This window comes from Triticum urartu, chromosome 7A, assembly GCF_056163025.1.
Source record: "Triticum urartu cultivar PI428250 chromosome 7A, HENAU_Tu73, whole genome shotgun sequence".
NCBI classification, from domain to species: Eukaryota; Viridiplantae; Streptophyta; class Magnoliopsida; order Poales; family Poaceae; genus Triticum; species Triticum urartu.
Genome location: NC_141879.1, coordinates 52,392,627 through 52,464,715, shown reverse-complemented (window position 1 = coordinate 52,464,715; position 72,089 = coordinate 52,392,627). Strand labels below are relative to the sequence as shown.

General features: G+C 45.7%; 2 protein-coding genes and 1 pseudogene across 2 annotated transcripts; 2 read left to right on the top strand and 1 right to left on the bottom strand.

Annotated features, from left to right (window-relative positions):
* The first annotated feature begins 7,213 nt into the window (after positions 1-7,213).
* LOC147957635 (uncharacterized) lies at positions 7,214-8,512 on the top strand (annotated as a pseudogene).
* A 10,971-nt stretch (positions 8,513-19,483) lies between these two features.
* Positions 19,484-19,849, bottom strand: LOC147957634 (uncharacterized). Its single transcript, XM_087531794.1, has one exon. It carries the CDS (start codon positions 19,847-19,849, stop codon positions 19,484-19,486), a length of 366 nt encoding a protein of 121 aa, XP_087387920.1.
* Positions 19,850-35,392: 15,543 nt separating this feature from the next.
* Positions 35,393-37,960, top strand: LOC147957633 (uncharacterized). Its single transcript, XM_087537345.1, has one exon. It carries the CDS (start codon positions 36,668-36,670, stop codon positions 37,958-37,960), a length of 1,293 nt encoding a protein of 430 aa, XP_087393471.1. The 5' UTR covers positions 35,393-36,667.
* Positions 37,961-72,089: the final 34,129 nt, after the last annotated feature.

Here is a 72,089-nt window from a genome sequence, read left to right as displayed (position 1 = left end):
AGAGCGGATCTCTATGCTTGAGCTATGTCCTGAGACTAGAGAGAGAGAGAGAGAGGTGGAAGAAAAAAGAGCGTGCCCCAAGTCTAGTGATGGGGGTGGCTTATATAGAGTGCGCAGCCCCCTCACCTCCTATGTTACAAAGTGGGGCATGAATACCATAATGTCAGCTCACTACCAAGCCTTCACTATGAGAACGATGCTTTGACTGCTTTGCTGCCTGCTGGTCTTCGTATGCCCGAGTGAGTCGTACGGTCGAGTGGTGAACTGTTATCCGCGTGGATGTATGTTGCTTGGTCGAGTGGATAATATGCTGCTTGTCCGAGTGGATAGTATGCCTATATAAAATTTATCTGGACCCACATATTGTATAGACCTCATGCTTTATGATATTTCGATCCTTCATGGGCCTACCTGTTATGTGTATCCCCAACAACGACCACCAACAACACTACAGCTCATCCTCACGCTAGATTCGGACGACGTCGTCCCGACCGAGCTCCGCGTCACCCATTGTGGTGCATCACCATGTGCACCTCTGCACTGCATGAAACAAACACCTCTGTTGTTGTCCCATAACTATGAAGACCCAAAGAACCTGCCCGCCGACTCCACGCAGAGCAGTAGGAACGGATGAGCAGCGCATCCCAGCGAACCTCCCTGCTGCCACGGCACCGAGAGCCTGCAGGCGGCACCGGTGGGTTCCTATGGGGACGACGGGGTGAGGGGGAGAAGACCGGGGGAGTTAGCGGACCTGCGGGCCCCTCCCACACCCGTAGGCGCCACAGAGGCCTTGTACTCATCTGTTTGCATTGTTGTTATTGTACGTGTGAAGTACTTGTATTAAACATTTACAGGATTACTTGATTTAGTTTGCTTTATGGCCAACTTAATGGCCTTGTACATTTGTTGACAGAGTCCTTGTGTTCTCACTTGCTTATTGCTTCATGATGGCTCAAGATCTCGATCTGTTTTCCAATATATAAATACAAAGTTCCTCTTCCCCAGCCGTTGGTTTATCCTGTCATGGTGGAAGAAAAATCACATTCACTTCCTAACAAGTATTTTGATTACTTGTAGGCATGGAAGACATTGGGAAGTTTATCGTGGCATGATGTGCAAATCAGACCTTACATTTCTAATCAGATTTTGAAAAGAGACTAACACTCGGGAGAAACATTTTAGAGGCATGGCTTCTTACATGTTTCTCAAGTATCAGTTCACCACAAGAAATATTGTTGGCAACGCTGTTAACAGCATATCGGGCAGCTGAATCGGGTGGCAAACTACCGATTAATTGGATCGATAGTTGGATCGGTATTAGTTGATCAAGGGGAAGAGGACATCATATAATCCACGGTGGTAGTCGTGACCACTGAATCAAGACGGGATGAGCATCCATGCTAACACCGTGTAGAGACGCTGCCCTCAAGAAAACACAAGACATGTTGTAGAATACGTGCTTGTGGATGTTATCACGGCCCGTTAAGAAATATGCAGAGAGCTTCTCAAAAACATTAAAAAAAGCAGAGATTCTTTTGAGAACCCAAAAAATAAATAAATAAGCAGAGCTTAACTGGCCCATCAGCGCGATAGCTATGTATCGCCTATACTGATTCTTTATACATCTCACCTCCAGCGCGACACTATTGTGCCGACCCGATACTGTAGCAACATTGTAGTTTTTTCGTTGTTTCTTCCTTGTTTTTCCTTTTTTTTTTCTTTCTCAGTCACTTATTTTTCTTCTGTTTCTCAATTTCTTTCTTTCTTCGCTTTACACTTGTTTCATTTGGTTTTCTTCTTTTCTTTATAAAAAAAATCTATTTTTTCATACACATTTAACATTTTTCATATATATCAGGTACATTTCTACACATTTTTAAACATATTTCCAATACATGATCCCCATATTTAGCATAAATTGGCATTACACATATATTCATCTATTTTCTAGGCACTCTTTGTTTCACATAGTTTAACATATTTATTCAGTAACATCCGCAAATGGCATGTGCCCATTTCCTAACAGTAAGCTAGTTTGTGGCTACGTACCAACATATCATGAATGCTGCCATTTTATTTTATATACACTGCTGACCTACCGTGCTGGAGACCTGGAGTTTATATGATGGAAGATGCCCATATATACCTTCCTCCTTGTGTGCCGCTAACCATGTGAGCCATTACCGTGCATTTTGTCCTTGTATGTCTTCCTTTAAAAATACTCATTGAGTCGCTCCCGGAGGGCCGCACGGGCGAAAACCTAGCCAACGCCGTTCCCACTCCCCGCCCCCTTCTCGCTCCCCAGCCGCCGCTGAGGGATGTCGACAGGCAAAGCCTGCTCGGCGGATGGCGGCGGCAGGGTTTCCTCGTCGCGTGGCGTGCGGCTTCGGCCCTGGACAGAGCTCCACTCCTGGTTGCGGCTGGGCGACGACGGGCCCTCTCGTCGGCACAGGCAAGCCGGGCGGCGGCCCCGGGCAAGGTGGCGGCGCTGCTCCTTCCTACTCTCTTTGCTGAGCGTGTACGGGGCGGTGCTAAGGCCGACCACCGTGGATCTGACGCTCGGCGTCCGGATCTGGCGGTGGTGGCACTCTGGCATGCTGCAGTGGCGGAGCTGCGGCGTGCAGCGGCTACTGGGCACACTGGGTGCTGGAGTCCCCTCCCTCGGCTGGGGGAGCTGTAGTGGCGGCGGTGAGCTGCAGTTTTTGGACGGCGGCGCGGCGGGGCCGCGACGGTGGTCTCCGGCCCTGTATTGGATTGCTCAGCTTCTTCCTGTTGCGTAGCAGAGGGCTGGGATTGAGGTGGTTGTGGTTGTGGCCGGGGGTGTGATTCACGACGTAGTACTCCGTTGCGTCGTGCAGGTGGATTTGGTGGTTGACTGCAATGCTCCTTGCACAAGTGTTGTTCTCCGGGCGAAAGTCTTGCACCTTCTCTGGTCGGTGCCGATGATGGCGGCGTTCTTGAGCATTGCATTCCTTCCTGAAGGCCTCATCGTGGAGATTCATCCATCTACATTCACAATTGTTATGTGATTCCGGGTGAAAACCCAAGCTCCATCGGTGCGGGCGGTGGCGACATTTATGTTGTTACCTTCTTGAAGGCACCGCCTTGGAATCCTTGACCTTTGTAGGGTGGTGGGTTCATGACAATTGTGCAAGTTTGTGTCATGGTTAGGGCAGTGGATGCCGGGGCGGCGGCTCCGGACGGTGGAAGTACGCCGAGGCGGCGGCCTCGGATGGCTATGCAACGGCGGCTCTGTGGGGTAGGTTTGCAGCTCTGCATGGTTTGGGTGGCGACCTGGTGCTGCAAGGGTAGCGAGGTCGTCGGCCCGGTTGGACGCGACCTGAGGGGTTGGTCTGGCGGGAAGTCGAGGCGGCGGCCCCGAATGTTTTGGCACAACGTTCGTGGTCTGCGGATGGTTGTCTCGTGTAGCAAGGGCTACAGGGCGCCCGAACCATGCGGTGCTATGGCTCGTGAGCGGGCGGGGAATGTCGGAGCCGCGGCTCCGGAGCCGGGGGTGTGTGTTTGTTGCAATCGTGGCCTTATGTCGTGTGGTCGACAAGGCTTCATTGCTTGTGCGGTTTTCGGCTTGCTTTTCCTTATAAACTGGCTAGTTTGTGAGGTTTTCGATCCGGTTTCTTTTATAAACTGGATCAACTTTATTCTTTTATAATGCATTGCCAGAGCTCCTGGCCCTCTGATGAGGTTCCGTCAAAAAAAATTACTCATGGAAATGGAAGGTATTGGGAACAAATTCGACAACGTCATTCTAAGATCGAGCTACGAGTCTGAGCATCTTGGTTTCATCAAGCACGTCCGGTTGGCCACTGGTTTCTTGTTTGGTGACCGAACTGCACGTCGGGGCCCAGGATTTAATAGCGTTGCGGCCTTGCCCTCTGCTTGTGGGTCTCCGGTTCAAACTTGGAGGGCACGCGGAATCTGAGCAGGACTGCAGAGGATTGCGACCATGCCTAATGGTCTCGACGTCAAAGAAAAGAGTTTCTTTCTGGCCGTGGACATACTCAATTACTCATGCTTATCTGCAAGTCTGCGACTGCAGCAGAGCATGCATCTCCTAATCAAGAATCGAAGGTGTGTGTCCTTATCTGCAAGACTGCGACTGAAGCAGAGACTGCGACTGCAGCAGAGTACGCATACTCAATTACTCATGTTTTAGCAAGTATAGGGTGTTAATTACAGGAATTTGAAGCAGGGGCGAAACTAGGCCTGGGGCAACTGGGGCTGTAGCCCCAGGCGTGGCCCAAGTAGCACTTGTACACATAGTAGAAAAAAATTCAGAATCCGAGATACATACAAATCCAGCCCCAGGCTTCACATAGACGTACAGGCCTTCAAGGCTTCAACCCATTAGCCCAACTCCATCAATCGAACAGAAAACCAATCGACGGTACGCTTCGATCTGTAGCCTGATCGCTCGTCGATCAAGTTAATCAAGAAAGAAAAAAAAACATGTCAACCCGCGATTGGCGATTCCCCGCCGCACCGGCCGCCGGGTCCAGTGCCCTGGCCTCCCGCCTCTTGTTCTTCGCAATCTATTTTTGATTTGAAGTACACACACCCAGGACCGCACTTTGTGCTAGTGTGTTGCACAGGTAATATGTAATCTGTATCATCAAATTCGGTTATCCCTAATTCCTTTATACCAGCCAAACTTAGTGAGTTTTATTTATTTAGTCAATTTTATTAAATTGTTTGTCAGGAAATTAGATACTTTATACGAACAATTGATTTAGTTTATGTCCAGTGTCTTGATTTTATGTTTGCAGATCCAGGTCCTTCTACTATTGCTGGTGAAGAAACGAGGGCCTTGAATTAAGCAAGTCTTCACTAATTGGGTACCAAACCAGGTTTGCAATGATACACTTTATTAAACTATTTCTTTTATGGATCTTCCTTTCGTGATAATAATGAATTTTTATGTCGTCTTGAATGTGATTTATTGTCATACTTATAATGCACATTGATTGCGTAGTATTTGACATTATAATTAGTCAGTTAATTTTAGTCCTAGGCTTTGAGAAATCCTGGTTCCGCCTCTGATTTGAAGGTTAGGGCTCTATTTCGACGGACTGTACGAGTTAAAGGTTTTTCTCAGACTTTACACTACACTCCCTCGCTCACGGGACGCTGGATCGAGAGGATGGCCGGTGGCTGTTGTTCTGACGCGGTGTGGCTCATCCTAAATAAAGAAAAAACTAAACTGAACTGAGAAACAAGCAGATGTGGCGTGTAGAGTCATGACAGAAACATGGGTCCAAGAAAACAGATGAGAAAAAACATAGGAAAGTAATTAGCGGCATAAGTTAGCTTAAATGGAGTAAAAGTTTAGAAAACATACTGAATGGGTTCACAAACGGAAACTAGGGGATAAAAAGGAATTCACTCTTATGGTGCTACCTTATAATTAAAGATGTAGGTAGGTATTATTAACTGACATACTTATGCCAACAAAAAAAAGTCTATATATATGTTCCTCTTCGAGCATGCCACTAACGTAGCTTCCACCTTTTCACACAAACAGGCAATGCCTCATACTTATGTTTGGTTCTCATAAATTATACTCATAGAACTGGAAGATATCAGGAACTTCTTTGAATACATATAGTCAACGTTGGGCTAGAATGATCATCTTATTGGTTTCATCAAGCACACCTGCTCAGCCTCTAGATCTGTGAATCCATCTCCTGTGGCGCCTCCAATAGCTTGACCGCTGCCTGTGTCATCTCCGGGGGGTAGTCACTTGCCGTCTGCCTTGTTGTTGTCAATCCGCCGGCAGAGGCTTCAAGGCATCGTCGTCGCAGGCCCGAGCTGACCCCTGCTTACCAGTAAGGTGCAACCTGCAAACCTGGCATGATTCTAGTAATCTAGGAAGTGGCTGACTCACGTACGAAGAGAAGCTGCTAGATTAGTAGGTAGCACGGACATAGGCCCGATCCACCCAGGACTTCCCGGCAAGGTGCTGCTTGCAAAACTCGCTCACTTCCCTTGAGATGCGAAGTAGCCGGGAGTACAGCGCACGTACACCTCAATCTTCACTGATTAAACATTCCTTGCGAAGCTGGGGGTGATTAGTAGCTACCACGAACGCATGCGCTAAAATTCTGTGCAGTAGAAGTACAAAGTGCAAAGTGAGGCCAAAGAGTCATAAGAGTTAAAAGTGCATCTCACATGGTTACTAAAACTCATGGCCAATCTTTGATTGCAAGGCATTGTTATCACTGAAAATGACTATCAAATGTAACCTGACCCCATAATATCTAGAGCTTGACTCCGGTTTTGCTGTAACACTGTTCCGAATAAATCTTATTCATGGAAAATGATTCTAAAACTAAAGTCCGATAAATTATTTTAATCTGGCATCCAAAAACAAGTGACTTTACTTCAGAGTTTGAGGTCACGATGCAGGGCACTGCTTCTCTACCATGCCCCTACAGAGCTGGTACATCAGGATCTACACACACGACAGCACGAGTTCACCAATCAACGAATCAAACACCATTGGCAAATTTCCAACCAAAATCCTTGCGTGCAAAATTAACACAATGAAAAACAAAGGACCACGATTGGTGACAGTACGAAGGGGATACTTGATGGTGTGGTCGGGGATCCTATCATTATTCTGGTGGTGGCCATGGATGAACTTCTTAAGGCCCGTATCCATGTACTTGAAGATAAGAGCAACACTAGCAGACCCCGCATCCGTCCCCGACCCGCAAAATAACCGTCAAAATACGGGTGCGGGCCGGAAAGCCTGCCCGACCAGACCCCGCATCCTGCCCCGCCCCGCAAAAAATTTTAGGGGGCGCGAAAAATTTCCGGCCCCAACTCGGGAAAACGCTGGTTTCCTCCTCGCGGCTGCGGTGCCCTGCATCACAGAGAAGCAGTTGGCGGGAGGGACATTTCAGCCCACGCTCTTTTCCTCCTTCCTTCCGCCGCCGTCCGCCCTTGCTTCCGCCCACCCGCCGCCGGCGATTCCGGCCATATCTGCGGGCGGAATCATTCCGCGGGGCCGAGCTGCTGCACCGCCCCTCCGGATCCGGCGAGAAGAGCCGCCCCCAGTCGTCGCCGCCGCTTGGATCGACCACCGCCGAGCGCACCACCCTCGTCACCGCCCGGGATCACTCGCCACCGGTTAGTCCCCTTTTTATGATTTTCGCGAGCTGTGTAGTAGATTGACGCGCCGGCGTGCGTGTAGATGGAGTTGACCCCGTGCGAGAAGTCCTTGCTATCTGATTCGTCCGATTCAGACAACTCGGATGTGGAAACCATGCTTGCGACCTTTCGGCAACAAACATTGGTCATGGCGCTTGCCATGAAGGAGCATGAAGATGAGTACTGAAAGAGGAGGCTAGGATCTACTGTCGGGCGTCTGTGCATTCCGCGGAATCGCCATCTTGGAAATGAGATGTTGATGCAAGATTATTTTTCGGAGAATCCTACATATCCTGCACACCTCTTCCGCAGAAGGTACCGAATGCACCGATCCCTTTTTGTGAAAATTGTTGAAGCTTGCGAGGCAAATTGTCGGTATTTCACTCAGAGAAGGAATGCCGCGGGCTTAAAGGGATTTAGTGCATGTCAAAAAATCTCCGCAGCTATGCAGGTGATTGCATATGGCGTCCCGGCTGACTATGCCGATGAGTATCTTCGCATTGGTGAAGATAGCACAATTGAGTCTGTGCGTAGATTTGCGAAAGTGATCGTCTGTGTCTTTGGTCCCGAGTATCTTCGGGCACCAAAGGAAGATGACACAAAGAAATTGATGGCAGCTAATGAGAGAAGAGGTTGGCCTGGGATGCTAGGTAGCATTGATTGTATGCATTGGAATTGGAAAAATTGCCCCAAGGCTTGGCAAGGAATGTATTGTGGCAAGTCTCGTGATGCAACAATTGTGCTAGAGGCCGTAGCATCCGAGGATTTATGGATTTGGCATTGCTTTTTTGGTATGCCCGGCACACTCAATGATATCAATGTGTTGCAATGCTCTCATTTGTTTGCTAGTCTTGCTAGTGGTGATGCTCCTGCTTGCAACTACACTACCAATGGGCATGAATACACAAAGGGGTACTATCTTGCAGATGGTATATATCCTCCTTGGTGCACATTTATCAAGAGCATCAAAGAACCCAAAACAAAAAAACAATGTGAATTTGCAAGGGTGTAAGAGGCAGCCCGAAAAGACATTGAAAGAGCATTCGGTGTTTTGCAATCTAGGTTTGCTATTGTCCGACGTCCTGCTCGTTTTTGGGATAAGAAAACCCTGAAGAACATTATGACTTGCTGTGTTATTCTGCACAATATGATTCTTGAAGATGAGAGAGGAATGGACTTAGAGTTCTTTTACGATAATGTGGGTAGCCGTGTCAAACCAGTTAGAGACCCAAACCGCATTAGAGCTTTTCTTCACACATACAAGGAGATTGAAAATGCAGACACACACTTTCAACTTCAGGAAGATCTCATTGAGCACCATTGGCAAAGGGCTGGACAATGACTAATTTTTGTATTCATTTGTATTTGTATTCATGACAAGTTTTGTATTGCATTATTTTAAGTTTGATACGGTGATTTGAATATTTATTTGTAATGCGGATGGTTATTGTTTTATGTTTGATTTGAATAATTCAGTTTGTTTTTTATTGTTGAATTATGTTGGATTTGAGATTTGCGGGCTGATGATTTGCGGGGATGCAGCGGCGCAAAGAGCAGAACCCGCATAGCCGACCCGTAAAAAAGCATATTCCGCGAATATTTTTTTTTACAGATCCGTTTGGAGGGTCTGCATCTGTGCCAGCCCGCAAAAGCTGTTTTACACGAACTGCATACGCGTTTTGCGGGCCGGCATTTTGCAGGGTCTGCTAGAGTTGCTCTAAGGCAGTATAATTTATGGTGCCGCTATTCTAATACTTACTACCTCATAGTCGGAAAAACAAACATAATAGGAACTAATGCCTTGAACCCTGGTTTGATTATTTATATACCAGCTCACGGGTAGGGAATCAGATGGTAGGCTGCTTGATTAAGTTGAATATGCATTGCCACGTGATGTCAAAACATTCAGAGACTATGCATTGCCACGTGATGTCAAAACATTCAGAGACTAAGTCCAGGCCATATGCAATAGAGACCCTAAATAACATACAACTATGCAAATTTGGCATTGTTTTACCAGAGGACAACTCGTCTTCTGTTGGAAGTTCGGCACCACCCAAACAAACAAGAATTCCATGCAAAACAGTAGCGGCAGTGATAGTGTTTTTGGCTATGTTTCAGACACGACCCGTTCAGTTACACCAAAAAATTGCACAATGCTGATATAAACCCTAGTTCTAGATCAATCTTCACTGAAGAATGCTCCATGACTAATTTCACTACAAATAGACATATTTTGTTAGAAATTATCGCGACTTCTATGAAACAAGGTACTCCCTCCGTTCCTAAATACTTGTCTTTCTAGACATTTCAAATGACTACTATATACGGATGTATGTAGACATATTTTAGAGTGTAGATTCACTCATTTTGCTCCGTATGTAGTCACTTGTTGAAATGCCTAGAAAGACAAGTATTTAGGAACGGAGGGAGTAGATAGGAGTAGACACAATAACCACCTTGCTTGTCCTTTCTATCCTATAATCCTCAGGCCAAATAATCAGAATAAGAGACAATGTCAGGCTCATCCCAATACATGCCTAATCGAACATTAAGATAATTGGAAGACATACAACACACACATACTTCTCGTCCTATATGTATTGGCAGTTTGACATCAACGCCGCCGGGAATGATTAGCTCGCCACTGGCAGAAAACCTCCGCACGTGAAACGCCCGGGTATACACTCATGGCGGTCCTGCTGCTGGGAGCCTACATGGCTAGCATGGAAGAAAGGGCCGGATAGTGGAGGTTGAGAACCAGTGCCAGCAGCCACAAAAGGGAAAACTGAGTAACAAACTACATAGAACAAACTCATACATGGTATTGACCTTTGCTATCGTCTCCATCTCCGATGGACCTGTACGACCGATCTAAAATGATAAATACATGTGAGAGCTCAAAGTCAAATCTGATTTATTAAGACCCAAACTGCAACTGCAACTATAAAAGGGAGGAATCCTCTCCCAACTTCGGCAGTCACCAGGAAAGGGAGAGGTTGAGGGGATGAGCTTTCGTCGAGGAATCTGGAAGGGGTTTGCCAGGGAAGACAGGGGAGGGGCTGCTAGCGAGGAGTCTAGGAGGGCTCTCGAAGACTCGTTAGAGGAGAAACAAGAACCCTGTGCCTGGATGTCTGTGCCGGGTGTTTGTTGCATAAGTGCAAGCGCCTCGTGGACAGCTTGTGTCAACCATACACTCCAGATCAAACGGAACATTTCTTATAGTTTTTTTACAAACTTCCTATGTTAAGGATGTATCCTGTAATTTCTCTTGGTGTGCTATCTCTCTGGATTTCTTCATCGAGATGCCACCTGTGTTGTAATTTGGTGAGATTTTCACCGCCCGACAATCCACAACAACTAGTGTGATGCTGTTCACGAGCCACACCGTGGCTCACAACACAACTTTCTCTACCAGCCACAGTGGTAATTGAAGCGTTTGGTCATTATGTTGGTGGCTCCAAGGACCAAGGAGTTTTCTACAATTTTCTTTTGTTGGGAGTGTTTCCTGTAATTTTTCTTGGTGTGTTATTTCTCTGGATTTCTCCAGAGATATGCCACCTGTGCCAAAATTTGCTGATGCTATTAACATAAATGTGTCATTCATAATTTCTCAAGTTTTTCCAATAACATCCGCATATGTCAGGCGCCCATTTCTAATAGTAAGCTAGTTTGTGGCTACGCAATATCAGATCATCAACTCTGCCACTTATTTTAGATACTGCTCACCTACCGTGCTGGAGACCTGCAGCCCATGTGATGGCAGATGCCCATATATACCTTCCTCATGTGCCGCTAACCATGTGATACATTACCATGCATATTTTTATTTGTATGTCCTTGAAAAATACTCATGGAAATGGAAGGCATTGGGAACAAATTCGACAACATCAAGCAAAGGTCAAGCTGCGAGTATCAGCTCCCTGGTCTCATCAAGCATATCTGCTTGGCCACAGGATTCTTGGTTGGTGACCGAACTGCATGTCCGGGCCGGGGATATTGTAGGGTTGGCGGCCTGGCCCCGTGCGTGCGGCTCTCCGATTCGAACATCGAGGTCACGTGGAATCTGAGTACACACATGCTGAAGCGGGACTGCAGAGTGTTGCGACGGTGCCGTGTGGGGTTACATGGTCTCCACATCCAAGAAAAGGGTTTCTTTCTGACTGTTTTTTGAAGCGGCCGGCGTTGCCGGCATTTCATTGATTTGAGCAGGAGGGAGAGTGACAAAGGGTGATCAAGTGATCAGAGAATAGAAATTACAACTGCCCCGCAGCTAGAAAAGAACTGCGAGTCCAAGATCCTTAAGGGAATACTTTGACGTCACTTCCCCGAAGGGTAGCTCTATGCACTTTGCCCCGGCCATCCTCCATTGTTCCATGTCGCGCTTGCAAGCTTCAATGATGTGCCTTGCGTTTGCCTGCTTTCCTCTGAATGTGCATGCGTTGCGCTCTAACCATATATGCCAGGAGATCAGCGCCACAATGGTTTTTACACCCTTCCTGTGGCCAGGTGCAACTGCCGCGATAATTCTTTGCACTCGGTCCGTTGTTGTTGTTCCTCTGCTCCAGGAGCTTTGATCTAGAGAGGCACAACCATTCCAGGTTGCCCCCGCGCGCCAGACCTACAGTGCAACCGGGCACTCCCAGCATAGATGTACCGAAGTCTCGAGGTTGCGCATGCACATCGGACAAAAATATCCATTCTCCCAGCCTCTCCTTTGCAGACGATCATTGCACCATAGTCTATCAAGGTGCAGCAACCAAAGATACATCTTGATCTTGCCCGGCGCCCAGACTTTCCAGATGATGGATTTGAAGGAGGTAAGCTGCCTATTGCCGAATTGGGCATTGTATGCTGAACTTGTTGAGTAGCATCCTGAGGCGCTGAGCTTCCACGCAATGCAGTCTTCGGTTTCAGGTGTGAGAGTGAGAGCAGATTGCCTGATCTCCCTTGCAAGCTGCACCACATGTGGTGCAATGACGTCTGGGTCACCTCGCCTCAAGTCTAGGATCCATCTGTCGTCGTGCAGCGCGTCTTTGACCGACCGGTTCTTCCTGATGGATCTGGCAAAGAGAGTGGGGAACGCTTGGCAAAGTTGTCGACCTCCCAGCCATGAGCAGATCCAGAATGATGTCGTCGCTCCATCAGCAATGGTCACCGCTGTGGATGCAGCAAACAGAGCCCTGTCCGTGGTGTCGCATGGCGTGCCCGTTGCAACCCAGAGCCTTTCCAGATTCTTCCAGGATTGCCATAACCAGCGTAGACGTAGAGCCCCGGCAAATCGAGGTAGATCATGAATGCCTAGGCCACCATACTGCTCGGACGTGGTCACCGTGCTCCAGCCCACTTTGCACTTTCCGCCGGACACCTCTTCATCCCCTGCCCAGAGGAAGCGCCGACGCGATTTGTCTACATCTTTGTAGAACTTCTTTGGTACTCGAAGGGCTGTGAGTGCAAAAGTTGGCATGGCCGATAGTACACAGCGTACCAGGACACACCGCCCTGCCAACGACATTAATCTGCCCTTCCAGCCAGCGAGACAAGCTCGGATCCTGTCCAGAATAGCCTGAACATGTACTAGTCTAATACGCCCAGTCGTAACTGGGAGGCCTAGATATCTAATCTGGAAAGCCGTCGTTATGCCACCAAAGTTTTGAAGGACGTCATCTATATCTATGTCTTCGCACCTAATAGGAGTGTAACACCCCGGATATGATTTTCCCAATATGTAATCCAACTCTTGCCGTTTCCGGCCTTAAGTTATTTTATTTTCTCGGATTCGGGTTTTTGTCTCCGTGTGTTGTTGTCGTTGTCATGCATCTCATATCATGTCATCATGTGCATTGCATTTGCATACGTGTTCGTCTCATGTATTCGAGCATTTTCCCCGTTGTCCATTTTGCATTCCGGCGCTCCGTTCTCCTCCGGTGGTCATTTCTACCTTTCTTTCGTGTGTGGGGACTAAACATTTCCGGATTGGACCGAGACTTGCCAAGCGGCCTTGGTTTACTACCGGTAGACCGCCTGTCAAGTTTCGTACCATTTGGACTTTGTTTAATGCTCCAACGGTTAACCGAGGGACCGAAAAGGTCTTGTGTGTTGCAGCCCAACACCCCTCCATTTTGGCCCAAAACCTACCAAAACCTTCTCCATCATCTAGAGCGTTCGACCACGATCGCGTGGCCGAAAACCGCACCTCATTTGGACTCTCCTAACTCCCCCTATGTCTATATATAGACCCACTCCCGAAAATTCGGATCCCCCCCCCCCCGAAACCCTAGCCCTCTTCTTCCTCCGTGCGCCGGACAATGTCCGCCGGCGCCGGACGTGTTCGCTGCGCCCGCCGCCGCCACATGGCACCTCCCCATTCGCCCGGCCGCCTCCCTCCGTCGTTGGCCCGTTGGGCCCAAGGCCGGCCCCCGAGGCCCACGCACCGCGCCCGGCCGCCCGGATCCTCCCGCGCCTCCTTCCTCCCGGCCGGCCATCGCAGACGCCATCGCCGGTGAGCTCCGGTGCTGCCTCCGGCCGGCGCCGCACCGAGCCGCCGCGGCCATCGCCGGCCCGCGCCGCCTGGCGTCTTCCTCCTCGACGCCGCGCCGTCCGCCTCCTCCTCCGGCCACCGGCGCTGCGGATCCGGCGTCCCTACTTCCTCCTCCGGCGAGCTACAGTGAAATCCGGCCAACCTCGATCCGCGTGCCACCGGATCTGGATCTGGAAAATTGCACGGTTGACTTTTGCCTTAAACCCTAGATATTTTACCCCTGTTCATTGCATCGTAACTGTGCATCCGTAGCTCCATTTTGGGCATATAGCATATCAAAATGTTCGTCTCAGAGAGCACATCATTTCATCTCATTGCATCATTTTCATTTGAGTTCATCTTGATGTCCGAAATGCTGTTGGAAGAGTGCTATTTGAGATAATTGTCAAATCTGCTGCTCCAATTAGATATTTGTCATTTTTGCCATGATTATTGTGTGCATGATATGCCCCTGAGCTCTACATGTGTTTTGTTATATGTTTTGCCATCTATCTAGGGGTGCAACCCATGTATTTTTGTGATGTGTGTGGTGACTAGCACAAGCTTGCAAAGTGGAGCATTCGTTAATGCTGATTTCAGGGACTTAGCATTTCCACTAAGTCCTTGGTCTGTTTATCTCATTATGCCATATGTTCATGTTGTTTCCTAGTGATCCGCGCCTCTTTTGAGGATGATCAGTAAGGGTGTTTTGTTAATCTTGTAGTGCTCTATCCATCCATGTCTTTGTTTGTAATTATGGAGCACCCTAGATTTAGTCAATCGAGCTCTATTTTTGCTATTTCGTGAATCTGAGCAGATTGTCTACTTGTTAGTCCGTGCATGCTATGCTATTGTTCTTGCCATGTCTAGCTTGTATTATGTGTATTCTTGATGGATGTATGCTTAGATTGTCATGACTTGCTCTGTAGTGAGTGCATCGAGCTCGTAAACATGCCTACTTGATATCTGTTTTGCATGCTCCAGTTTTCACTAAGTCTGAGAACTGATTATGTTTTTGCCATGTTCACATGCTTGCAAGTGTATTTTCCGATCCCTTTTGGCTCAAGGTCACTAAGGGACTTTTGTTAAGCTCTTTGAGTAGCTCCATGCCATGCTTTACTTTGCCATGTTCAGGTCCGGTAGGATATAGTTTTCATGCTCCAAAGAGTGCTATCTGATCTGAAATTCCAGACAAGTGTTTATTTCACTAAGTCTGAAATCTGTTTGTCAAATGCATTTTTGCCATGCTTGTTTAAACCTGTTAATGGATGATTTGGCCATAGCTCAGTGCTAGTCTTTTGTTAAGCATCATGAATGGATCCCTACCATGTATTTTGATGCCATGTTTGGGTGCTGTAGCATGTTCATCTTGTTGCATTTAGATGGCTACTTGCTGTAAATCGCAGGACGTGGTCATATTTGAATCGCTTGCCATTTCCAAACCGTAACTCCGATTCCGGCGTTCTTTATATCGTTTTCAAGAGATTTCATCTCACCTTTCCAGTGGCACACTTGTATTTCCAAGTTGAGGCCAGGTTCATGCATTCTTTGTCAAATCTTGCATATGCATCGCATATTGCATCCCGCATAGCATACTATCTTTGCATCATACTGTTTGAGCTTTGCACGTGGTTGGTTGCATTCCGTTTGCTTGTTTGTCTTATTTAGGTAGAGCCGGGAGACGAGTTCGCTAATGAGGAGCCCGTTGAGTTTGCTTTCGAGGATCCAGTCAACTCTGACAACTTTGCAGGCAAGATGATCATACCCTCGAAATCACTACTATCTTTGCTTTGCTAGATGCTCGCTCTTTTGCTATGCCTATGCTACGATGCCTACCACTTACTTATCATGCCTCCCAAATTGCCATGTCAAACCTCTAACCCACCATGTCCTAGCAAACCGTTGATTGGCTATGTTACCGCTTTGCTCAGCCCCTCTTATAGCGTTGCTAGCTGCAGGTGAAGATTGGAGACCGTTCCTTCTTGGAACATTATTTACTTGTTGGGTTATCATTATATTATCTTGTTATCTTAATGCATCTATATACTTGGTAAAGGGTGGAAGGCTCGGCCTCTCTCCTAGTGTTTTGTTCCACTCTTGCCGCCCTAGTTTCCGTCATATCGGTGTTATGTTCCCGGATTTTGCGTTCCTTACGCGGTTGGGTGATAATGGGAACCCCTTGATAGTTCGCCTTGATTAAAGCTTTTCCAGCAATTCCCAACCTTGGTTTTACCATTTGCCACCTAGCCTCTTCTTCCCTTGGGTTTCCGGAGCCCGAGGGTCATCTTATTTTAAGCCCCCCTGGGCCAGTGCTCCTCTGAGTGTTGGTCCAAACTAGAGTCCTGTGCAGCACCCCCTCGGGGAAACTCGACGTTTGGTTTTAGTTGTATGGAGAGCTCATCTGAGTGTGCCCTGAGAACGAGATATGTGCAGCTCCTATCGGGATTTGTTTTAACTTGTCGAAGTGTCTTATAGAACCGAGATACCGAGTCTGATCGGAATGTCTCGGGAGGAGGTCTATTCCTTCATTGACCGTGAGAGCTTGTCATGGGCTGAGTCCCTGTGGTTCACAGATTACTTCCAAACTAGATGCAGGGCCTGATGATACCGTTCCAGATGACGCGCTTGAGCTCAAGTGGGAGTTCGACGAGGACTCACGCCGATACTATGTGTCTTTCCCTGATGATCAGTAGTGGTGCCCAGTTGGGCTGATCGGGACCGTGTCGCATGTTGGGTTATCTTTTATTTTGGTGCCATAGTCGGGCCATGAGTGTTTGTTTGATATAATGCTATTTATGTACTTTGATTGACGTGGCGAGTGTAAGCCAACTATGTATCTCCCCTTTTATTATCTATATTACATGGGATGTTGTGAAGATGGCCTAACTTGCGACATTGCTTTCAATGCGGTTATGCCTCTAAGTCATGCCTCGACACGTAGGAGCTATAGCCGCATCGAGGGCGTTACAAGGAGCCACGAGAGATTTAGAAAGGTTGACCCGGAGCCCCTTAGCATCGCCGAAAAACCGAAGCAGTTCGACAAGGCTGTCCACTTCTTGTCGTGCAGGGTTGATGAAGATTACGGCGTCGTCAGCGTATAAGCTTGTGCGCATCCTCGCCGCCGCGCCCGGGATGGGGTTCAACACGCCCGCCCTAGTGGCCGCATCCAGGAGGCGATGGAGAGGGTCTACGCAAAGAATGAAGAGCAGCGGCGAGAGGAGATCCCCTTGCCGGAGTCCACGAAGATGGATGATGATGTCTCCTGGGTCGCTGTTGATGATGCAGGACCAGGTGGAAGAAGACAGCAGCAGTGCGATCCAATCCCTCCATCTGGCCGAGAAACCCAACATCTGAAGCAGCTCTAAAAGATATTCCCATGCTATGCTATTGAAGGCCCCAGCTATATCTAACTTGAGAAGAAGCGCTGGAGTTTTATTTCTATGAAGAGTTCGAACAGAATTCTGCACGTATAGATAGCTATCATGGATACATCTCCCGCGCTGGAAGGTCGTTTTAAAAGGCGAGATAAACTTATTGATGACGGCCGCCAGTCTCATGGATAACACTTTTGTGATCAGTTTTGCAATGGAATGTATCAGGCTTATAGGCCCGAAATCATTCATTCTGGTGGCCCCATCCTTCTTGGGAATGAGAGCGATCATAGCTGAGTTGATTTCAGCAAAGTTGCCTTCGGCTAGGTTGTAGAAGTGATCAAAAACTGCCATAACATCATTTTTTATAGTGCCCCAGCAAGCTCTAAAGAAAATTCCCGAGAAGCCGTCCGTCCCTGGCACTTTCTCAGATGGAGATGCCATTATAGCAGCCCAGACTTCAGGTTCCAAGAAAGGATTGTCCAGCCCCTCGTTTTGCATATTTGGCATATCCAACTCCTCCCAGTTGATGGAGCACTGTCTTTCTTCCTTTTTTCCCAATAGGTTAGCGAAGTGATTGTGAGCAATTGTGATACGTCTCCAACATATCTATAATTTTTTTATTGTTCCATGCTATATTATATGCTGTTTTGGACATTATTGGGCTTTATTATACACTTTTATATTATTTTTTGGACTAACCTATTAACCGGAGGCCCAGCCCAGAATTGTTGTTTTTTTTTGCCTATTTTATGGTTTCGCAGAAAAAGAATATCAAACGGAGTCCAAACGAAATGAAACCTTCCGGAAAGTGATTTTTGGAATGAACATGATCCAGAGGACATGGACCCTACGTTAAGCAATCGACCAGGAAGGCATGAGGTAGGGGGCGCGGCTACCCCCCCAGGCGCGCCCTCCACCCTCATGGGGCCCACGTTGCTCCACCGATGTACTCCTTCCTCCTATATATACATACGTACCCCAAACTACCAGATACGGAGCTAAAACCCTAATTCCACCGCCGTAACTATCTGTATCCACGAGATCCCATCTTGGGGCCTTTTCCGGAGCTCCGCTGGCGGGGGCACCGATCATGGAGGGCTTCTAGATCAACACCATAGCCCATCCGATGAAGTGTGAGTAGTTTACTTCAGACCTACGGGTCCATAGTAATTAGCTAGATGGCATCTTCTCTCTTTTTGGATCTCAATACAAAGTTCTCCCCCTCTCTTGTGGAGATCTATTCGATGTAATCTTCTTTTACGGTGTGTTTGTTGAGATCGATGAATTGTGGGTTTATGATCAAGTTTATCTATGAACAATATTTGAATCTTCTCTGAATTCTTTTATGTATGATTGGTTATCTTCGCAAGTCTCTTCGAATTATCAATTTGGTTTGGTCTACTAGATTGATCTTTCTTGCAATGGTAGAAGTGCTTAGCTTTGGGTTCAATCTTGCGGTGTCCTTTCCCAGTGACAGTAGGGGCAGCAAGGCACGTATTGTATTGTTGCTATCGAGGATAACAAGATGAGGTTTATATCATATTGTATGAGTTTATCTCTCTACATCATGTCATCTTGCTTAAAGCGTTACTCTGTTGTCTTGAACTTAATACTCTAGATGCATGCTGGATAGCGGTCGATGTGTGGAGTAGTAGTAGTAGATGCAGGCAGGAGTCGGTCCACTTGTCTCGGACGTGATGCCTATATACATGATCATACCTAGATATTCTCAAAACTATGCTCGATTCTGTCAATTGCTCAACAGTATTTTGTTCACCTACCTTTATACTTATGCTCTCGAGAGAAGCCACTAGTGAAGCCTATGGCCCCTGGGTCTATTTTCCATCATATTAATCTTCCAATACTTAGTTATTTGCTTTTCCATTTATTTTACTTGCATCTTTATTTCTCTTTATCATAAAAATACCAAAAATATTATCTTATCATATCTATCAGATCTCACTCTCGTAGGTGACCGTGAAGGGATTGACAACCCCTTTGTCGCGTTGGTTGCGAGGAGTTTATTTGTTTGTGTAGGTGTGAGGGACTCGTGTGTGGCCTCCTACTGGATTGATACCTTGGTTCTCAAAAATTGAGGGAAATACTTACGCTGCTCTACTACATCAACCTTTCCTCTTCAAGGGAAAACCAACGCAGTGCCCAAGAGGTATCACATTGCTGTCTTCTCCTCATGAGTAGTGGCTGTACTCGTTTCCATTTGCAGAGAATGAATAAAGTTCTTCCTCCTTATGGAATTCATCTTTGCTTGGAAGAAGGCCGTTCATGCATCTCCCGCCCTGAGCCAGGTTAGTCTTGATGCCTGTCTTTTCCTTGACCTCTCCACTACAGCCAGTCCAAGGGTTCGCAGTTTTAATTGCTTCCTTAGGCAGAATTCCTGTTGTGTCGGCCCTCTTTTCTCTTAAGCTACGTCAAGTCTCAAGATCACTTCACACGCCAAATGGAACTGAACCTTTGCATCGCTGAAAAGAGTCTTTGCCCAAATTTTCAGGTCGTGTGCCATCCTCTGCATCTTCTTCTTGAGCCTGATGATTGGGCAGGTGTGGTTAACTGGGCGCTGCCAGACTCTTTCAACTGTTTCCTGGAAGTGGGGAAAACATGGCCAGAAAGATTCCAAATGGAATGCAGCTCTTTTGCGTGGCACCGCAATGTTTGCAAGCAACAGTGGGTAGTGATCTGAGCATGCTGTTGCCATGGCCATCAGCACGAATGAAGGGAAGAGGGCATCCCATTCTGAGTTGCAGAACACCTTCTCAATGCTAACCATCGTTGGATTTTCTCACTCGTTTGTCCATGTGAACCTCCTGTTTTTGCATTTGATCTGTCTCAAACCTGCTCTGTCAATTGCTGCCCTGAACATGCCCATGATCCTCCTGTTCAGATTGAGGTTGCTCTTGTCACGGGCTTCATAAATGGTGTTAAGGTCTCCATTTAGAAGCCAGGGTTCTCCTTGTGGTGGCGCCGCATGAGCAACCTTAGCAAGAAAATCATCCTTTCTTGTGTCATCCACTGGCCCATAAACAGTTGTGAGCCAGAAATCTAGTCCGTCCTCGAGCAGAGACACTTTTCCGGTGATTGAGAAGCTTCCCACTGCGTGTGTTGCGAAACTCATCATGCTCTTATCCAAAAGGACGGCAATCCCTCCTCTAGTGCCGATCGCCAGTAGAACGACACAACCATCTAATCTGGATCCTCCTAGTTCTCTAACAACACTGGGCGTCCATGTTTCTAGCTTGGTTTCCTGCAAACAGAGAATGTTTGCCCGCCGAGCTTCTGCGATCTGTCGCACAGCCGTTCGCCTGGCTGGCGTGTTCAACCCCCTAATGTTCCAGCTTAGAATTGCACACTTTGTACTACTCATCAGGAACCGAAAACATCTCCAGAAACAGCAACACCATGGACGAGTTCCGACAGCTAGTTTCATTGATAGAAAACTGCAAATGCAACTGATACACAGCCATTTTGGCCTAGGGGCGTCGTCGACCACCAATAGACCCCAAATCTCGATGACGATAACTAAACCACCTACCACTACTAATACAGAGATGAACTAAACCTATCTCGAGCCGGCCTACTGCCGGCCGCTGTCGGAAACTACTATAGATAAGGAGGAGCGCTAACATGACTACACTACGACCTCCTTGGCTTTAACTTCAGGCCCTGCCATGCCCACGGCCACACGCAGTGCCTCCTTGTTGAGCCTTGTCAGCTTGGCGATGACGTTGATGTCCGAAAGCGGCTCGTCGAACCTACGGATGAGGGCTTTAGCTGCTTTGGCTGTCATCTTCTCCTTTGGCCCCATCAGACCCATGCCCTTAACCAGGCGTAGCGTGGCGTGCTCAGCGACAGGCGTGGTGTTGTTCTGAGCAGCCTGACAAGCACTCTCGCATGGGGGCGGCATGGAAGTTGCTCTGGACTTGGCCGGAGCCGGGTACCTTCTGGACGGTGGCAGTGGCAGCAGGGCTGGGGTAGGGCTGGTGAAGAGGTCTCGAGCTGCAGAGCCAGGGTCTTGGAGCTCCAAATGGCACACTTGTTCAGTTATCTCTCCGAGCTGCATTTGGACTGTTGTTGCGGCCGTGGGTGTTCTGCAGTTGAAGCTTGCGGGATTATGGGATGGACCGGACAACGTTGGCCCGAAATGATCCGGACCTGCCGTCCGAGCATCTTCATGCTGCCCCTTCACTCTATCAGAGAACTCCAGCGGCGATGCCAACACAGCCTCAATCTCGGCCTCGAGGTGGGCAGCGTCAGCCTTGGCCGTCGCCATGGCAGTGATTGGCTTCTTTGCCTAGGGGAAGAACTGCTCGAGGTCGTCGTTGAGAGATTCAAAGCTGAGCTGAGTAGGCAGTGCCGGGGCGGTCGCGGTCGTGCCCTTTCTTACACTCTTCTTGAGCCCGTGGTCATTGGTCTTGCACCCGTGGCTGTTGGTCTTGCGCCCCTGCCCCTTGGAACTGCCAGAGCGGTGACGCGTCGGTGGCGAGCGGCTGCGGACACGGTGCTCCCTGGACGTGACCTCCACCTGAGCTTGGTGGCTGCGTCCGCGGCCCAGCAGCGTGTCCTTCCATGATCTTCTGCCGGCACCGTCGTTGTCGGGGTCACGACTGGAGCCGCCGAGGGGCATGCCTCGACATCCAGTGTCCACCACCGGGGCGCGGGCCTGCCGCCTATGCGGCTCCTCGCGCTGGCCGTCCTCCACATGCACGGTCCAGGTGCCGGGGTAGGTGCGCGGCAGCTGATACGTCTCCAACGTATCTATAATTTATGATTGTTCCATGCTCTATTATATTCTGTTTTGGACATTATTGGGCTTTATTATACACTTTTATATTATTTTTGGGACCAACCTATTAACCGGAGTCCTAGCCCAGAATTGCTGTTTTTTTGCCTATTTCAGAGTTTCGCAGAAAAAGAATATCAAACGGAGTCCAAACGGAATGAAACCTTCGGGAACGTGATTTTCGGAACGAACATGATCCAGAGGACTTGGACCCTACGTCAAGACATCAACCAGGAGGCCATGAGGTAGGGGGGGCGCTCCCTCCACCCTCGTGGGCCCCCTGTTGCTCCACCAACGTACTCCTTCCTCCTATATATACCTACGTACCCCCAAACTACCAGATACGGAGCAAAAACCCGAATTCCACCTCCGTGACATTCCGTATCCACGAGATCCCATCTTGGGGCCTTTTCCGGAGCTCCGGCGGAGGGGGCATCGATCATGGAGGGCTTCTACATCAACAGCATATCCCATTCGATGAAGTATGAGTAGTTTACCTCAGACCTTCGGGTCCATAGTTACTAGCTAGATGGCTTCTTCTCTCTTTTTGGATCTCAATACAAAGTTCTCCCCCTCTGTTGTGGAGATCTATTCGATGTAATCTTCTTTTGCAGTGTGTTTGTTGAGACCGATGAATTGTGGGTTTATGATCAAGTTTATCTATGAACAATATTTGAATCTTCTCTGAATTCTTTTATGTATGATTGGTTATCTTTGCAAGTCTCTTCGAATTATCAGTTTGGTTTGGCCTACTAGATTGATCTTTCTTGCAATGGGAGAAGTTCTTAGCTTTGGGTTCAATCTTGCGGTGTCCTTTCCCAGTGACAGTAGGGGCAGCAAGGCATGTATTGTATTGTTGCCATCGAGGATAACAAGATGGGGTTTATATCATATTGTATGAGTTATTCCCTCTACATCATGTCATTTTGCTTAAAGTGTTACTCTGTTCTTATGAACTTAATACTCTAGATGCATGTTGGATAGCGGTTGATGTGTTGAGTAATAGTAGTAGATGCAGGCAGGAGTCGGTCTACTTGTCTCGGACGTGATGCCTATATACATGATCATACCTAGATATTCTCATAAGTATTGTCAATTCTGTCAATTGCTCAACAGAAATTTGTTTACCCACCTTGAATATTTATGCTCTTGAGAGAAGCCACTAGTGAAACCTATGGCCCCCGGGTCTATTTTCCATCATATTAATCTTCCAAAACTTAGTTATTTTTATTGCCTTTTATTTTACTTTGCATCTTTATCATAAAAATACCAAAAATATTATCTTATCATATCTATCAGATCTCACTCTCGTAAGTGACCGTGTAGGGATTGACAACCCCTTATCGCGTTGGTTGCGAGGATTTATTTGTTTATGTAGGTACGAGGGACTCGTGCGTGGCCTCCTACTGGATTGATACCTTGGTTCTCAAAAACTGAGGGAAATACTTACGCTACTTTGCTGAATCACCCTTTCCTCTTCAAGGGAAAACCAACGCAAGTGCTCAAGAAGTAGCAACAAGGATTTCTAGTGCCGTTGCCGGGGAGGTCTACGCAAAAGTCAACACACCAAGTACCCAACACAAACCCTTATCTCCCACATTACATTATTTTCCATTTGCCTCTCGTTTTCCTCTCACCCCATTTCACCCTTGCCGTTTTATTCGCCCTCTATCTCCATCCTCCCTCTCTTTCTCTATTCACCTTTCTTCCACTATGTCGGAATGAAAAAGGGTTGGGGGTTCTCTCCCGAGTTTTAGTACTTTGGACAATCCTTATATTCTCTCTAAACTCATAAATAAAGATGCTATGGAAAGACCTACCAGAGTTATCAATGAGAATCTTAATAATTTTGATGAAGATGATTCCAGAATTTTTCGCTATTTACTTGATGAATCTTTGAAAGATGCTTGGGATAGACTATTAAGGATCAGGGCTAGCTATGTGCCTCAATACCAAATTGAAATTTACTTAAAAAGCTTTTATGTTGCCCTACCTTCTTCTTTTAAGCATGTCCTAGATTCTATATTTGAAGAAGGTTTTCTTGAAGGGGATGCCATAGACACTAATGAAAAGATGAAAACCATATTTGGGCACCCCATGAATGAGAAAGTTGAATCTACATCTCTTTTGCTCTCTTACCAAAATGAATCTATCAAAGAGATGAAGGCTAGCTTAGATCAAATTTCCATAACATACTTAATCTTTCTTATACCATTAATAGCCATGTTCTTTATCAAAATAGAAAGATTAATTCCATAGATAGCAAGTTTGCTCTTTTGTTCCCAAAAACCAAAGATGGCAATACCTAGATCTATCTTCGCTTTTATGCATAGCTAGGGGTGTTAAACGATAGCGCTTGTTGGGAGGCAACCCAATTTTATTTTTATTCCTTGATTTTTTCTCCTGTTTAGTAATAAATAATTTATCTAGCCTCTGTTTTGGTTGTGTTTTTTGTGTTTAATTAGTGTTTGTGCCAAGTAGAACAGTTGGGAAGACTTGGGGAAAGTCTTTTTAATCTTGCTGTAAAAAACAGAAACTTTAGCGCTCACGAGAACTGCTGCCATTTTTATTTGGAAAGTGATATTTAGTTAATTATTTTTGCAGATGATTAATAGATAAATTCCTCACGTCCAGAAATTTATTTTAGAATTTGTGGGGTTCCAGATCTTGTGTTAGTTACAGACTACTACAGACTGTTCTGTTTTTTTTACAGATTCTGTTTTTCGTGTGTTGTTTGCTTATTTTGATGAATCTATGGCTAGTAAAATAGTTTATAAACCATAGAGAAGTTGGAATACAGTAGGTTTAACACCAATATAAATAAATAATGAGTTCATTACAATACCTTGAAGTGGTGTTTTGTTTTCTTTCGCTAACGGAGCTCACGAGATTTTCTACTTTAAGTTTTGTGTTGTGAAGTTTTCAAGTTTTGGGTGAAAGATTTGATGGATTATGGAACAAGTAGTGGCAAGAGCCTAAGCTTGGAGGTGCCCATGGCACCCCCAAGATAATCTAAGGACACCTAAAAGCCAAAGCTTGGGGATGCCCCGGAAGGCCTCCCCTCTTTCGTCTACTTCCATCGGTAACTTTCCTTGGAGCTATATTTTTATTCACCACATGATATGTGTTTTGCTTGAAGCGTCTTGTATGGTTTGAGTCTTTGGTTTTTAGTTTACCACAACCATCCTTGCTGTACACACCTTTTGAGAGAGACACATATGATTCGTAAATTATTAGAATAATCTATGTGCTTCACTTATATCTTTTGAGTTATATAGTTTTTGCTCTAGTGCTTCACTTATATCTTTTAGAGCATGGTGGTGGATTTGTTTTATAGAAACTATTATTCTCTCATGCTTCACTTATATTATTTTGAGAGTCTTAAATAGCATGGTAATTTACTTAAATAATCCTAATATGCTAGGTATTCAAGACTAGTAAAAACTTTCTTATGAGTGTGTTGAGTACTAAGAGAAGTTTGATGCTTGATGATTGTTTTGAGACATGGAGGTAGTGATATCAAAGTTGTGCTAGTTGAGTAGTTGTGAATTTTAAAAATACTTGTGTTGAAGTTTGCAAGTCCCGTAACATGCACGTATGATAAACGTTATGTAACAAATTTTAAACATGAGGTGTTCTTTGATTGTCCTCCTTATGAGTGGCGGTCGGGGACGAGCAATGGTCTTTTCCTACCAATCTATCCCCCTAGGAGCATGCACGTAGTGCTTGGTTTTTGATGACTTGTACATTTTTGCAATAAGTATGTGAGTTCTTTATGACTAATGTTGAGTCCATGGATTATACGCACTCTCACCTTTCCATCATTGCTAGCCTCTTCGGTACCGTGCATTGCCCTTTCTCACATTGAGAGTTGGTGCAAACTTCGCCGGTGCATCCAAACCCCGTGATATGATACAATCTTTCAAACATAAACCTCCTTATATCTTCCTCAAAACAGCCACCATACCTACCTATTATGCCATCCCCATAGCCATTCCGAGATATATTGCCATGCAACCTTTCACCGTTCCGTTTATCATGACACGTTCATCATTGTCATATTGCTTTGCACGATCATGTAGTTGACATAGTATTTCTAGCAAAGCCACCATTTATAATACTTTCATACATGTCACTCTTGGTTCATTGCATATCCCGGTACCCCGCCGGAGGCATTCATATAGAGTCATACTTTGTTCTAGTATCGAGTTGTAATCATTGAATTGTAAATAAATAGAAGTGTGATGATCATCATTCTCTAGAGCATTGTCCCAAGTGAGGAAAAAATAAGAAAGGCCATAAAAAAGAGAAGGCCCCAAAAAAATGAAGAAAAAGAGAGAAGGGACAATGTTACTACCCTTTTTACCACACTTGTGCTTCAAAGTGGCACCATAATCTACATGATAGAGAGTCTCTTGTTTTGTCACTTTCATATACTACTGGGAACTTTTCATTATAGAACTTGGATTGTATATTCCAACAATGGGCTTCCTCAAATGCCCTAGGTCTTCCTGAGTAAGAAAGTTGGATGCACACCCACTTAGTTTCTTCTATTGAGCTTTCATATATTTATAGCTCTAGTGCATCCGTTGCATGGCAATCCCTACTCCTTGCATTAACATCAATTGATGGGCATCTCCATAGCTCATTGATTAGCCTCGTTGATGTGAGACTTTCTCCCTTTTTTGTCTTCTCCACATAACCCCCATCATTATATCCTTTGCCACCCATAGTGCTATATCCATGGCTCACACTCATGTATTGCGTGAAGGTTGAAAAAGTTTGAGATTACTAAAGTATGAAACAATTGCTTGGCTTGTCATCAGGGTTGTGCATGATGAGGGCATTCTCGTGTGAAGAAAATGGAGCATGACTAAACAATATGATTTTGTAGGGATGAACTTTCTTTGGCCATGTTATTGTGAGAGGACATAATTGCTTAGTTAGTATGCTTGAAGTATTATTATTTTTATGTCAATATTGAACTTTTATCTTGAATCTTTCGGATCTGAATATTCATACCACAATTAAGAATCATTACATTGAAATTATGCCAAGTAGCACTCCACATCAAAAATTCTATTTTTATCATTTACCTACTCGAGGACGAGCAGGAATTAAGCTTGGGGATGCTTGATACGTCTCCAACATATCTATAATTTTTGATTGTTCCATGCTATATTATATTCTTTTTGGACATTATTGGGCTTTATAATACACTTTTATATTATTTCTGGGACTAACCTATTAACCGGAGGCCTAGCCCAGAATTGTTGTTTTTTTTGCCTATTTCAGAGTTTCGCAGAAAAAGAATATCAAACGGAGTCCAAACGGAATAAAACCTCCGAGAACGTGATTTTCGGAACGAACGTGATCCAGAGGACTTGGACCCTATGTCAAGACATCAACCAGGAGGCCACGAGGTAGGGGGGCGCGCCCTCCACCCTCGTGGGCCCCCTGTTGCTCCACTGACGTACTCCTTCCTCCTATATATACTGACGTACCCCCAAACTACCAGATACGGAGCAAAAACCCTAATTCCACCGCCGTGACTTTCTGTATCCACGAGATCCCATCTTGGGGGCTTTTTAGGAGATCCGCCGGAGGGGGCATCGATCACGCAGGGCTTGTACATCAACACCATAGCCCCTCTGATGAAGTGTGAGTAGTTTACCTCAGACCTTTGTGTCCATAGTTACTAGCTAGATGGCTTCTTCTCTCTTTTTGGATCTCAATACAAAGTTCTCCCCCTCTCTTGTGGAGATCTATTCGATGTAATCTTCTTTTGCGGTGTGTTTCTTGAGACCGATGAATTGTGGATTCACAATCAAGTTTATCTATGAACAATATTTGAATCTTCTCCGAATTCTTTTCTATATGATTGGTTATCTTTGCAAGTCTCTTCGAATTATCGGTTTGGTTTGGCCTACTAGATTGATCTTTCTTGCAATGGGAGAAGTTCTTAGCTTTGGGTTCAATCTTGCGGTGTTCTTTCCCAGTGACAGTAGGGGCAGCGAGGCATGTAATGTATTGTTTCCATCGAGGATAACAAGATGGGGTTTATATCATATTGCATGAGTTTATCCCTCTACCTCATGTCATCTTGCTTAAAGCATTACTCTATTCTTATGAACTTAATACTCAAGATGCATGCTGGATAGCGGTCGATGTGTGAAGTAATAGTAGTAGATGCAGGCAGGAGTCGGTCTACTTGTCTCGGACATGATGCCTATATACATGATCATACCTAGATATTCTCATAACTAAGCTCAATTCTGTCAATTGCTCAATAGTAATTTGTTTACCCACCGTGAATATTTATGCTCTTGAGAGAAGCCACTAGTGAAACCTATGGCCCCCGGGTCTGTTTTCCATCATATTAATCTTCCAACACTTAGTTATTTTTATTGCCTTTTATTTTACTTTGCATCTTTATCATAAAAATACCAAAAATATTATCTTATCATATCTATCAGATCTCACTCTCGTAAGTGACCGTGTAGGGATTGGCAACCCCTTATCACATTGGTTGCGAGGATTTATTTGTTTGTGTAGGTGCGAGGGACTAGTGTGTGGCCTCCTACTGGATTGATACCTTGGTTCTCAAAAACTAAGAGAAATACTTACGCTACTTTGTTGCATCACCCTTTCCTCTTCAAGGGAAAACCAACGCAAGTGCTCAAGAAGTACACTACAAGAGATTGGGCCTACTGTGACGAGCTAGATAATGTCACGTAATAGCTAAATATGTCACAAATATTGATGTGTGACATTTTTCACGCGTCACTAGCATCGTCACGGAATCCCCGTCACAGATTATTCATAGTTACGCAGCACGCAAAAAACGTCACCGAATATGGGACCTTTGGTGACGAAACTATCGTCACTAGATTTTTGGTGTGCTAATGCGCGATTGGTTTCAAATGGGCCAAGCCCAATAATTAAGCTCATTTTCTATTTTTGGATCAGATTTTTAGGTGGGCCATAGCCAATTTGCAACGCAATAGTAGCTAATCTAGCCCACTTCTTTTTATGAGCAGTTGCCATTTTCTACTAGCTTTTTAAGAATTATTTTCTTTATAGTTTTTTCCTATAATATTAGTTTGGCCTTGGCCGATTCAAAACATACTATGAGCTTGTGGTCTTTTTAAGTCCATCTTTCCATTGACCAATTTTCTCATCACATTACAAACCAACTAGTCTCTAAACAACATGCATATTACACATCTCACTTAAATGCCACATCCAATATACCCCAAGCTACATTTATCCAATACAACATCTTTTTTAATTTTTGAGGTCATCAATAGGGTCTTTGTTGGTGTGACTCTTAGCTCCCACCTTCATCAAAATTTGGAACCTTTTTTGGATGCCACTTCTCATGACTTCTTAAAGGCAGCTAGAGTTGTTCTGATCTTCCTTGTTCATATCAACTTCTTGAAACATGACTTACGAATCAACCTATTGGAAAACAAAGACATAAATATATTAGTATGAATGAGTTACAGAAAACCATCTACTATTGCAACAAAGAACAACATGCAAGTTATAACTTGGAGCTCTAGGTTGGAATCTTAAGAGAAAAGACATGTTAGTACTTTTCTAACAAGTGATATGAACAGAACTAAACATGTCGTATTTGTGAGCAACAAAGGTCATCTAAAATATTATATTGGAATAAACATGTATCAATACACCAGAAAGTGGAGAAGTATTGGAATTAAGAGGCCACACATAAATAATAGATCAACTTAAAGTTCAAAATCTAGAGAGAAACAAATTAGCATTTGTAGTAGGTACTCCTTCGCAAATTAAAATGGTGCGGAAAAACAAAATATTCGACAAAGCATCGAAGGAAGAAACCTTCAGGCAGCCTAGAACAGTGAAGAAATCATGAATACCTTTTTCATAGCTTAGGTGTTGTCCTTGGCACACACTGATGGGAAGTGTGATCAATGAGATACTTCCATCTGAAACTAAATTACTTACAATTACACTATGGTAAAAGAAACTCATTTACTACCATATATAGTCAGTATCACTTCTCATTGCCACAAATGAGTTCAGTGAATTAGTTCTCCATTAGTAATTTGCCAAAATCATGCTGAACCGCTCATAAAACTCCAACCACAGTTCTATAACATTAATTCACTTGCAAATATATTTATTACTCCCTTAAACAAAGTTGCCAATATTTTACTGCAGCTAACCATTTACTCCTTACTAACCCATTTCACATGTACTATCTCTCATAATAATTTCTCTAAAAGATAAATCGGAGCAGGTACAATATTAATTCAGCTTACAATTTTCAATTTAGTGACACGTATAAACTAGCTTCCATACTCTAGTTCAAGATTAAGGATACAGAGAATGACTATCTGACCTAGCAAATAAGTACAACTATACAAGCATCTCACTGTCTAAAAGAAAACAAGCATCTTACGATTGACCATTAAGAACTCTGTTGAGGGTTGAGGGTCGTACACATGTTAACCTAGGTTGTTGGTCGAGCTTCAAGGTCCTCCCGCGGAACTCCGGCGTGCCCCCTGTGGTCTGTGCTCCATGTCAATCTGACGGACAAAACCCAAGAACAGAGGGTCAACGAGTTGTATCTCAGAAGTGACAAAATCAAAAAACAGAAGGTCAACCAGACAAAATAAAAAAAACCTTTAGCACCGATTGGTAACACCAACCGGTACTAAAGGTCCCCCATATCAGGGCGCGAGCTCACGCCATGTGGTGGCACTTTAGCACCGGTTCGTGCCGAACCGATACTAAAGGGGGGCAGCCTTTAATGCCCACCAATTAGTGCCGGTTATGGAACCGGTACTAAAGGCCCTTATGAACCGGTTTTAAAGCTTCATTTTCTACTAGTGGAAGTGCGGGAGGTTAGACGACAGCGGCCCGACTCACTAGTTAATCATAGGCGAACTGGGGGTTTCACTCCGGGAAGCCATAACCGAATACCCACATCACCATGCCTCGTCCTCTACCTCACTTGCACCGATGCAATTGAGAACTGTATAGAGGAATGGCACCAGAGAGTTCAATCCTGCAGTAGGGATCGGAGGACGTATGCAAGTACTCACACTGGGAAGTGGGAACGCACATCACGCACGCTGGTTAGACCGCCGCCGCGCGACCAGTCTAGTGATCTAGTCCGGCCACGGCGCACACTAGCTCTGCTGCCGCGCGCCATGGCTGGCCCAGACGCAATGAGCAGCTTCCGCAGTAGGGCGCCCTGAAGGAACTCAACGAGAGAGGGAGGAGAGAGCAGCTACTCCGGCCGCCGTCGTCGCGCTTGGTTGCCTCCAATCTAGGGCTGCCGCCACACGAGCGAGAGAAAGCGAGATCGGATAGGTAGGGTTTCGCTCGGGGAGGAGAAAGCTTATAGGCGGGTTTGAGCGGGCTTCAGCCCACGTAGAAAACTCTAAAAAAAGGTGTGTTGCTCGGCTTGGCACCAAGCCACGGGCTACTCTATGCCCGTCAAATATGAAGGTACGAGCAGACCTCAAAAAACAAAAATGAAGTTACGAGCAGCCAGACGGAACCGAGCGACGCCATTTATAGAACAAACAATAGACGAACGGACTATTATTGGTTCAAAAAAAAAACTAGCCTATACATGTCAAAATAAAATAAAAGAATAATTAACCTATAGATCGAATCACACACGCCCCGGAAGAAATAACTAACTTTTTTTTAGGAAAGAAGAAATAACTAACTTGCTCAATGCTATAAGCGTATATAGTCCAATAACATAATAAATATTTTTGTAGTATAATTTACCTTAGCATCTAAACTCTACTATTAGAAACGCCGTTATTTGAGAAAGTAATGGTCCCAGGTTCAAGTTCCCTGTTACCAAACTTTTTCCGTCAACTCATGATTCCATTATTTTTTTTGCCCAAACAACAAACGCACGATTCATGTTTTTTTGCCCAACCAATTCCTATTTATATTAGAGGCAACAAAAGAAGCTTTCACTCACCATTACATATTTATATTAAATATAACAAAATATTTACTACGGTTAGTAGTATATGAATAAACTATGATGGGTCCTATTGCCAACACCGTTACGCGGGTCATACCGCTCAATAACCCGTCAAGCAGCTATGACGGGTCCCATTGCCAGATGTTACGTGACAAAAATGTGATCTTCACACATTCATTATAGTCGATGACTCTAGTAGGTCCGTCATGAAAATTACCAAACCGTCAAAGAAATTGGTAGCCAGGTGCGCTCATGGGCTGAAGCGATTAAGTGACGTCTATCATCGCCGATTTGCAGTAATCAGTGACGCCACCTATGAAAACATCACACATTGGGTACTTGTGTGACGTTATCCACCATCGTCACCGGGATTTTCGTCACAGTATCTCAATTTTCTTGTAGTGGTAGCAGTAGCTCGTCGTCGTCGGAGCCGGAGGATGGCAGCCCACTCTGCGCGGAGTGGGAGGAGCGATGGGAGCGTGGGGACCAGTCTTCGATGTGATCCACGTGGATGAGGAGGTCGTACCGCGTCACGCCCGGAGGAGGTCCCACCCTCCGGTCCGATGGCGTGAATCCGTCCATCTCCTCCACCCATCCGGCGCCTCGCGGAAGCTTCCAGTAGGTGTGCCTGGTGGGGATGAAAGACATGTCCCACACCCAGAACCAACAGGCAAAGGTCTTGGTGTGGTCACGCTCCAGCGTGCGGTTGTCGAGCCGGTCGACGCACACCTTGTCGCCGAGCACCTCCTGCGCCCCCTCGATCGACCAGTATTGCATGGGCATGTGCTTGATGGCACAGCGGACATGCAGGTTGAAGGTGCCGAAGCTTGCGTGGTCGTCCTCGCGCCAAGGTTGGATGGCGAGGTTTGCTCCGTCGACGTGCAGGGTGCCGCGACGCACAGCGTTGGCATGGTGCGCCGGTTGGGTGAAGACGGTAAGGAAGTCTTCAGGCTGGTGTGTAGTGACCCGCAGCTGGTGGGGCGGGACACAAAGTTGGGCCTCCATGGCCCGCCCGACCGCCATCGGGGATGTGGCCGCCACCCCGTCCAGAGCGCACCGCGTCACCGCATGCTTCGTGAGGAAGAAGACGGCCCGCTCCACGTCCACTGAGGAGACCCCCACCTTGTGGCTGGTGCGACGACGGCGTGCAGGGTCAGCCAGGCTGAGCTCCGCCATCTGAGCTGCAGGTGGGTGGGTGGGGAGCGACAGATGCGGCGGCAGAGGCGGCAGTGGTGGCGGCGGCGGCGACAGGGGAGGAAAATGCAGACGGGAACACACTAGGGGATGAGGAGCAAACGGACCTAGCCTAGCTGCAGCTGAGCCGCCCGGGTGGCTACTCTCGTCAATCGGATCCGCGCGCTTGGAGAAAACCTCACGGAGACCTCGGTTGTCCGGTGGTTCTTGCGCGCAGCCCCTCCCCGGTACCTGCAAATTGTCACGGCGATCGAGCAGTGCGTCGATCTCGCGACTCTCTCCATCGACGATCTTGTCGGACGGTATAAGGCTCACGATGAGCGGATGCGGTACAGTCTTGGGGACGGGAGGAACGACGAGCTTGTAATGCTCACAAGGGCGCAGTGGGTCACTTTGTCAAAGGAAAAGCAAGGCGGATCCACGAGCAGCAGCAAAAAGAAGGGAAAGCAACGTTCGGCGAGAAAGAACTTCGCCTACTCGAACGACGACTCAGACGATGAGGCTGCACCGCCGCCGAGGAGAAAGTTTGACATCAGAAAAGTGAAGTGTTATAAATGTGGTCTCCTCGGTCACTTCAAGGCTAACTGCGAGGAAGCACCAAAGCAACGGGCGCTCATGGCCGAGGAAGAAGACGACGGGGATATGATGCTGATGTGCGAGCTAATGGACGCGGAGGATTCAGATGATCTTGGTCAGCTGAACACGGGTCTGATGAGTGCTGCACCAATAAACTCAGGTGAAGTCGTGGCGCCAGAAGACCATAACAGAAGGCGTGACGATGTGGTCACGCTGAAAGCAGGCGAAGACGTGGCTCCAGAAGTCGACGACACCATGTGTGATGGTGTGGTCGCGCTAGAAACCGGTGAAGACGTGGTGCCAGAAATCCACGACGTACAGTGTCTCGGTGTGGTCGTACCAGAGACATACGAAGACACACGGCGAGTTGCAGACGGACTAGAAGCACACAGTGCCACGACGAGTTACGCGGACATCACCCGTCGGTGTGCATCCAACGTGGCCAGTCTAGGTGCTAGTGGTGTTGTGTGCACCGCAACGTGCAGCACGAGCGGTGCGGCAGGACAAGTTCTAGCAAGCAGCAGCTCGTTTGAAAGTAGTCAACCACCACGTGGTGGCCAATTATGGAGAGAAGGGGTGCAAATCCTAGTAAATTTGCAATGTGCACTTGGTTCAGGACAGATTGCAGGTGGGAGTTCACCATCACGTGAAGGACTAGTGGATGAGAACGGTCCAGAAAAAGGTGATGTGCCGAAACGCCCAGGAAGCGGACCGGCAGGTCCAAAGACGCCAGCAACGGGAGATTTGGCAACTCCAGAAGACGTGGTGTCTCCTACAACAGCACAAGAGAGGACGGAGCAGCCACATACACCAGTACGCATGCAACACATTTTGGATCTCTCTTCAAAGGAAGCGCTTTGAATAAATTCGGTGAAGATGAAAAGTAAAGGGCAACGATGTTTGCATATGAAGGAACCGGAAAATTTTGAAGACGCAAAGCCGGAAGAGTATTGGTGTCATGTTATGGGTGAAGAGTTGGGTTTGATCCGAGACAACGATACATGAGAGCTCGCGGATCTTCCCAACGGACATAATGTCATAGAGCTCAAGTGGGAATTCAAGATCAAGAGAGATGTCGAAGGAAATTGTGAGAAGCACAAAGCGAGGCTAGTAGCCAAACATTGGCGTATCCAGCGTGTGTGCAAGGTGTGCCGTGGCACATCCAGAAAATTTTGAATTTTTTTTTACCATATGATATTTAGGCCCAAATCAACATCAGCCCAGCACGGCAGCGCCCCAGCCCATCTACTCCCGAGCGATCCAGCGATACAGTCATCGCTCGTCGGCCAGGCAGAGCGCAGCCGCTGCCCGCTGAAAGACCTGATCCAGCCCCCTGCCCCTCATCCCCATCCGCCATCCCCATCCGGCCATCCCGCCAGGGTCGTCCGCCGCTCCTTGCCTCCTTCCACCGAGAAGAGTCGCCGCTCTGCTCCCCTTCGAGTGCTGCCTTGCCTGGCTGGTGGATCTCCAGCCACCACGAGCCGCCGCCCGCCGGTCGCCGGACATCCGAACTCCGAAGCAAGGCATCAAGCACGCGGCGCCGCCGGCCGCAGCTCCGTAGCCCGGAGCAGATGAGGAGCTGCTGCCCAAGCTCCTGAATGGCTCAATCCCCGCTGAATCCCTAGTTCCCGACGCCCTTTGGCCTTTGGGTGAGCTTCTGTCAATAGTACACTGTATATCCATTCAGTTAAGTTGTGCTTGTACTAAGCTTTGCCTAGCTGTCTCTAATAGTTGTGCTTTTTGTTGTAATTGTAGAACCAAAGATGAAGAGGAATGGTGACATTCAGTCCTTTTTTCAGAATTATGAGGCTGCTAAAAGAAGGAAGGTTGCAGCTGAAGAGCAACATGAAGATATAGTGTCAAATATTGAAGATGAAGCTGTCCATTCTCCACCTCCAGTCCATTCTGCAGAGATTGAATTTGATATTGAAGATGAAGCTGTCCATTCTCCACCTCCAGTCCATTCTGCAGAGATTGAATTTGATATTGAAGATGAAGCAGTCCATTCTGATGCAGAGATTGAAAGTCATAGTGAAGATGAAGCAGTCCATTCTCCGTGTGCAAGGCCATATAATATTGAAAGGCTTCCTCCTGATCCAGGGGAGAGGATTCATATTTCAGAGTATGATGTCGATGATCAAGATGAAGTTCGGAGACGATACATTGCAAAGCAAGCAGTCCAACCATATGCACACAACTTTCAAGTCAGGAAAATCTATGGTAAAAATCGACACTTCAACTTTGTTTGGTTTGAGACTTACAAATGGTTAGAATATAGTGTCAAATATGAGGCAGCATTTTGCTTTGTGTGTTATTTGTTCAAAGGAAAATCGAATGGGGGGCCTAGGGGTGATGCCTTTGTTAATGGTGGTTGGAAAAATTGGTATAAGCCTGATGCATTGGTCAAACATGTTGGTGGTATTAATAGCATTCACAACAAAGCTCAAGAGAAGTACAATTTATTTGTGGCACCCCAACCATCAATTGATAACATTATGGTGAGGGTGGATAAAGAGGATTTGCGTATGTACAAGGCTAGGCTGACTTATTCACTTAGATGCTTGAGGTTTCTTTTGAACCAAGGATTAGCATTTCGTGGACATGATGAGAGTGAAGAATCTAGCAATAGGGAGAACTTTCTTGAACTTCTTAAATGGCTTTCAGAAAATGATGAAGAAGTTAATAAACTTGTTTTGAACAATGCTCCTGTGAATTGCATCTTGACTAGTCCAAAGATACAAAATCAAATAATTGAATGTTGTGCGGCGCAAACAACTAAAAGAATTATTGAAGATACTGGTGACGACCATTATGCAATCCTAGCTGATGAGTCTAGTGATGCATCTCATAAAGAACAACTTGCTCTTTGCATACGATTTGTTGACAAATCGGGAAGAGGATGTGAGAGGTTCCTTGGAGTTGTTCATGTTGCCAATACAACTTCATTGTCACTTAAGGATGCAATTCAAACTTTGCTTTAAGATCATCATTTGACTCCTAGTCAAATACGTGGGCAAGGATATGATGGGGCTAGCAACATGAAAGGGGAGATTAAAGGGTTGAAAACATTGATCATGAAAGAGTCACCCTCTGCCTATTACATCCATTGTTTTGCACATCAACTTCAGTTGGTTCTTATAGCTGTGGCAAAGGACAATGAACCATGTTTGTGGTTCTTTGATCATGTTTCTTACTTGCTCAATATTGTTGGAGTTTCTTGTAAGCGCCATGACATGCTTCGAGATGTTAGAGCTCAAAAGGTGTTGGAAGCACTTGAAATGGGTGAGATTGAAAGTGGAAGTGGGCTAAATCAAGAGATGGGACTATCTAGACCCGGCGACACTCGTTGGGGTTCTCATTTTAAAACCATTATGCACATTGTTAGCATGTATTCCACAATCCTTGAAGTACTTGATGCTATTGGAAAAGATCCTTCACAAAAAAGTGAGTGGACAAGAATACGTGGAGTTGCTCAAGCCTTTGAATCATTTGACTTTGTTTTCAATCTTCACTTGATGCTTGTTATTCTTGGCTATACAAATGAGTTATCCCAATGTTTGCAAAAGAGGGATCAAGATATTTTCAATGCAATGACACTTGTTAGTTTGGCAAAGAGTAGAATGCAACACATGAGGTCTCATGGTTGGGAAGAATTTCTTGCAAAGCTAACCTTATTTTGCAACAAACATGACATTCAAGTTCCTTTGTGGGAGGATATTTATGAGCCTAATCGAAGATCACGTCGGTATTATGAAGTACAAACAAATGATGATCGTTATAGAAGAGAAGTATATCTTGGTGTCATTGATCAAACCATTCAAGAGCTTGACAATCGTATTGATGAGGTTAATACGGAGTTGCTTATTTGCATGTCAGCTTTGAATCCCCTCAATTCATTTGCTTCTTATGATGCACTCAAGGTAATGAGACTTGCTGAATTCTATCCCATGGACATTTCAAGCACAGATTTGATAAGGCTAGAATTTCAACTTACTAATTTTATTGATGATATGAGACAAGATGATAGGTTTAGAAATGCAAGTAATATTGGTGAGCTCTCTATTATGCTTGTTGCAACAAAGAAGCATGTTCTTTATGATTTGGTCTACTTACTCATCAAATTGATATTGATTTTACCGGTGGCAACGGCGAGTGTTGAAAGAGCATTTTCAGCAATGAATCTAGTGAAAAATAAGTTGAGGACTACTATGAGTGACGATCATTTGAATGATTGCTTGGTGACATTTATTGAACGGGATGTGTTCATGAAAGTAAGCGAAGATGACATAGTTGATACTTTCATGGCAATGCAAAAACGTAGAGTTACCTAGTGATGTAATTTTTCTACTTGTGCTTCTTTCATGTAAGACTACTCGTATTGTAACTGAGCACATTTGAGATATATTTTGTGAACTAAATTGTTGTGAGATACTCATGTTATTACTTTGCCATATTTTGTCTGACACATGGATTAGGTGGGAAAAAAAAATTTAGAGTGTGCACACCCTTCATTTTTTTCCTGGGTACACCACTGTAGCCAAAGGGTACATACAAGAAGAGGGTGTGGACTTCGAAGAAGTGTTCGTTCCCATTACAAAGACGGAGTCAGTGAGATTACTCATCGCTCTCGCGACTCAGGAATCATTGAAAATACATCACATGGATGTAAAATCCGCGTTTTTGAACGGCGAGATAGGAGATGTGTATGTGAATCAACCACCGGATTTCATCAAAGAGGGAGAAGAGTACAAGGTACTGAAGTTATATAAAATCTTGTATGGGCTATGGCTAGGGCTGGACGTACCGAGCGGGCTTTTTGGCCCGCTCGTGGCTCGCTCGGGCTTGGCCCGCTCGGTCCTGGCCCGCCAGAGAAAATGGCCGGTCCGGTCTGCCAAATACGGCCCGAAAAAATCTCGCTCCGGTCCGGTCTTTAACTGGTCCGACCGAGAGGACCGAAGAAAAAATGTCAGCGCCGCCGCTGTTCCTCGTCATCGCGGCCACCGGCAGACACCGGGTGAACCACCATGCCCCCAAGCTTCCCCACTCCTTTGCTCTCCTCCCCATGCGCCATAGCTTCTCGCCGCCGCTCGCCGTCACTGTCGTGCGTGCACCGCGGACGATCTCGCGTTCTCGACCCTCGCCATGGCAGCCGTTTCAGCACAGCACACACGCACGCCATCAACTTGGGGAAAAGCTCGACCGGCCATGATTTTCGGATCGTGGGAGAAACGCTCTGCCGTGATTTTCGCGGACAACAAATGTGGCAAGTATTTTTTGGAAGGCGCAAATCACAAATCATGGGAGAAACGCTCTGCCTATAATCACTCTCCATGATCCTACGCAGTGGGGGTTAGATCAGGAGTTAGTTGGGTTAGTGGCCGCACCTACATGTGTATTCAGTCATGTTCGTGTGTTCTTTTCTGCACTTTTATTCAGTCGAAAAAGAAATAGAAAGTACGAGAGAAACAGGGCCTGATCCGAAAATCACGGCGCCATTTGGCATTTAACTTCACGTCGGGTTTGATCCGCTAATTATGGCGAGGCCCGCAGAGAGAAAATCATGGGCTTATGCACGTTCTACATTAGTTGCATGCAACGAAATTAAACTGCTAAGGAATGTTCATGGCTAACAGCCTAACAGCCGCGACGCAGAGCGCGCATCGCCCGCCTCGCCGCCGGCGCTCGCGCATGTCGCCCACCTCCACCTCGGCACAGCACGCGCGCATGTCGCCCACCTCGCCGCTGCCTCTGTACACTGTTTCCGTCACAACACCCATCTCTTGCGGATAATATGGTCACCGCCGCCTCGCCATGACCGCCATGGAAACAGGACCGCCGGTCCTCTCGGTCCGGCCCGGGCTTCACCACCGCCGGTCCGGTCCCTGGAAACAGGCCCGCCACGCTGCTCGGTCCGGTCCGGACCGGACCGCCGGCGGCCGGTCCAAACAACGGCTCGGACCGGGACCGGACCGGCTCGGACCGTGTCCACCCTGAGCTATGGCAAGGACCTCAAGAGTGGAACATAAAACTTGATTGGACATTGGTTTCTCTTGGATTTGAGAAAGCCCCACTAGAGCATGCAATGTACAAGAGAGGTGAAGGAAAGGATCATCTACTAGTTGGCATCTACGTCGACGACCTATTGATAACTGGAGCAGATGAAGAGGTGATTGCAAAGTTCAAGCTACAGATAAAAAAGCTTTTCAAGATGGATGATCTAAGTCTTTTGAGCTACTACCCCGGGATAGAGGTACAACAAAAGACGGATGGGATCACATTATGCCAGGAGGCATACACAAGGAAGGTACTTGAAAGCCGTGGGATGAAAAATATTGCAATCCAATTGATGCTCCAACGAAACCTCGTCCTGAGCTGAACAAGAAGAGTAAAGCACCCGCAGTTAATGCAATAGAGTATATTGCAGCTACCAGTGCGGCGTGTGAAGGTGTGTGGCTAGGGCGGCTGCACGGTGATCTCATGGATCGAGATCTGGAACAAGTGGTGCTTAATGTTGATAGCAAGTCTGAAAGTTTTCTACGTGAAGATCCAGTGCGGCATGATAGAAGCAAGCACACTGATACGGTGTATCACTACATAAAGGACTGCGTGGAAGAAGCTAAGATGAAGGTCAACTACGTTTGCACCGATGATCAAATGGCAGACATCCTAACCAAAGATTTGGATCGAGAGAAGCTCTTGAAGATGTGAAGAAGGATCGGCGTCGGAGCTGTGACGTAACGACGTCATGTTTAGGGGGTGATTGTTTGAAGTAAACCCAACGTCCGGTCCGATTACAAGTATGTATACGGGTCCAATTAGTATAGGAATTCATTACCTAGTAGGATTAGTACTGGTCCTAGGCTAGCTGTTATATATACGATGTAATACCCCCGTACTTTGTGTCGTGAGATCAATCAATAAAGCAATAAGGCTCGAGACGAGCCTTTGGCAATACATCAGTCTCGCGTGCGTTTGTGTGGTTCCGGCCGGCTGGCCGCTGTGTGCGTACGTGAGATACTAGTTGATCAAAGGAATCGATCAAGCTAGTACGTGGTGTTGCTAGCTTACAACGGTGCATCTCGGCGTAAAGCATCTCGTCGAGTTTATCAGCGAGCTTCACTTGTCATCGTCGTTCTTGTCGGTCGTATCATCGTCGCCGGAAAGTACTCGGCGTCCGGACTGGGCCAACAGGCTGTTATTGTCCGACAGATCCGAGGAGCGGCCGCGTTGGACATAGTCAACTTCTCATGCTTATCACTCTTGTGGCTGTGGACATACTCAACTTCTCATGCTTATCTACAAGACTGATACTGCAGTAGAGTACTCTTCTAATAAAGAAGGAAAGGTGTCCGTCTTTGTTTTCATACGCGAGCTCGTTCTCACGTGTTTCCCCTACTGCTAGTAACAATCATTCTGACAGACATAGTTATATCTCAAATCAAGATCGAGTTAGTTGTAATCATGCTATCTATTCTTGACGTCAATGCAATGTTCCTGAAGCGTGAATTGGATGAGGAGGCGTATGTCTCGTAACCCCCCACCCCCCCGGGTTTCTGCCACGTCGTCCACGAGCGCAAGGTTCTGCGGCTGCGCAAAGGTCCCCATGGATGGAACGCCAAGCTGAACAGTACTGTTGTCGCTTGGGTTCACAGGCACCTCGTCGAGCACGCGGTGTAACACCACTAGCGCGGGGTTGTACACGGGATAGTTTGCAATACAATAGAAGTTGTATTGACGTGATGCTGGTGCACGTATATTTAATTAAAGGGTAGGCCTTTACCTCAACTATACAAGACTAGGATGTGGGCCACAACTCCAATATACATGCAACACAAAATACATATTCAACACCTTCTGCAGTCAATGCATCACCAGAGACACTGAGACTGGATCGAAACTCCTCGAAGACAGAAGTAGGCAATCCCTTAGTCATCACATCGGCAAACTGTTGCGACGTCGGCACGTGGAGAACCCGAACACGGCCAGGAGCAACCTGATCGTGCAGGAAGTGAATATCGAGCTCAATATGCTTCGTATGTCAATGGTGCACCGGGTTGGCGGAGAGGTAGACCGCGCTGAGGTAATCGCAGTAGACAAGAGTGGCCTTGTGAACATCACAAAGCAACTCCTGAAGCGCTGACGGATCCAAGAGCACTCGGCCACGGCACGATACTCTGCCTCGGTGCTGGAGGGGGAAACCGTGGGCTGCCGCTTCGATGAACAAGAGATCAACGAGGGCCCAAGGTAGACGATGTAGCCTGACGTGAAGCGTCGAGTGTCGGGGCAGCCAGCCCAGTCGGTATCCGAGTAGGCCATGAGGTCGGTGGAGGCGGAGGCCGTGAGGGTGAGTCCCAAAGACATGATGCCGCGTATATAATGGAGAATTCGCTTCACCGAGGTCTAGTGGGAGTCACGAGGAGCGTGCATGTGGAGGCACACCTGCTGGACATCGTACTGCAGGTCGGGTCGAGTCAGCGTCGGGTATTTGTAAAGCACCAACAATGGAGTGATAGAACGCTGGATCGGACGCGAGAGACCCCTTCAGAGCAGAGACCTTCGCCTTCGTGTCGACGGGGGTGGGCGCCGGCTTGCAGTTAAGCATACCGGCACACTCCAAGAGCTCGTGGGCGTATTTTGGCTGATGCAGAAAGAAGCCGTCAGTCCGATGGACCACCTTGATGCCGAGGAACTAGTGCAAAGGCCCCAAATCCTTGTGGGCGAACTCATCACGAAGACAAGCAGTCAGCCGTTGAAGGAGATCGTGGGCGGACGCCGTGAGGATGATGTCGTCGACGTAGAGCAGCAGATATTCAGTGCCAGCTCCATGATGATACAAAAAGAGTGAGGCCTTGGAGCGAGTGGACCGAAATCCCAAAGATTGCAAAAAGGCTGCGATACGCTGGTACCAAGCCCGAGGCGCCTGCTTCAACCCGTAAAGAGAACAAGAGAGCAAGCACACAAAGTCTAGGTGCTCGGCGTCGACAAAGCTAGTGGGCTACTCACAGAACACCTGCTCGGCAAGATGACTGTGAAAGAAGGTGTTGCAGATATCCAACTGGTGCCCAGGCCAGGCGCGCGAGACCGCCAACTGGAGCACGGTACGGATCGTGCCCGGTTTAACAACCAAGGCGAAGGTGTCGGTGAAGTCCACGCCCGCGCACTGCCAAAATTGACGAACCACCCACCGAGCCTTGTAGCGCTCAAGAGAACCGTCCGGGCGGGTCTTATGGCGAAACACCCACTTACGAGTGATGATGTTGGCACGAGGGGGTCGCGGAACAAGTTGCCACGTGTGGTTCTGCTGTAGGGCATCGAACTCCTCTTGCATCGAAGCGAGCTAATGGGGACCCCGAAGGGCAGCGCGAGCGGAGGTGGGGATGGGTGATGGCGTCAATGTCAAGGCGGCGCACACATACTCAACGGAGGAGTAGCACGTGCGCGGCCGAAGCACTCTTGCCCGGGCACGGGTCGTCACGCCAAGAAGCGAGGTAGCAGGGCCGGTGGCGGCGGCAGGGGCCGCGGCGAAGACGGGGCCCCGGCAGCGGCGGGGGCACCCGCGACAGCGACGGGGGCCGCGGCGGCGGCCGCGCCAGCCAAACCTGTGGCTGAGGGGGCGACAGGCGAGGAGAAAGTCGAGCCCGTCGCCAGGGTGGCCGCACTAGCCGGGGTTGCCGGCAGGGTGCCCGCACTAGCCGGGGTTGCCGGCAGGGTGCCCGCCGACTCAATCTGGTAGGAGGGAGACGGGGACCCGGGGGCCTGGTCAGACTCAACCTCAGGGGAGGGAGTCGAAAAACCGGGTGGTGACGGGAGATGGTGCCGTGCCAGGGGGACCTTCGGGGGGCGCCGCCGCGCATCGCTCTAGGAAGGGGCGCGGGGGTCGGCGCCGAAGGAGCCAAAGCCGGAGAAACCTGAAAGAAAGGGTTCACCATCTCGACAAAGCACACGTGCCCCGAGGTGTACACATGATGAGTGACAGGATCATATCACCGGTAACCTTTGGTGTTAGGAGGCTAGCCAAGAAAGACCCATGGGACAGAACGTGGTGCTAGTTTGTGTGGCGTGGTGGACGCAGTGCTAGGATGAGACATCCAAAGATGCGGAGACCGTCATAGGATGGTGGTGTACCGAAGAGAAGGTGGTGAGGGGCGTAGATCCACCGAGGATGACACGGACGAATGTAAACTAAAAGAGTGGCGGTGGCGAGAGCATCGGGCCAAAACCGAGCGGGCACGTTAGAGTGAAAGAGTAACATGCGAATGCAGTCATTAAGAGTGCGGAGAATGCGCTCGGTGTGGCCGTTCTGCTGTGAAGTGTAAGGACAACTCTGACCAAAGGTGGTGTCATGAGAGGCGAGAAGTGTGCGGAGAGTGACGTTGTCAACCTCTTTTCTGTTATCAGTGTTGTCGTGGAATTGTCACGGCAGATGTCCTTAGTGTCAGGACTTAGTCGCGAGGCCAACGCATCTATGTGGTAGCTTGAGAGGGGTTAAGCGGGACGAGAGACGCGAGGTTTTACCCAGGTTCGGCCCCTCACGGTGGAGGTTAAAGCCTACGTCCTGCTTCATTGATATTGATGATGATGATCACGGTTACAAGAGTGCTCTATCTTGAGAGCTATTGTCTAAACCTAACTTGTCCAACTCGTGGAACTTGGGAATCTTGTCCCTTTTGGGGAGCCCTGCCCCTCCTTATATATGTTTGAAGGGGCGGGTTACATGTAGAGTCCTATTAGGATTAGGACTAGTCTATCTCTAATACAAACCGGATACAAGTCCAGGTCTTAACTCCTTGTAAGATAGACGTTCCTCATGCCTTTCCTCTTAAACCAACCCACCATTAAACGTGAACCAGCCTTCTGGGCCTTGGGCCTTGTCATCCGTCTGTCCCGCATGCCGGATCACCAGTGAGTCATAAGACCAGGTGGGTTGCTTGTAAACCGCCAGGTCAGGGCGGGTCGCTAGTAACTCGCCAAGTGTTAGCGGGGTCTTTAGATAAACCGCCAAGTCCTGGCCGGGTTAACTTCCGGCCGGTTTACGCCGCGGGGTATATCCCCGACATTAGCCCCCAAGTTTAGCTTGGATTTATTCATGGTAAACTTATGCTGCAAAATAAACACAAGAACAAATTTGACAGGTTATGCTTCGGGTTAAGAATTTTTGTAAACCGGTACCTGATCATCCTTAAGTCCTTGTTATTTCCTCCTTCTGAGAAATCCGGGTCAACAGACCAGCTTCATAATCAATTTGCCGACCTTGGTTTGTCACCGAGAAATATCGTGAAGAATAACTCCTTTGACTCAGCTCCCAAAGCGCCGGTTTAAGAAACATGGGTCTGAAAATACTTATCTGATATTCAACCGGTTTGAAGATGTAAAACTTGCCGGTTTAATATTACCAAAATAGCCGGTTTTATAAATATTGATGGCACCTGGTCATAATTGTTTGTCGACACCGGGTCATGTAACTGATCTTCCTGATTTGCTCAAAACTGATAAAATGAAGATGTTCCTCCTTTATATGCATAATACCTGTAGTCCCCAAGTCTTAAGAGGAGAACATAGTGATAACTTAAGACTTGCTCCAATAAGTGTTTCAACCTTGAAGAAAATCCGATTAGTTCATCTCAATCATATAAACTGAATATTTCATATATGTATCCCCCAAGTGCCGGGTTGTCATGCTTACAGCAATCTGGGACTTGTAATTGCTTATAAAAACTTCAATCAGTGTAGCTCCCAAGTGTCGGGTTATTATGCAATAATGAGCAGGGACTTTGTAAATATAATCATGTAGATTTTAGCAGTGATGTGTAGCCCCCAAGGGCCGGTTTAGTAAGATAATACTGAACCGGGACTTGACATATACTTGAATGAAAATAACATCTTATAACGTAGCTTCCATCATAGGGCTTGAACCCATGTCCACAAGGTTAAGAGCTTTGTGCTTTAGCACTGAGCAATGGACCCTTCAATATTATGGACGAAAACTTGTGTACCTTGAATTGTTGATAGGAGCAATTGGTAGCCCCCAAGGGCCGGCTCATTATAATATGATGAGTCGGGTCTTCAATAAGACTAGTAAAAATGACTTTGCATTAGCCCCTAAGTGTCATGATGCATGCTTGCAGCGACATGAGACTTGCATGTAATCTCAATTTGAATAATGTAGCCCCCAAGTGGCGGGTTGTAAGCCTGCAGCGACTCGGGACTATTCCTTCCATTGTAGAATAAATGATATCCTTTGACAATATAATAGCCATTGCGCTAAAGCGACTTTGAAAACCTCAATAATACCTGTTATTAATAACCATAATAAAATCCAGCCATGTTGGCTATTCAAGATAATATAATCCGGTATGAAAACCTTATTCATTCAATATCATAATGAAAATTCAGCCAAGTTTGGCTATTTGAATAATATAACCCAATGATTTATAAGCGCATAATTCCGATAGTGCAATCCAAATATATATACACTGGTGACTTATAGTCCAAAGCCAGGCCGGTTTAACAAACCTGTTTCTGCATACAACAAGTTTAAAGTGTCCTGGCGGTTTACCGCCGGACGGGTCATAATGCCCAACATATAACCCGGGTTTATAACCAAGGCTGTACTTAAAAATAATCAAATATGAAATATATCATACCTGTGACATTGAATCACATTGTTGATTGTACCAACTTTTTGTAGTAAGGGTGATAATCCCAATCTTGAGTACTGATAACTCCTTCCATACTGTGCCGGTTTTATGATAAAACTGTACCGGGTTGTGATAAACACCGGTTTAACCACATATAATACTGGCGACTCGTAGTCAAACCAGACCGGGCTGATAGTCTCCGGATTATAACTTGATCGTGTACTAACAACTTGTAGTTGAAAGCCGAGCCGGGTTGATAAACACCGGTTTACTCCATAATAGGATGGTAACAGAAAATCAAACCGGGCAGATAGCCTCCGGATTAAGATTTGACCGTGTCCCATCCATTTGTAATTGACAGTCGAACCGGTTTAAGAAATGTTGGTTTAAAAACGCAACAAAAAGAAAGAAATATCTATCAAAGAAAATTGTGAAGCAAAGGCAATGATAAAACCGTTTGCAAAAAGAAGCTTATTTCAGCTGATCAGATGGCATTACCATGGTCGGACACGACCAAGCTCCCGATAGGTATGGTTCAAGTCAGCCAGGTCCCCAAATGAAACCGTGGCATTTATGCCGATCAAGTGGCATGGCAATGGTTCGGGTTCGACCAAGCCCCCAAGTGATTCTGTGGCCTTAGGCCGATCAAGAGGCATGACTGGTTCAGATGTGACCAAGTCCCCAAGTGATCTGGTGGCTCTCGCCTATCAAGAGGTATTGCATTGGTTCGGGCACGACCAAGCCCCCAAGTGATATAACATGATGCTTTTGAAAAGCTAACTCAAGGGGTAAACCGGAGGCCGCTTTAGAACAACTCCGTGTAACCACATATGATGTAAAAGAACAGAGACCCCGCTTTATAAAGCAGAAGCCCCCATGTGATCAATATTATGTCAGGCCAGTAAGGCGGGATACCCATGTTTGAACCGCGCATCATGGCAGCAGGTCCTCTTTGGCAATTTTTAACTTTTTTGCAAGAGATAAATTCTTCTTGAACCGGGATCTTGAACCGGATATTGAGAGCTTCAAAGCTTTGTGGGAGACATCTTTCCCTTCAACCGGATTTTAAATCGGAATCTTCAATTTTAGCCAGAAATTTTCTGACGGCCTTTAAACTCGAACTTGCGAGAAGTTAATTCCTTTTTGAACCGGACATTGTTAAACCGGATTTGAGTGCTTCAGAGCTTTGTAGGAGAATAGATTTTTCTTGAACCGGACTATAAACCGGAAGTATCATTGTGAGCCGGAATATTTCTGACAGCCTTTATATTTTCATCAATATAACAGTAGCCTCCGGGACCGGGTTTCCCTTCAACATCCCGGGGCACTTGAATTTGTTGAAACTGGAAAGACTTGCTGCGTCATATCATCATAGCCCCCGAGTCTTAATGACGACTCAAGGAGTTGTCTTGAGATTCTCCGTACTTGACCATAGCAGAAGGTATATATCATCGGTGTTAATAACGCGATGTAAATCCACAGAAGATTGAGGTGACTGCGGCGGGTTATAAACGATCCCGTATGAACCGTGTCAGCAACTCGGCCAATGGTTCCTTCCAACTGGTTGTTTGAAGTTGATCAAACTGTAGTGGCAGCAATTTGTGCGTATGTCCATTGATCCATCCAGTGTAGACGGCAGCTGAATGATAATTTGCCTCCAATGTACTGGAAGAAAAACCGGGCTACCCAAGCAGTGACTTGCTCATACTCAATGAATAACTCATCCAGACAGGTGCGGCCTGGCGTGTTGATGTAGACCAGGCCGCGAGAGACGGACAGCAAAGATGACCGCAACATCAAAGGTAGTTCCGACAGATGAGTCGGCCGCGGCACTGTAAGCCGGTGCGGACGGAGAAGATCAACACCAATGTCGTAAACCGTCACGGACGGGTGAGTTAACCGCGGGCGCGGTCCCGGCAAGCTGATGTAAACTGGACCACCGGGACAGTAACTTGCGCACGTTTCATTCACCGGGTGGTTGATACAGACGAAACGCCGGTGCAGAGCATTGCTAGCGCGTGCTACGTGCCCGTAATATAACGCCTCATTTGTAATGAACAGTTGTCTTGCGTGAACAATAGTGCAGACCAAGGCAAAGATAAAATGCTCTTTGACAACAATAATATATGCCAATAAAATATATCTTAGATGGATATCACCTAATGTGACAGGCCGGAAATGACCCGCCATGAGATTGATGATCGGTTGGTGAAATTGAAATCCCTCACGGGTGAATCGGCCGCGAGAGCAGATAGATAAACCGGTCCCGGCGTTTGTAAGCCGGTGCGGATGAGCAAGTTGTCCACCACGTTGTAAGCCGGTGTGGACGCGTGAACTGACGGTGACGGCGGACGGGCGTATCGTCCGTGGCGTTGTAAGGTAGTGCGGACGAGCGAGTCGGCCGGCGCGTTGATGTAAACTAGACCGCAGGGGCGACGGCTGTATATAACAACAACATAGGGCAGAATAGTTGTTTTCAAAAAATTAATAAGTGCTGATAAAAATAAACTAGATGAATATCACCTGATGTATTCTGCGGCTGAAGAGGCATGCGGGGATCCGAAGCCTGCTCATGCGGTTCGGAGACAGTGCGAGTCTGCCCCACGACCAACTCTCCATCCGGCTCGCGGTTGGTTTGATCATTCCCTTTTTTTAACGCGCTAGCTTTCCGGCTTAGATCAGTATATTCTGCTGCGTATCGACTTTTTGCAACTAGTGATATGCCTCGGCGGCCGTGACATCAGTTGATGCTTTGTTTTTGGTCTTCCTGAGAGGAGTCAATGATCGGTCAAATCCGGAGTTGTTGTCTGGCGTCCTGAGTTGATGCCTCCGTACGTTCCTGTTTGGCTGCAGCATGACGAGGCCGTAGCGGTAAAGGCGGGCCGGCTCGTGGCCGCGGCAGGCGATGACACTCGCGACCCGTGGCGGGAACCGAGTCGGTTTAGTAGCAGCCATAAGAACGGCCCGGCCCAAGGCAGCAGCTGAAGCAGTGCGAGGTGGCGGATCGGTCGAGGCCAGCGGAGATGACGCCGGCTCAGGCTGCATCGGCGAACTCGACGAAACCAAACCAGAGAACTTGCAAGATATCTCAGTTTCCTACCATGACACACCAAGAAGACCGATCTGACTTCCAATTGATGATCGTCCGGCTGTCTGAATCGGAATAACTTATTGATTTGCTTAATATAGTAAGCTGAGAAAAGTCTGATCCGTATCGTACTAGTAGCTTCATATGGTAGATTCACTTAACTTGCTCGAAAACCGTGCCAAGCTAAATAATTCCCGTGTGGTTGGATGCCATCGACCCCATAGTTCTGTACATGGATAGATCCCATTGACTTTGTTTTGGCTATTCTTTCCGTCACGTCTGTCTTTCATTGATATGATGTTCAGGCCTGGGTCCAACCCTCGGTTTCGCTGCAAATCGGATTGAACTGATGACTTGTATTTTCCTTCAGCAGATACGCATCTGGTCTCGTGTGCTGGCGCATAAACGTTACCCTAATTTTTTTGAACCTTAAATCTCACAGATCTAAAATCTGGTTTGATGAACTGAAGTTGATGCACACCCTTCCAAACTGGCTCATTCGGAAAATTGCAAACTTCTCGATCCCTGGAGAGATCCCTCCAAGAACTCAACACTATCGTGCGCAGGCCCCACGGTGGGTGCCAACTGTCGTGGAACTGTCACGGCAGATGTCCTTAGTGTCAGGACTTAGTCGCGAGGCCAACGCATCTATGTGGTAGCTTGAGAGGGGTTGAGCGGGACGAGAGACGCGAGGTTTTACCCAGGTTTGGCCCCTCACGGTGGAGATAAAAGCCTACGTCCTGCTTCATTGATATTGATGATGATGATGATCACGGTTACAAGAGTGCTCTATCTTGAGAGCTATTGTCTAAACCTAACTTGTCCAACTCGTGGAACTTGTGAATCTTGTCCCTTTTGGGGAGCCCTGCCCCTCCTTATATATGTTTGAAGGGGCGGGTTACATGTAGAGTTCTATTAGGATTAGGACTAGTCTATCTCTAATACAAACCGGATACAAGTCCAGGTCTTAACTCCTTGTAAGATAAACGTTCCTCATGCCTTTCCTCTTAAACCGGCCCACCATTAAACGTGAACCGGCCTTCTGGGCCTTGGGCCTTGTCATCCGTCTGTCCCGCACGCCGGATCACCAGTGAGTCATAAGACCAGGTGGGTTGCTTGTAAACCGCCAGGTCAGGGCGGGTCGCCAGTAACTCGCCAAGTGTCAGCGGGGTCTTCAGATAAACCGCCAAGTCCTGGCCGGGTTAACTTTCGGCCGGTTTACGCCGCGGGGTATATCCCCGACAAGTGTGGAGTGCGAGTATGGGGCGATCGAACTGGGTGGTGACATAGGAATAAAAAGGCGGTGAGTGTGGCTAAAGCATCGGATTTACAACGAAGAGCAAAAGTCCACACATAATGAGAATAATCATGTAAAATCACCAAGTAGTATAGACAGCACGTGTTACTCGCAACGGGAGACATCCAAACATAACTATGAAGTAATTGAAACGGAAAAGTGGAAACTGAAGTAGACGCACTAAAGGGAAGACAAACGTGCCTGCCCAAGCGACAAGCCTCACAAGTATGCTCGTCGAGCTTATTACATGAGAAAGAAAAACTCCTAAGAATCTGACGCAAAACGACGGGGTTGGGGTGTCCCAAGTGAGCATGCCAAAGGTCGACGCCGGTGGCGAGGGCGACGGGTGTGGAGGTGGAGGTACCAGCGTGCACGAGATAAAGCTCATTAGGGCTATCCATGGGTGAAGCACCATCTAGGTACGGGCGTCCTTCATAGAAAAACAGACACCATCAAATTCAATAGCTAGTGGATTCTCACAAGTAAGACGACGAACCGAAACTAAACTAGTGACTAAGTCAGGTGAGACATGGACATTAGACATAGTGATAGGTGTGGAACTAAAAGGAAAATTTGTGCTACTAACAAGGGTGATAGGTAAAGAAGAACCGTTGCCAACAGTGATATGAGTGGGTGTGTTAACTGGAGTGGAAGAGCATAGGTTACCGGAATGAGCTGTCATGTGCGCAGTAGCACCAGAGTCCATGTTCCAGTCGCCTCCACCGCCATAGTTACTCGGCGACGGTGCCGAGTGTAGGGCGGCCAGGAGGGCGGGTGTCGGTGTCAAAACCGGCGGATCTCGGGTAGGGGGTCCCGAACTATGCGTCTAAGGCTGCTGGTAACAGGAGGCGGGGGACACAATGTTTACCCAGGTTCGGACCCTCATGATGGAGGTAATACCCTACTTCCTGCTTGATTGATCTTGATGATATGAGTATTACAAGAGTTGACCTACCAAGAGATTGTAGAGGCTAAACCCTAGAAGCTAGCCTATGATCATGATTGTTCTTTCCTACGGACTAAACCCTCCGGTTTATATAAACACCGGAGGGGGCTAGGGTTACACAGAGTCGTTTACAAGGGAGGAGATCTACATATCCGAATTTCCAAGCTTGCCTTCCACGCAAAGAAGAGTCCCACCCAGACATGGGACCAAGTATTCAATCTTGTATCTTCATAGTCCAACAGTCCGGCCAAAGTATATAGGCCGGCTGTCCAAGGAGCCCTAATCCAGGACTCCCTCAGTAGCCCCTGAACCAGGCTTCAATGAAGATGAGTCCGGCGCGCAGATTGTCTTCGGCATTCCAAGGCGGGTTCCTTCTCCGAATACTCCATAGAAGATTTTGAACACGAGGACCGTGTCCGGCTCTGCAAAATAAATTCCACATACCACCGTAGAGAGTATATTATTCCAAAAATCAAATCCGTTGACAACTTTTTATAACGTGACGTCCTGCCGTGTCCCGGTCATTACGAACCATTTTTCCCCGCCTGCCATTGCACGTCTTGCGAGGCGGTTTTATTGGCACGTCTTGTCGAAGCAGAGATCGTGTTCCCCTTATCATGGGATTCCCATCAATAGGGTGTGGGTAACCCAATCGTGTTTGTTAGTAAGACTCCTCGATTTTAGGCAAGTTCCAAACGGCCATGCGGAGGACGCTTGATATTCACCCTCTTTATAAAGGGGCCAAGGCCTGTCCTTTTCTTCTCGCGCCCGATCCTTCCCCTCCCCCACCTTGAGTTCCAACACCCAATGCAAGGCTTAGGCTAAGCGCTTCGGACCTTCCACCATGTCCGGATCCAACCTTCAAGGTCGGTGGCTGGCCTCCTCTGTCACAGAGGAGGACATCAAGAAGCTAAGGGAAGCTAGGTATCTAACCGCCGAAATCTCTCACATGTTGCCTGCTCAAGGGCAGGTCATCCCCACTACCGAACCCAACGAGAGTGTCGTATTTGTTTCCCACTTCCTTCGTGGGCTAGGCTTTAGTCTTGATCCCTTTGTAAGAGGGCTTATGTTCTATTACAGGCTCGATTTCCACGATCTAGCTCCAGATTCCATCATTCACATCTCGTCGTTTATCGTCGTGTGCGAGGCCTTCCTCCGCATCACCCCACACTTTGGCTTATGGCTCAAGACTTTGAATGTGAAGCCGAAGATGATCGACGGGCGACACGCAAAATGCGGAGGTGCCATAATAAGCAAAGGCGCCGATGCTCCATAGCCTAAGGGCTCCTTCCCGGAGGTGTCTGATACGTCCGTTTGCATCATGCTTTTATATCGATATTTATTGCATTATGGGCTGTTATCAAACATTATGTCACAATACTTATGCATATTCTCTCTTATTTTACAAGGTTTACATAAAGAGGGAGAATGCCGGCAGCTGGGATTCTAGACTGGAAAAGGAGCAAATATTAGAGACCTATTCTACAGAGCTCCAAAAGTCCTGAAACTTCACGGAAGACATTTTCAGAATATATAATAAATACTGAGCGCAAGAAGTTCACCAGGGGGCCACACCCTGCCCACGAGGGTGGGGGGCGCGCCCTACCCCCTTGGGCGCACCCCCTACCTCGTGGGCCCCCAGGTGGCCCTCTGATGGCCATATTCTGGTATATGGAGTCTTTCAATGAGAAAAAAATCATAATCCATCTACTCGGACGAGACTCCGCCGCCACGAGGCGGAACCTTGGCGGAACCAATCTAGGGCTTTGGCGGGGCTGTTCTGCCATGGAAACTTCCCTCCGAGAGGGGGAAATCATCGCCATCGTCATTGATACGTCTCCAACGTATATATAATTTTTGATTGCTCCATGCTATATTATCTACTGTTTTGCACATTATTGGGCTTTATTATCCACTTTTATATTATTTTTGGGACCAACCTATTAACCGGAGGCCCAGCCCAGAATTGCTGTTTTTTGCCTATTTTAGGGTTTCGAAGAAAAGGAATATAAAATGGAGTCCAAACGGAATGAAACCTTCGGGAACGTGATTTTCTCACCGAACATGATCCAGGAGACTTGGACCCTACGTCAAGAAACAAAGGACGAGGCCACGAGGTAGGGGGGCGCGCCTACCCCCCCAGGCGCGCCCTCCACCCTCGTGGGCCCCCTGTTGCTCCACTGACGTACTTCTTCCTCCTATATATACCTACGTACCCCCCAAACGATCAGATACGGAGCCAAAACCCTAATTCCACCGCCACAACTTTGTATATCCACGAGATCCCATCTTGGGGCCCGTTCCGAAGCTCCGCCGGAAGGGGGCATCCATCACGGAGGTCTTCTACATCAACACCATACCCTCTCCAATGAAGTGTGAGTAGTTTATTTCAGACCTTCGGGTCCATAGTTATTAGCTAGATGGCTTCTTCTCTCTTTTTGGATCTCAATACAATGTTCTCCCCTCTCTTGTGGAGATCTATTCGATGTAATCTTCTTTTTGCGGTGTGTTTATTGAGACCGATGAATTGTGGGTTTATGATCAAGATTATCTATGAACAATATTGGAATCTCCTCTGAATTCTTTTATGTATGATTGGTTATCTTTGCAAGTCTCTTTGAATTATCAGTTTGGTTTGGCTTACTAGATTGATCTTTCTTGCAATGGGAGAAGTGCTTAGCTTTGGGTTCAATCTTGCGGTGTCCTTTCCCAGTGACAGTAGGGGCAGCAAGGCACGTATTGTATTGTTGCCATCGAGGATAACAAGATGGGTTTTTTATCATATTGCATGAATTTGTCCCTCTACATCATGTCATCTTGCTTAAGGCGTTACTCTGTTTTCATGAACTTAATACTCTAGACGCATGCTGGATAGGGGTCGATGAGTGGAGTAATAGTAGTAGATGCAGGCAGGAGTCGGTCTACTTGTCTCAGACGTGATGCCTATATACATGATCATACCTAGATATTATCATAACTATGCTCAATCCTGTCAATTGCTCAACAGTAATTCGTTCACCCACCGTAAAATACTTATGCTCTTGAGAGAAGCCACTAGTGAAACCTATGGCCCCCGGATCTATCTTCATCATATTAATCTTCCAATACTTAGTTATTTCCTTTGCTTTTTCCTTTGCTTTTATTTTACTTTGCATCTTTATCACAAAAATACCAAAAATATTATCTTATCATATCTATCATATCTCACTCTCGTAAGTGACCGTGAAGGGATTGACAACCCCTTATCGCGTTGGTTGCGAGGAGTTATTTGTTTTGTGCAGGTACGAGGGACTCGCACGTAGCCTCCTACTGGATTGATACCTTGGTTCTCAAAAACTGAGGGAAATACTTACGCTACTTTGCTGCATCTCCTTTCCTCTTCAAGGAAATCCAACACAGTGCTCAAGAGGTAGCAAGAAGAATTTCTGGCGCCATTGCTGGGGAGTCTACGCAAAAGTCAACATACCAAGTACCCATTACATGCCCTTATATCCCGCATTACATTATCAAATTGAAGAATTTCTGGTGCCGTTGCCGGGGAATTTTTCGTTATTTACTTGATGAATCTTTGAAAGATGCTTGGGATAGGCTGTTAAGGATCCAGACTAGCTATGTACCCCAATATCATATTGAGGTTTACTTAAAAAGCTTTTATGTTGGGCTGCCCGCTTCGTTCAAACAAGTTTTAGATTCTATATTCGAGGGGGGTTTTCTTGAAGGGGACCCCATAGATACCTATGAGAGGATGAAAACTATATTTGGGCACCCCATTACGAGAAAGCTGAAATCACATCTCTCTTGCTTTCTTACCAAAACGAATCTATTAAAGAGATAAAAGCTAGCCTAGATGCCAATTTCTGCAATATTCTTAATATTTCTTCTACCATTAATGGTCATGTACTTTGTCAAAATAGAAAGATTAATTCCATAGATAACAAGTTTGCTCTCTTTTTCCCTAAAACCAAAGATGGCAATACATAGATCTATCCTTGCTTATTATGCCTAGCTAGGGGCGTTCAACGATAGCGCTTGTTGGGAGGCAACCCAATTTTATATTTATTCCTTGCTTTTTGCTCCTGTTTAGTAATAAATAATTTATCTAGCCTCTGTTTGGTTGTGTTTTTTGTGCTTCATTAGTGTTTGTGCCAAGTAGAACCATTGGGAAGACTTGGGGAAAGTCTTGTTAATCTTGCTGTAAAAAACAGAAACTTTAGCGCTCACGAGAACTGCTGCCATTTTTATTTGGAAAGTGCTATTTAGTTAATTCTTTTTGCAGATGATTAATAGATAAATTCCTCGCGTCCAGAAATTTATTTTGGAATTTGTGGGGTTCCAGATCTTGCGCTAGCTACAGATTACTACAGACTGTTCTGTTTTTGACAGATTCTGTTTTTCATGTGTTGTTTGCTTATTTTGATGAATCTATGGCTAGTAAAATAGTTTATAAACCATAGAGAAGTTGGAATACAGTAGGTTTAACACCAATACAAATAAATAATGAGTTCATTACAGTACCTTGAAGTGGTCTTTTGTTTTCTTTCGCTAACGGAGCTCACGAGATTTTCTACTTTAAGTTTTGTGTTGTGAAGTTTTCAAGTTTTGGGTAAAGATTTGATGGATTATGGAACAAGGAGTGGCAAGAGCCTAAGCTTGCGGATGCCCATGGAACCCCCAATATAATCTAAGAACACCTAAAAGCCAAAGCTTGGGGATGCCCCGGAAGGCATCCCCTCTTTCGTCTACTTCTATCAGTAACTTTACTTGGAGCTATATTTTTATTCACCACATGATATGTTTTGCTTGGAGCGTATTGTATGATTTCAGTCTTCGCTTTTTAGTTTACCACAATCATCCTTGCTGTACATACCTTTTGAGAGAGCCATACATGATTTGGAATTTTTTAGAATACTCTATGTGCTTCGCTTATATCATTTGAGTTATATAGTTTTGCTCTAGTACTTCACTTATATTTTTTAGAGCACGGTGGTGGATTTGTTTTATAGAAACTATTGATCTCTCATGCTTAACTTATATTATTTTGAGAGTCTTAAATAGCATGGTAATTTGCTTAAATAATCCTAATATGCTTGGTATTCAAAGAATAGTAAAAACTTTCTAATGAGTGTGTTGAATGCTATGAGAAGTTTGATACTTGATAATTGTTTTGAGATATGAAGATGGTGATATTAAAGTTGTGCTAGTTGAGTAGTTGTGAATTTGAGAAATACTTGTGTTAAAGTTTGTGATTCCCGTAGCATGCACGTATGGTGAACCGTTATGTGATGAACTCGGAGCATGATTTATTTTTTGATTGTCTTCCTTATGAGTGGCGGTCGGGGACGAGCGATGGTCTTTTCCTACCAATCTATCCCCCTAGGATCATGCGCGTAATACTTTGCTTTGATAACTTGTAGATTTTTGCAATAAGTATATGAGTTCTTTATGACTAATGTTGAGTCCATGGATTATATGCACTTTTCTTCCTTCCACCATTGCTAGCCTCTCTAATACCGCGCACCTTTCGCCGATATCATACACCCACCATATACCTTCCTCAAATTAGACACCATACCTGCCTATTATGGCATTTCCATAGCCATTTCGAGATATATTGCCATGCAACTTTCCACCGTCCCGTTTATTATGACACACTCCATCATTGTCATATTGCTTAGCATGATCATGTAGTTGACATCGTATTTGTGGCAAAGCCAACATTCATAATTCTTTCATACATGTCACTCTTGATTCATTGCATATCCCGGTACACCGCCGGAGGCATTCATATAGAGTCATATCTTGTTCTAAGTATCGAGTTGTAATTTTTGAGTTGTAAGAAAATAAAAGTGTGATGATCATCATTATTAGAGCATTGTCCCAGTGAGGAAATGATGATGGAGACAATGATTCCCCCACAAGTCGGGATGAGACCTCGGACGAAAAAAAGAGGCCACAAAAAAGGAGAAAAGGCCCAAATAAAAGAAATGAGAGAAAAAGAGAGAAGGGACAATGTTACTATCCTTTATCACACTTGTGCTTCAAAGTAGCACCATGATATTCATGATAGAGAGTCTCTCATTCCGTCACTTTCATATACTAGTGGGGATTTTTTATTATAGAACTTGGCTTGTATATTCCAATGATGGGCTTCCTCAAAATGCCCTAGGTATTCATGAGCAAGCAAGTTGGATGCACACCCACTTAGTTTCTTTTGTTCAGCTTTCATATACTTATAGCTCTAGTGCATCCGTTGCATGGCAATCCCTACCCACTCACATTGATATCTATTGATGGGCATCTCCATAGCGCATTGATACGCCTAGTTGATGTGAGACTATCTTCTCGTTTTTTGTCTTCTCCACAACCACCATTCTATTCCACATATAGTGCTATATCCATGGCTCACACTCATGTATTGCGTGAAGATTGAAAAAGTTTGAGAATGTCAAAAGTATGAAACAATTGCTTGGCTTGTCATCAGGGTTGTGCATGATTTAAATACTTTGTGTGGTGAAGATATAGCATAGCCAGACTATATGATTTTGTAGGGATAACTTTCTTTGGCCATGTTATTTTGAGAAGACATAATTGCTTAGTTAGTATGCTTGAAGTATTATTATTTTTATGTCAATATTAAACTTTTATCTTGAATCTTTTGGATCTGAATATTCATACCACAATTAAGAAGAGTTACATTGAAATTATGCCAAGTAGCACTCCACATCAAAAATTATCTTTTTTATCATTTACCTACTCGAGGACGAGAAGGAATTAAGCTTGGGGATGCTTGATACGTCTCCAACGTATCTATAATTTTTGATTGCTCCATGATATATTATCTACTGTTTTGGACATTATTGGGCTTTATTATCCACTTTTGTATTATTTTTGGGACTAACCTATTAACCAGAGGCCCAGCCCAGAATTGCTGTTTTTGTCTATTTTAGGGTTTCGAAGAAAAGGAATATCAAACGGAGTCCAAACGGAATGAAACCTTCGGGAACGTGATTTTCTCACCGAACATGATCCAGGAGACTTGGACCCTATGTCAAGAAACAAAGGAGGAGGCCACGAGGTAGGGGGGCGCGCCTACCCCCCCTCGCCCTAGGCGTGCCCTCCACCCTCGTGGGCCCCCTGTTGCTCCACCGACGTACTTTTTCCTCCTATATATACCTACGTACCCCCAAACGATCAGATACAGAGCCAAAACTCTAATTCCATCGCCGCAACTTTCTGTATCCACGAGACCCCATCTTGGGGCCTGTTCCGGAGCTCTGCTGGAGGGGGCATCCATCACGGCGGGCTTCTACATCAACACCATAGCCTCTCCGATGAAGTGTGAGTAGTTTACTTCTAACCTTCGGGTCCATAGTTATTAGCTAGATGGCTTCTTCTCTCTTTTTGGATCTCAATACAATGTTCTCCCCCTCTCTTGTGGAGATCTATTCGATGTAATCTTCTTTTTGCGGTGTGTTTGTTGAGACCGATGAATTGTGGGTTTATGATCAAGATTATCTATGAACAATATTTGAATCTCCTCTGAATTCTTTTATGTATGATTGGTTATCTTTGCAAGTCTCCTCGAATTATCAGTTTGGTTTGGCCTACTAGATTGATCTTTCTTGCAATGGGAGAAGTTCATAGCTTTGGGTTCAATCTTGCGGTGTCCTTTCCTAGTGACAGTAGGGGCAGCAAGGCATGTATTGTATTGTTGCCATCGAGGATAACAAGATGGGGTTTTTATCATATTGCATGAATTTATCCCTCTACATCATGTCATCTTGCTTAAGGTGTTACTCTGTTTTCATGAACTTAATACTCTAGACGCATGCTGGATAGCGGTTGATGAGTGGAGTAATAGTAGTAGATGCAGGAAGGAGTCGGTCTACTTGTCTCGGACGTGATGCCTATATACATGATCATACCTAGATATTCTCATAACTATTCTCAATTCTGTCAATTGCTCAACAGTAATTCGTTCACCCACCGTAAAATACTTATGCTCTTGAGAGAAGCCACTAATGAAACCTATGGCCGCCGGGTCTATCTTCATCATATTAATCTTCCAATACTTAGTTATTTCCTTTGATTTTTACTCTGCTTTTATTTTACTTTGCATCTTTATCACAAAAATACCAAAAATAATATCTTATCATATCTATCAGATCTCACTCTCGTAAGTGACCATGAAGGGATTGACAACCCCTTATCGCGTTGGTTGCGAGGAGTTATTTGTTTTGTGCAGGTACGGGGGACTCGCGCGTAGCCTCCTACTTGATTGATACCTTGGATATCAAAAACTAAGGGAAATACTTACGCTACTTTGCTGCATCTCCTTTCCTCTTCAAGGAAATCCAACGCAGTGCTCAAGAGGTAGCAGTCATCACCAACGCTCCTCTCATCGGGAGAGGGCAATCTCCATCAACATCTTCACCCGCACCATCTCCTCGCAAAACCCTAGTTCATCTCTTGTATCCAATTCTTGTCTCTAAGTCCGGGATTGGTACCTGTGGGTTGCTAGTAGTGTTAATTACTCCTTGTAGTTGATGCTAGTTGGTTTATTTGGTGGAAGATCATATGTTCAGATCCTATATGCATATTAATACCCCTCTGATTATGAACATGAATATGCTTTGTGACTAGTTACGTTTGTTCCTGAGGACATGGGGGAAGTCTTGCTATTAGTAGTCATGTGAATTTGGTATTCGTTCGATATTTTGATGAGATGTATGTTGTCTCTCCTCTAGTGGTGTTATGTGAACGTCGACTACATGACACTTCACCATTATTTGGGCCTAGAGGAAGGCATTGGGAAGTAATAAGTAGATGATGGGTTGCTAGAGTGACAGAAGCTTAAACCCTAGTTTATGCGTTGCTTCGTAAGGGGCTGATTTGGATCCATATGTTTCATGCTATGGTTAGGTTTACCTTAATACTTTTGTTGTAGTTGTGGATGCTTGCAATAGAGGTTAATCATAAGTGGGATTCTTGTCCAAGTAAGGGCAGTACCCAAGCACTGATCAAACCACATACCAAATTATCAAAGTACCGAACACGAATCATATGAACGTGATGAAACCTAGCTTGACGATATTCCCATGTGTCCTCGGGATCGCTTTACATCATATAAGAGTTTGTCCAGGCTTGTCCTTTGCTACAAAAAGGATTGGGCCACCTTGCTGCACTTTATTTACTTTTGTTACTTGTTACTCGTTACAAATTGTCCTATAACAAAACTATCTATTACCTATTGTTTCAGTGCTTCAAGAGAATACCTTGCTGAAAACCGCTTATCATTTCCTTCTGCTCCTCATTGGGTTCGACACTCTTACTTATCGAAAATACTACGATAGATCCCCTATACTTGTGGGTCATCAAGACTATTTTCTGGCGCCATTGCCGGGGAGTGAAGTGCCTTTGGTAGGTGGAATTTGGTAAGGAAAAAATTTATATATTGTGCTGAAATTTACTGTCACTTGTTACTATGGAAAGTAATCCTCTAAGGGGCTTGTTCGGGGTATCTTCACCCCGACCAGTAGAGAAAAGAGTTGCTCCTCAACCTACTGAAAATGAAAATGTCTGCTTTGAAATTCCTTCGGGTATGATAGAAAAACTGCTAGCTAATCCTTTTACAGGAGACGGAACAACGCATCCTATTGAGCACTTCATATATGTGGATGAAGTTTGTGGATTATTTAAGCTTGCAGGTGTACCCGGAGATGTTATTAAGAAGAAGGTTTTCCCTTTATCTTTGAAGGAAGATGCATTGACATGGTATAGGCTATGTGATGAAACGGGGTCATGGAACTACAGCCGATTGAAATTGGAATTCCATCAGAAGTTTTATCCTATGCATCTTGTTCATCGTGATCGCAATTATATATATAATTTCTGGCCTCGCAAAGGAGAAGCATCGCTCAAGCTTGGGGGAGGCTTGAATCAATGTTATATTCTTGCCCCAATCATGAGCTCTCGAGAGAAATGATTATTCAAAATTTATATGCTCGGCTTTCTGATAACAATCGCACCATGCTCGATAGTTCTTGTGCTGGCTCTTTTATGACGAAGACTATTGAATTCAAATGTGATTTATTGGAAAGAATTAAACGCAACTCTGAAGATTGGGACCTCGACGAAGGTAAAGAGCCAGGTATGACACCTAAATTTGATTGTATTAAATCTTTTATGGATACCGATGTTTTTCATAAATTTAGCACTAAATATGCACTTGACTCTGAGATAGTAGCTTCTTTCTGTGAATCTTTTGCTACTCATCCTGATCTCCCTAGGGAGAAGTGGTTTAAATATCATCCTCTTATAGAAGTAAAAGTAGTTGTACCTATTCAAGTTGAAGAAAAGACTATCACTTATAATGATCCTATTGTTCCTACTTCTTATGTTGAGAAACCACCTTTCCCTGTTAGGATAAAGGATCATGCTAAAGCTTCAACTTTGGTTCATAAAAGCAATATTAGAACTTATACACCTCCTGAGCAAATTAAAGTTGAACCTAATATTGATATTGTTAAAGATCTCTTGTCTGATAATATTGATGGGCATGTTATTCATTTCCGTGATGAGACTGCTAGAATTTCTAAACGTTGTACCTGAGCATGAACAGGAACAGATCCTACGCAAGTGTCACTCCGAGGCTTATGGAGAACACCATGCTGGAGATAGAACTGCACACAAGGTATTGCAATCCGGTTTTTATTGGCCTACTCTCTTCAAGGATGCCCGTAAGTTTGTCTTGTCTTATGATGAATGTCAAAGAATTGGTAATATTAGTAGATGTCAAGAAATGCCTATGAATTATTCACTTGTTATCGAACCATTTGATGTTTGGGGCTTTGATTATATGGGACATTTTCCTGCCTCTAATGGTTATACACATATTTTAGTTGCTGTTGATTACGTTACTAAGTGGGTAGAAGCTATTCCAACTAGTAGTGCTGATCATAACACCTCTATTAAGATGCTTAAAGAAGTTATTTTTCCAAGGTTTGGAGTCCCTAGATATTTAATGACTAATGGTGGTTCACATTTTATTCATGGTGCTTTCCGTAAAATGCTTGCTAAAAATGATGTTAATCATAGAATTGCATCTCCTTATCACCCACAGTCTAGTGGTCAAGTAGAATTGAGCAATAGAGGACTCAAATTAATTTTGCAAAAGACTGTTAATAGATCTAGAAAGAATTGGTCCAAGAAACTTGATGATGCATTATGGGCTTATAGAACTGCATATGAAAATCCTATGGGTATGTCTCCGTATAAAATGGTTGATGGAAAATCATGTCACTTACCTCTCGAATTAGAACATAAGGTTTATTGGGCTATTAAAGTGCTCAATTATGATTTCAAACTTGCCGGTGAGAAGAGGTTATTTGACATTATCTCACTCGATGAATGGAGAACCCAAGCCTACGAGAATGCCAAATTATTTAAAGAAAAAGTTAAAAGATGGCATGACAAAAGAATACAAAAGCGTGAGTTTAATGTAGGTGATTATGTATTGCTATACAACTCTCGTTTAAGTTTTTTTGCAGGAAAACTTCTCTCTAAATGGGAAGGTCCTTACGTTATCGAGGAGGTCTATCGTTCCGGTGCCATAAAAATTAACAACTTCGAAGGCACAAATCCGAAGGTGGTGAACGGTCAAAGAATTAAACATTATATCTTAGGTAATCCTATAAATGTTGAAACCAATGTTATTGAAACTGTAACCCCGGAGGAATACATAAGGACACTTGCCGGAACGTTTCAGACTCCGAAAAGGAATAGGTATGTGGTATGGTAAGTAAACCGACTCCAAAATAGTTCTAATGGCAATTTTCTTCTGTTTTGGAATATTTAGAAAAATAGAAAAATAGGAAGCATTCCGGGAAGGACACGAGGGCTCCATGAGGGTGGAGGGCGCGCCCTACCCCCTGGGCATGCCCCCTACCTCATGGGCACCTCGTGTGCTCTCCGGACTCCGTTTTCTTACACATTACGTATTTTGGTCGGTAAAAATTCATTATATAATCTCCCGGAGGTTTTGACTCCCGTATCACGCAATTATCCTTTGTTTGTGTTTCGAGCTGTTGCTGCTGCAGATTAGAGCAAGATGTCTTCGCAAGAGTCAGTCGAGGAGAGCCGGGTGTCTCACCCGGCACCGAGATCAGTGACAAACAACAATGTTGACCACTTTGGGCCAGCAACAGAGGAAGAGATGGAGGATGATTTGAAGAGGATAGGAGCCATGGAGGAGGATCAAGAAGTCACTTCTCGCTTCTGAGCTGGATTCACAATGGGGGAACTGCAGAGCTCGGCTATTCCAAATTCGGTTATCCCTTCCAATGTTAGATTTCTTTCTTATGAGAATATGAAAAAGAGTGTCACTGGTTCTATCGCAGCTATGCAGCACCCTTGGGTGCAGGGAGCTTTGGCTGTTACAGGAAAACTTCGAAAGGAGATAATGGACCTCAAGCAGCAAGTCAATAAGCCCGAGGAGGAGAATTGTATCCTGAGGGGCATCATCGCCAAGAATATCACGTCACCATCCCCGAAAAGAGAGACATAATCACATGGGTATGGGCACTCCCCTTGGCAACTTCCAATCTTGGGGGAGTGCCCCGGTATCGTATCACCATCACTTTTATCTTTACCATTTTTCTTAGTTCGATCCTTTTGGTAATATCTTGATCTAGTAGTATAAAGCTTTTAGTATGATCTAGTTGTGAGTTTTGCTTTATGATCCTTTTATGTAATCGAGTCCGTGAGCTATATAATAAAGATTAGTGTTGAGTCAAGGGCTTGATTATTTTGCCACGATCTTGAGTGAATAAAAGAAAAGAGACAAAATAAAATAGATCATATGGATCTTATGGAGAGTAATGAGCTCACATAGAAATAGTATGATGATTAAAAGTTGTTGAGAGCTGACAAACATAGTTTTGGTCGTCGTTGCAATTAATAGGAAGTAATAAAGAAAGAGAGGTCTTCACATATAAATATACTATCTTGGACATCTTTTATGATTGTGAGCACTCATTAAAATATGACATGCTAAAGAATTAACGTTGGACAAGGAAGACAACATAATGGGTTATGTTTTCTTACATCTGAGATAAATTATATTGTCATGGATCATCCAACATGATTGAGCTTGGCTTTCCCCCTCATGCTAGCCAAATTCATCACACCAAGTAGAGATACTGCTTGTGCTTCCAAACACCCTTAAACCAGGTTTGCCATGAGAGTCCACCATACCTACCTATGGATTGAGTAAGATCCTCCAAGTAAGTTGTCATCGGTGCAAGCAATAAAAATTGCTCTCTAAATATGTATGACTTATTAGTGTGGGAGAAAATAAGCTTTATACGATCGTGTGATATGGAAGAAATAAAAGCAACGACAAACTGCATAATAAAGGTCCATATCACAAGTGGCAATATGAAGTGATGTTCTTTCGCATTAAGATTTTGTGCATCCAACCATAAAAGTGCATGACAACCTCTGCTTCCCTCTGCGAAGGGCCTATCTTTTACTGTTATCTCCTGCCTTACATAAGAGTCATGGTGATCTTCACCCTTCCTTTTTACATTTTATCTTTTGGCAAGCACAACATGTTGGAAAGATCCTGGTATATATGGCTAACTAGATGTGAGTTTTCATGAACTATTATTGGTGACATTACCCTTGAGGTAAAACGTTGGTTGGCAAAACTATAAGCCCCTATCTTTCTCTGTGTCCGATTAAAACTCCATACCCATAAGTATTGCGTGAGTGTTAGCAATTGTGAAATACTATATGATAGTTGAGTATGTGGACTTGCTGAAAAGCTCTTATATTGACTCTTTCCTATGTTATGATAAATTGCAATTGCTCCAATGACTGAGATTATAGTTTGTTAGTTTTCAATGAAGTTTATGATTCATACTTGAAATTGTGATTGAATTGTTACTTTAGCATAAGAGATCATATGAAAAGAATTATATAAGTTGTTGTTCTAAGAATGATCATGATGCTCTCATGTCCGTATTTTATTTTTATCGACACCTCTATCTCCAAACATGTGGACATATTTTTCGATTTTGGTTTTCGCTTGAGGACAAGCGAGGTCTAAGCTTGGGGGAGTTGATACGTCCATTTTGCATCATGCTTTTATATCGATATTTATTGCATTATGGGCTGTTATTACACATTATGTCACAATACTTATGCCTATCATCTCTTATTTTTCTAGGTTTACATAAAAGAGGGAGAATGACGGCATCTGGGATTCTGGGCTGGAAAAGGAGCAAATATTAGAGACCTATTCTGCACAGCTCCAAAAGTCCTAAAACTTCACGGAAGGCATTTTCAGAATATATAATAAATACTGAGCGCAAGAAGTTCACCAGGGGGGCCACACCCTGCCCACGAGGGTGGGCGGCGCGCCCTACCCCCCTGGGCGCGCCCCCTACCTCGTGGGCCCCCTGTTGGCCCTCTGATGTCTACTACACAACCTTCTTCTTGTAGACGTTGTTGGGCCTCCAAGTGCAGAGGTTTGTAGGACAGTAGCAAATTTCCCTCAAATGGATGACCTAAGGTTTATCAATCCGTAGGAGGCTTAGGATGAAGATGGTCTCTCTCAAGCAACGCTGCAACCAATTAACAAAGAGTCTCTTGTGTCCCCAACACACCCAATACAATGGTAAATTGTATAGGTGCACTAGTTCGGCGAAGAGATGGTGATACAAGTGGTATATGGATGGTAGATAAAGATTTTTGTAATCTGAAAATAAAAAAACAGCAAGGTAACGAATGATAAAAGTGAGCGTAAACGGTATTGCAATGCTAGGAAATAAGGCCTAGGGTTCATACTTTCACTAGTGCAAGTTTCCTCAACAATAATAACATAATTGGATCACATAACTATCCCTCAACAAGCAACAAAGAGTCACTCCAAAGTCACCAATAGCGGAGAACGAACGAAGAGATTATGGTAGGGTATGAAACCACCTCATAGTTATTCTTTCCAATCAATCTGTTGGGCTATTCCTATAACTGTCACAAACAGCCCTAGAGTTCGTACTAGAATAACACCTTAGACACAAATCAACCAAAACCCTAATGTCACCTAGATACTCCGATGTCACCTCAAGTATCCGTGGGTATGATTATACGATATGCGTCACACAATCTCAGATTCATCTATTCAAACCAACACATAGAACCTCAAAGAGTGCCCCAATGTTTCTACCGGAGAATCACGATGAAAACGTGTGCCAACCCCTATGCATAGGTTCATGGGCGGAACCCGCAAGTTGATCACCAAAACATACATCAAGTGAATCACGTGATATCCCATTGTCACCACAGATACGCATGACAAGACATACATCAAGTGTTCTCAAATCTTTAAAGACTCAATCCGATAAGATAACTTCAAAGGGAAAACTCAATCCATTACAATAGAGTAGAGGGGGGAGAATACATCATAAGATCCAACTATAATAGCAAAGCTCGCGATACATCAAGATCGTATCACCTCAAGAACACGAGAGAGAGAGAGAGATCAAACACATAGCTATTGATACATACCCTCAGCCACGAGGGAGAACTACTCCCTCCTCGTCATGGAGAGCACCGGGATGATGAAGATAGACACACTAAAAAAAGACACATCCGTGACATTTTGGGCCGAACAAATTTTTTTTCTATCATACATATGAAACTTCTATGACGATAATTGTGACAAAACCCGGTATCATCATAGATGTGGTGGTCTCCTACTTCTATAACAAAAAATCATGATAGAAAATGGGCTTTTCGTCCTGGGCGGGCCGGGGACGCAGCTGCATGACATTCTTTGGGCCGTCCATGACGGAAAGAACCATGGTAGAAGCGAGGGCGAGGAATATTTTGGGGAGTTCCCGGTTACGGTGGGAGGTCGGGGGCCGAGCGATGCGCATTTCTCTTGTACACGTACGCGCATGTGTGCGAGGCGTTGGCTCTAACGCCTCTGGATGAACAGGACCCCGTGGTGTGGTGGAGGGCTGGATGAACAGTAGACGGTGGAGGGGTGCCCATGGAGGGGTGGTTGAACAGGACCCCGTGGTGTGGAGGGCTGGATGAACAGTAGACGGTGGAGGGGTGGTTGAACAGTAGCCGGTGGAGTAGCGCGCGGTGGAGGCTGGATGAACAGGAGCCCGTGGAGGCTGGAGGAGGTCGACGGTGGAGATGACTAGTATCCCGTGGAGTCCCGTTTTGCGGTATGCCACACCCCTCCCGATGAATAGGACCCCCGTTTCGACCGTAGGAGGTCCGTTTCGTCCGTTTTGCATTACGCCACACCCCTCCCGATCAACAGGACCCCTGTTTCGACCGTAGGAGGTCCGTTTCCTCCGTTCTGCTGTACGCCAGGCCTCGTTTCCATCGCCTGTTCCGTCCAAGCCCTCCTGATGAATACGACCACGCATTCCGTTCCGACCCAGCCGATTGGCTCCCAGGCGTTTCGTTGCCTCCCCATGAACACGACGCATTTCGTTGCCTCCCCATGAACACGACGCATTCCGTTGCCTCCCCATGAACACGATGCATTCCGTTGCCTCCCCATGAACACGACGACGACGCTGTTTCTCCGTTCCGACCCAGCCATGTACACGAGCCCTGGCCGTACGTATGTGCGAGTAGGCGTTCGAGACCCCGCCCGTATGTACACATACGTGGCCGTATTTTTCTTTATTGCACCCTGGCTGCTGTACGTACGTGTACATGCTACGTGCGCGCCTCTACTACGACACGTGCGCGCCTCTACTACGACACGGGCGCTCCTCTACATCGACCAGTATGTACGTACACGTTCGCGACCAGAATGACAACGCTGCGTACGCTTCGACCAGGTGGGTCCCGACTGTCAGGCACTTCCTTGCCTGTGAAGATGTAGCTGGTGGGTCCCAGCAATCAGGGGGGCAAATCATTTTTTTGCCCAGACATACTTTCTTGCGTGCGAAGGTGTAGCTGCTGGGTCCTAGCAGTCAGGCGGGCAAATCGTTTTTTTCCTGGCGCACTTCCTTGCGTGCGAAGGTGTAGCTGGTGGGTCCCAACAGTCGGGGGGTGAATCGTTTTTTTTCGGACGCACTTCTTTGCGTGCGAAGATGTTGCTGGTGGATCCCAGCAGTCAGGGGGGCGAATCATTTTTTTTCGGACGCACTTCCTTGCGTGCGAAGATGTAGCTCGTGGGTCCTAGCAGTCAGGGGGCGAATCATTTTTTTCGTGAAATACGGTGGCCCGTCCGGTGGGTCCTCGCTGTCAGATGGAGAAATAATTATTTTGCGCGTAATAAGGAGGCACTTCCTTGCGGCTGCCGTGGACCCAGCTGTCAGCCTCTCCACGTACAGTCCACGTCCGATGGAAGTCCTTCCTTGACCACGTTGACCACGGCGGGCCGAGAGCACCAGGGCGGTGGACGACGGCGAGGCCTAGGAAGGGGACGACGCGGAGCCGGGGAAGACGCGGCAGTGGATGCACACGCGGAGAGGAGTGCGAGGGTTCACTGGTTCAGCTGCGCTGCCGTCGCCACAGAATAACAGGGGGTGTGGGTGAGTGGAGGGATGGCATGGCCAGCGGTGGGAGTAGTAGGGGGCGGTGAGGCCTCCGCGGCAGCACAGCCGGCCACGGGAGGCAGGAGCAGGCGGCATGACCGGCGCTGCTTTGGGCGGCTGGAGCAAAAGAAAATCAGAGGTTGAAGAAGCATGACGGCCGTTGGATGGACATCGTACGGTCACTGCAGCTACAATCGTTTATATTGACTAAGTTGACAAAGCCCTTGGTACGTCAACTTAGTAGGCCCACAAGTCAGCTTCCGAAATGGTGCGCCCTAGATGTCAGGGGGAGGAATCATTTTTTGGTAGGGTGAAGCTAGAATATCCGAGATTGAAGATGCAGCACGGCATCCGTTGGATGGACATCCAACGGCCACTGCTACTAGAACCGTGTGTTGACTATAAGTTGACAAAGCCTTGCATACGCGTCAACTTAGTAAGGCCATAAGTGTGTGGCAGAGAACTTATAGCCCATTTGAGATTTGTAAAAATGTGTAGCCTATTTTTGAATTATAATGGAATTTACTACAGTCCATTTACAGTTTGTTAAAAGTACAACCCATTTCAACCAACCGTTCAAAAAATAATTCAATAAAATTTCCCACATTTTGATGGGATCCAAATTATTTTTATCCCGAAACTTATAGTCAGATTAAATACAATTTCAATATAAATTTATATTACGTAAAAATCCAACGAAACATTGCGCTCGCAACAATTAATGAAATTAAAATTTTCAATATCCAAAAATAATATTTTATAAAGTAATCACGTGTTTGGTGCATTTTTTTATAGTTACTGCCTAGTTTTTATAATTACATCTCATTTATTATTTCTTAAAGCCCATTTTCTTGTTAAGCCTAATGCATCCCTCCTAGGAAAGATTTGCAGCCCAGCGGGGCGGAGAATAACAACTTAACCTTGCCTGGGTATTCCTAAAAAAAAGTATAGCTGGGCTAGCCATTTTCAACTTGAAAAAAATTAATATCTGGGCTGGATATCTGGCCTGGGCTAGACGGGCCACAGCCCGCCCAGTTAATACCTGCAGCGATGTTTTTGTTGTTGTTTAGAGGAGAAAAAATAATATCTGGCTAAACATCGAAAAACTCTGCAGTACTCACACCTCAAAAATACAAATACTGCTCGAGCTGCTTCGTCCCAGCTGTCGGCCGCTTCTTGTGCAATTCTCTCGTTTATTGACTACTACATAGGTTGACAATGGTGTGGGACCGTTTTGTCAGGAAACCAGAAGGAACCAAAATAATATATATATATATATATATATATATATATATATCTTTCCCTAATAATAAAGCACGGATTGACTCCGTGGGTTCACCATCAAAATACGCTTTCTTCTCATGTCATAATACGCTTTTAGGATTTGTATAGACAAAATCGTAATATAAATGAGGTGGTACTAATTTGGGGGCCGTCATCTACGTTCTGTTCCTGCGTGGGTTGCAGTTTTTGATTTTCGTGGTGGGCCAAGTTGGGCCAAGCTGCGCATAAAAAATAGTTGCTAATGGTTTGGGGTCTGAAACACACGGTCTTTCTTTTTGTATGACGATATTGATTACGTACACAATTAAATATAGTCCCACATCGTCTCTATGAATCAAAGAGCATCAATTTATATATGTCCGAGTTATACAAGAAAACAAGCAAGCTCGAAAATAAACAAAACAGGGTGAGATATGGGCCTCGGTGGTGTATGTATGCGCGTGATAGAAAGAACAAAGAAAGGGGCTCGTGGGGGGCACAGGAGAACAAAGGAGCACCACCAGATGGCATGGATGACCGAAGAGAATTGATGGGGATGCCCTTGCGGCCTAGGGAATCGATTGGGGAGAATTGGCGCTGGGGAAGTGAAGAGAAGAGGAGAGGAGCAGGAACATGCTTGGCTTTGGCGCCATGGATGGAAGAAGAATGAGGCCGAGGCTGACGGCAACAACGGCCGAGGCCAAGAGTCCGTAGCCACACCACTACAGCTCCACGCGGACACGGGTGCGATGGAACCAGCCAACAACTCAATGAGCAGAAGAAGCGCGGTTGCTGCGGTTTGCTCGAACTCCGACTGACGGCATGACGGCGTGGTTGCTGCGGTTTGCTCAAACTCCAACTGACGGCATGACAGTGTGCGTGGACCTCGGTGTAGCGCCGACAGACGTCCCCTAAGCTACTTGCCTTCCTACATTTGTCTCATCTTTGACGAACTACAAGATGGACTGATTTCCAACTAATGCCACTCATGCATGATATGATCGGACAAGTGTATACACACATTTAGAATAACTGCATATACTACCAACTATGAAGTATGAACAGTAAATTCGTAAAAAATAAAAGAAAATAAAAAAATTCTAATATATTTTTTGGTAAACTTTAAGAAATGTTTGAAGGGCATGCAAATTTTCATAACAAAATAACATTGGAGCAAGTCGTACCAAAAAAAAATTTAGAGCTCCAAAATGCATTTGAATGTAACATCGATTTTGTTTTTTTATCACGCCTCGTACCGATGATTCTGTGATTAATTTTTTCTTGCACTTAAACATTCTTTAAAGTTTACGACAAAAAAATCAGAATTTTATGGAATAAATGTATTTTTTTTTGAATTCACAGTTCATCCAAGAGCATTTCAGCTCGAGATTAGAAACTCCATGTCTGAGTAAATTTTCCTATGATGCTACTCTAAACTTTTGCTCCATTTGTACAAGATGTGCTTGGTTGACCAGAGCATCGATTTTGTTTTTTATCACTCCTTTGCACCAATGTGATTTCTTGTTGAATTTTTTTGCAGTCTAAACATTTTTTAAAGTTTACTAAAAAAATCAGAATTTTTGAAATTTTTTCTATTTTTTTTCAAATTTACTTTTCATCAAGGAGCATTTGACCTCAAGATTAGAAACTCCACG

Excerpts from the sequence above, each read along its gene's own strand:
- LOC147957634 (XM_087531794.1), bottom strand. The coding sequence starts at position 19,849 with ATGGTTAGCATTGAGAAGGTGTTCTGCAACTCAGAATGGGATGCCCTC.
- LOC147957633 (XM_087537345.1), top strand. The coding sequence starts at position 36,668 with ATGAAAGGGGAGATTAAAGGGTTGAAAACATTGATCATGAAAGAGTCA.